General features: G+C 36.9%; 1 protein-coding gene and 1 long non-coding RNA gene across 3 annotated transcripts; both read left to right on the forward strand.

Annotated features, from left to right (window-relative positions):
* The first annotated feature begins 40,069 nt into the window (after positions 1-40,069).
* On the forward strand, positions 40,070-42,022 carry LOC107641954 (aldehyde dehydrogenase family 3 member F1). The gene is made up of 5 exons (XM_088488969.1): positions 40,070-40,228; positions 40,690-40,786; positions 40,878-41,013; positions 41,771-41,910; positions 41,996-42,022. The coding sequence occupies exons 1-4, from the start codon at positions 40,070-40,072 to the stop codon at positions 41,790-41,792; spliced, it is 414 nt and encodes a 137-aa protein (XP_088345095.1). The 3' UTR covers positions 41,793-41,910; positions 41,996-42,022.
* A 110-nt stretch (positions 42,023-42,132) lies between these two features.
* On the forward strand, positions 42,133-42,731 carry LOC148565190 (uncharacterized). 2 transcript variants are annotated; one of them, XR_015883743.1, is made up of 3 exons: positions 42,133-42,371; positions 42,491-42,555; positions 42,635-42,731. It is a non-coding gene; the product is annotated as an uncharacterized LOC148565190 (long non-coding RNA). The 2 variants fall into 2 exon arrangements; XR_015883742.1 differs by having other exon boundaries at positions 42,491-42,548.
* The last annotated feature ends 29,358 nt before the right edge of the window (positions 42,732-72,089 follow it).

Here is a 72,089-nt window from a genome sequence, read left to right on the forward strand (position 1 = left end):
TGCCGGGGATTGATTAAGATTAACAATGATTAAGTAAGGTGATAATCTATATTAAGCATTTTCCTTTGTTTTTGTTAAGCACTCTAACTGTTTGAGTTTTTGTTTCTGCTAACATTAACTTCACTCTAGCAATAGAGTGTTCTGTTTGAAATTTTGGTGTATTTGTGTTTGCATGCCAGGAGGGAGAAGAGGTGAATCCAAGTCTTTTGATTCTGAGCTAGAGAGAACATTCTTGAGATTGAGAAGAGAAGCAAGAGGGAAGGGAGTTATAGGAGAAGAAGAATCAGAGGAAGGCGATCAAGAGATGGAGGGTAACATCCCTAATCCACCTGAGGATGTGGCCAACAACAATGGCCAACCTCAGAGAAGAGTCTTACCCTCTTACACTATCCCAAACCCAAGGAATTGTGGGAGCAGCATCCTAACCCCTAATGTCCATGCTAACAACTTTGAACTCAAGGCTCAATTGATTACCCTGGTCCAGAACAATTGTCAATATGGAGGAAGTGCTACTAAAGATCCAAACCAACACCTCTCAGTGTTCTTCAGAATCTGTGATACTATCAAAACAAATGGAGTCCACCCTGACATCTACAAGCTTTTATTATTCCCATTCTCACTGAGAGACAAAGCCACACATTGGCTAGAGACCTTCTCTAAAGAAAGCATCACCAATTGGAATGATTTGGTTAGCAAATTTCTAGCCAAATTCTATCCACCTCAAGGAGTCATTAAGATAAAAACTGATGTGCAAACCTTCAGGCAGCTAGAAGGAGGATCATTGTATGAAGCCTGGGAGAGGTATAAAGCTTTGATTAGAAGGTGTCCAGAGGAAATGTTCAGTGAGTGGGTAGAGCTACAAAATTTCTATGAAGGCTTGTCTTTGAGTTCAAGGAAAGCTTTGGATTATTCTTTAGGAGGATCCTTGCAAATGATGAAGACTGCTCAAGAGGCACATGATCTTATAGATATGGTGGCCAACAATGAGTACTTCTACTCCTCTAAAAGACAAGCAGCTCCAAGGAAAGGTGTATTTGAGCTTGAAGGAGTTGATACAATATTGGCTCAGAACAAGATTATCCATCAGCAACTTCAACAACAAATTGAAATGATGTCAAAGAGGATGGATGGACTACAACTTGTAGCAGTGAGAACTACACCCCAACCACTAGTGGTGTGGGGACAGCAGGAGGAAAGCCATGAAGAGCAGCAGCCTGAACAGGTGCAATACATGCAAAATTAAGGTTCTGGACCAAATGATTTCTATGTGGACACTTACAATTCCTCTTGGAGAAACCACCCCAATTTGAAGTCGGGAGAGAATCAGAACCACCAGCCTTGGCAGAGAAACTCTAACCAAAGCAACTCTAAAAATACAACCTATCAAAACCATCAAAATACTAACCAAAATCCATATAGAATACCACAAAATAACCACCCTGCATCCACCTACTACCAACCAAATAACCCATCAACTAACCACAATCATTTTCACCAACCATCTGCATCACACACTCACCCACAACCTCCACAAGAATCTCAAAGAATCTCCAACTTGGAGATGATGATGGAAAGATGATAAAACATCAAGAATTGGCTAACAAGAACCATGAAGCCTCATTGAGAAACCTGGAGAGACAAATAGGACAATTGTCCAAATAGCCTACTGAAAGGCCAACCAACTCTTTCCCAAGTGATACCATCCCTAATCCTAAAGACGAATGCAAGGCCATTCAATTAAGAAGTGGAAAGACTTTGGGGAATGACAAAGAAGCTAACAAGAAGCCAGCAGAGGATGATAAGGCTAACAGCAAGGAAGAAGTGGCAGCAGAGGAAAAAGGTCAAGAAAGTTCTAAGAAGAAAGAAGATGAGCCACAAGCTTCAAAGAAGGGAAAAAAAGTCATGATAGAGCCCCCACAAGAACAGAGGCAGGAAGTTAAACATTACATTCCTCCAAGGCATATTGTGAATGAAGAATTGGAAGAAGTGTCTCAAGCAACAAGCCCTCCTATTTATGATGATTCCGAATCAACATATGATCCTTTTGAGCTTGATGAGTCCTTCCCTACTGTGCTTGGAATTGATGACGAGGTAGACTTCACTAAACCTCCTGTATATGACGAGAGTGACGGAGAAGAGATCGAAGAAGTTGGTGAGAAGAGTGTGAACTTGAGGAAGCTTGGCGAGGGGTAAAGCTCAAAGAACCTTGCCAAGTGGTGGAAACCTCTAGAAGAGAATGGACGGGAGTGGAGCATTCTTTGTCAAGATCATTGGGAACTCTCCCACCTAGGTTGTCATCTAATCCATCATTTGAGTAGGTAAAACTTCTAACTCTCAGCTTTATTATCCCACTTGTGTATGGTTTGCTTGAGATGGATGGCCAACTTAGGGCGCTTTGTGGGATTAAGCGAAAGAGGAGGATGTTTAATGGTTGGCGTTGTAAATCTAGGCTCATTATGGTTGGAAGCTCAAAATTGAAGAGCAATAATTGGTGTAATGCTCAATTAAATGGGTCTAGGAGGATAGTTTGGTGTTTTCATGAGAATTCAGCTTTCTTGTCACCCAGATGGAATCAAGGCGATCAACTAGAAGATGGGTGCGAAGATAAGATATGGGATCCTGGATCACGCCATGAAAACCAATTTTGGGAGCTCATATCTTGGAGAGAACCTCACCAAAGCTTGGTGACAATGGTTGGAACTTCTGACAACCAATTGAAGGACAAGCACTCTTGGAGGTTCAAGGATGGATACAAGCATAAGCCACCTTGACAAGGAGCCTCCCAATTGTCCAACTTAAGGACTTAAACTAAAAGTGCTTGGTGGGAGACACCCCACCATGGTAAACTCTTTCCATTTTCTTGTAGATATAATGAATGAATGAATTGGGTTCCATTGTATATAGTTTCTTTACTTCTCAATATATTTTGCTTTGCTTGCTAAGGTGTTTATACATTCTATGCCTTAATTAGGGATGATTCTTTGAATTCGAGTTTTTGCTTGGATTGCAAGTTTCCTCAATTTGTTTGAAAAATCCCCAAAAAAATTCAAAAATATGTTTGATTTTGCACTTTAGCTGGTTTTAGAGTCTTAGAGAAGAGTGGAAGATTTTGTGCTCTCCTTAGTACTTTAAAAAAAAGGGCTACGTGCAAGCGCACAATGCGCGCGCGCAGGCTATAGGTTCCGCACTTTCTGGGCCAAGGACTAGAGAGTTGTGCCATTTTTGGGCAAACTCTGGGCCTAAAGCCACGTGGACACGTACATGGTGCGTCCGCGCCCCTTGCGTTTCCGTACCTACGCGTAGGCGCACCTGGCGCCTCTGCGCCCCAATCATCAATCAACTCATCCACGTGCAAGCGCACAGTACGCGGGCGCGCCGATGCATTTTTGCATCACCCAGGCTAAAAGACCCGAGAGTTATGCCAACTCTGGGCCAGTTTTGTGCCTCTGGCCCAGTTCACCCGCGCGGACGCGCATCGTACGTGTCTGCGCTCATTCTCAATTCACTCATTTACGCGAGAGCGCGCATGACGCCTCCGCCGCTCTGCGCCACTTCATTATCGTCCCACCCACGCGGACACGCACGGTGCGCGCTCGCATGGATTTAAATTTTCACTTACCCCAGGGACGCGAAGCCCTAGCGCATTCGCGCAACCCTTTCACCCTCTTCTCTAACGTCTCTCCCTCTTCTTTTCTCCCTAACCAGCGCTGCAACCACCTCCGGCAACACCATCGCTGCCACCAGCGCCCTCACCTCTCTTCTTCTCTCGCTCCTTCTTCCTCGCCCCCTCTTTCTCACCCCATCCTCTGCTCTATCTCCTCTCACAGCACCTCAGCACTGCCACAAGCACCGCCGCGACCTCCATTATCGCCGGCGAACATTCCGCTGTATCACCAGACCGCCACCCTGCTCTAGCCGGTTCACTCCTCTCCCTCCACCTTCCCTTCCTCTATTCTAACCCCCTGCTTCCCAGGTTCCCCTTCTTCTCATTTTCATTTTATTTCTGTTTGATTAATCTGGTTTAGCTTATCTTGTTTAGCTTATTTAGTTAGATTAGTTTAGTTAGTTTAGTTTGATTAGGTTGTTAGAGAATCTGGGCTGAATAGTGGATTTAGGCTTGTTTGAATTTTTGCTGCTGTTTGGAATTATTTTGTTTCATTGATTTGCTCTGTGCTCATTTGATCTGTTGATGTGGCCTACTTGTGATTGATTATTGAATTCAATGAAAGGAATGCTGACTGAAGCAATTACTGTTGTTCCTTGTGTTGTTTTAGTGCTATGTTTTCAGGCCATTATTTTCTGTTATTTGTCGAATAAAAGAAAAGAATGTTGTTGCCTGGTTATTTGCTTTTGCTGAGTGCTGTTGGCTAAATTCCTGATTAAATTTGCACTTCATTGTTGGATTCAAATATGCTTAATTGTTTGAATTCATGCTGCTTGCAAGTGGAATGATTATTGTTTTGGAATGGTATTTGCAAGTTGAATTCAATAAATAGCATGCTGCCTGAATCCATTATCTTTATTCATTTGGCTGATTTGGTGCTGTATTTTAAGCTAGTAATTTTGTTCATTGTTCAAAGAAAGAATGTTATTTGTTGCTGGCTAGTTTGGTTTAAATTGCCTTCTGATGTTTTGCTGCTGAAAGATTGGCTTATTTGTTCCATTCATATGAACTCGCATATGGCTTTTGTGTTTTAATTGTTAATGAATTCATATGGCATCTGGGCTGATTGTTTGAATTTGGAAAATAGCCAATTTACTGCTGAAATGCTGCCGGATTTTTCCTAATCATGTTTCATGAAATAACATTGTTTAATTGATGCAACAAGCTTCTATTTGACAAAACTCTGTGTCAATAGAATTTTGTTTGCTAAATGGTTTTGGAAACTACTCAAGAATGTGTTTACAGGTTTTGGTCACGCTTATAGTACTCTTTGCTTGCTTACAATGCTAATTTGCTTATATGCATTGCATAGTTGAGTAAGCTTTCAGATTGACCATAACTTGAAACTCTTTTGAGATTTTGTGCCTCTTTCGCATAAACTCACAAGTTTGAAGGTTTTTAATCTGTGTGGCTAATTGATCCATTATATTCATGCCTAATTTGTATTAAGTTACATAGATCATGAGATTTTCCATTCTTGTTTCTACTTGTGAATTTTATGCCTTATTGAATTTGGTGTTTGCATGTTTCTTGATTAACTTGTTCCTCAATGTTTTGATCTTACCAACACCAATTAACACAATTCTGGTGATCTTTACATTGATTGATGACTTGTTTTCATAATTGGTTGCTTTAGGCAATATCATATTTCATCATCAATGGCTATATACATTTCATGGTTGTGAGTATGCTTGTACCCCTGTTTTGTACACTTCTTTTAATTGAGCCGATAACTGTCATATCACTGATTTTTGAACTAATTTCTAACTCTAACTTGATTAACTAACTGATTTCTTCCTTTTGTTTTGAACATAACTCTTTAATCATTCTTTTGAATATGGCATTTCTTAGGCTCAATGAATAAGCATTGTGCAATTGTGGTTCAAATTCTTGGTTTGTGACTTGATTTGAATTCTGAATTTTGTTACATGCATTCCAAGAATCCTCTTTTCTTCACTCACCTGATGAATATGTTCTACCGTAAGTGCTTTATATCTACTTGGCTAATTACTTATATCATATCATAACTGTTTTTCAGGATGTCAGATAAAGAAAAAGCTATAGCCACTACTTCTAAGAAGAGAAAGCGCTTTAAAGCCTCTACCCCTTCTTCTTATGCTAATTATGCTAAGAATTCACTTAATAATGTGGACAAAGAGAATCAGCTACTCCCATCCACTGACCTAATCAAATTCTCCAACCTCTACTGTGAGCTTCGCTTCCCTAAATTCCGGAAGACGAACCTAAACATTGAGAAGAAGCTGGTCCTTCCCAATGATGTGAGACGCGCGATAAACACCCGTATTCTGGAGTTGGGCTTGGACTTTGTTGATAGAGATCTGGGGAGGATAAACACTTCGTGGGTGAGAGAATTCTACTGTAACTTCTTCCGTGCCACTCTAGATTTAGTCCATCTGCGGGGTAGAGAGATTATGATCACTGAGGCTGCTATTAGGGAGGCATTACTTTGCCAACCTCCTACTGGTGACCCATGCGCCTATCAGCAGGTAGAGGTAGCTATCCACTGCATAACTTTCGATTATGAGGCGCTGAAGCGCGTGATTGCCACACCTGACGCCCCTTGGTTGATGAATTCTGGGAACAAGAAGCCCAAGGGGATGCTTTTCACTTATCTGTCGAGAGAGGCTAAGACTTGGCAGCATATATTCACCCATTATGTCCTGCCCACCACTCATTTTTCAGAGATTCTGATAGATATGCTAGTTCTGATTGGGTGTGTGATGGAGGGGAAGGAGGTAGACTTCCCCCGGTTGATTAAGCAGAGTATGTGGCGCGCTCACATTCGTGGTCTACTGCCACTTCCTACACTGGTTACCAGCATGATTGAGCTGGCTGATGTCCCATGCGAGGACGATGATGTGACACCACCACCCCCAGATGACGATGACAAGGAGGTTACTATTCCATGGGGTGGGTAGGTGCACGAGAAGCCTCCACCCAGACGCCGTTCTTGAGCCAGAGGAGTGGTGGAGGCAGCTCAGCCCTCATCATCAGCAGCAGTAGCAGGACCCTCCTCTACTTCAGCCGCAGCATCCTTGCCACCACCGCCAGCACCTGAGCCGACATACCTGTTGGTGCAGCACCTGTTTCGCTTCATGGAGCGCAGCAAGCGTCGTATCTTGTGACGTCTCGATCGTATAGACCAGGTGTTCATATCACAGGGTATTGAGCTACCTCCGCTCCTAGACTCTCCTGCCTCCGACGAGCAGGATCAGGAGGAGGAGCATGTTGAGGAGCCAACTCAGCAGGAGGCACCACCAGAGGCACAGGCCGCCACAGAGGTTCAGCAGCCTCCTGAGGATCCACAGCCTGAGCCACATCCACAGCCTGAGCCATAGCCCAGCGTGATTGTTAACCCCCATCCCGAGCTTCAGCAGTAGCATCGAGGACGATGCTTCATCCTAAAGTGTGGGGAGGTCACCGTTCGTGACCGGTGAATAGCATTTATGTGGTGAATTTTTAGATATTTATCTTCTAGTTTCTGCTACTTTATTTTATTTCGTATTTTATCCTTGCACTTTATCTTTGAGATCATTTTGGGATTATTGTACATATTTGCTATTGTGGATACCCTTATTTTGGTTGTTGCACACTTTTATTATATATATATGTTACATCTTGGCTTGTGATTGTGATTAAAAAAATATTTTGGATTGGTAAAACCTAATTGACCCTTTTTGTATAAGAATTGTGCTTTGATTGAAAAAGGGGGTAAACTAGGGAAAATTTCTAATTCACAACATTGCATTAGAAAAAGCTTAGTCAATATAATGAAAATTTCTAGGAAATCCATTTCTAGGGAACTACCCCAATTGGTTGAAAAAAAAAATTTTAGAACTTGCTTGATTAATACACTTTGTGGATCATGTTTTGATCTAAGAACACAAGCATGAGAGCTTTGAGCCTAATTGTGTGGTTACATCATATAACCACTTATTTTCATTCTTGTGTGCATTATTCTCTCCCTATGAGTGTAATCTTTGATTTGTTTGATTCTTTATGTCCATTATTTTGTGTACACATGCATTTGTATGATTGAGGCCATTGTTCAAATAGCTCACTTACCCAAATAGCCAACCTTTTATCTTCTATTGTTAGTATTTTGAGCCTATACTTAACCCATTTGTTCTTAGTTGTAGCATATTACAAGCCTAAGTGAAAAATAATAAATGTCCCTTGTTTGGATCTTTGATTAGCTTAGGCTAGTGAGAGTGTTCATAATTTGATTTTGGGAAAGTTGGGTACATTGGGTAGAGATAAAAGTGTGTTTTTGTATTTATGTTAAAAATCTTGGAAATTGGGCACATACTCATGTATTAATCATATCTAAACCATATGCATTGATGTTCTTGTATATATTTTAGTTTGAATATATATATATATATATATATATATAAAGAAAAGCAATAAAAAGGGGACAAAATATCCCAAAGTTCAAGGTTCAATAAAAATCAATGCATATGTGTGGTGATCAAAAGAGAATGTATGAGTGTGTGAAAAAGTGAAAAATGGGTAGTTAGGTTTGTTTAGAATTGTATAGGTTGTCAGAGGTTAGGTGGGAAGTTTAAGTTAATCAAAGATTCAAATTTCAAGCTCACTTGACCACATGCATCCTACCTTGACCCTAGCCCCATTACAACCTATGGGAAGTCCTCATGATAAATGTGTGCATGCATAAAATAATTGTTGATTGTTAGATGAAAAACAAATCTTGGAAAGCATGATTAGGGGAGAATTGAGTGAATCAACCCCATACACTTGAGTGCCTAGAGCGGATACACATCCGGCGAGGGTTTGATCGCTTAATTACATGTTTCCACCTATGATAATCTTTTCTTGCAAGTTTGTAAAATCTTTCAATGATTCAATCCAATTGTGGTTTGCTTTGATTGTTGTTCCTTAGCCCTTGTGCTTGCATGCATGTTCTGGGAGATTGATTTATTTTGACTAAGCCATTGCATTGATGTAAATAGGTTGCATATAGATAGATTGCATTTAGTTAGTTTGCATTGAATAAATGTTGATACCCTTTGCTTCTTTCTTGATTTTAGCATGAGGACATGCTTAGTTTAAGTGTGGGGAGATTTGATAAACCCCGATTTCGTGGTTTATCTTGTGCTTATTTTAGGGGGATTTTATCACCTTTTCCCACATTTATTCAATGAAATAGCATGGTTTTGTAATTCTCCCTTGAATTGTGCTTAAGTGTAAAAACATACTTTTTAGGCCCTAAAATTAGTGATTTTAATTCACTTTAATTCCATTCGATGTCTTGATGTGTTTGTTGAGTGATTTCAGGATCATAAGGCAAGTATTGGATAGAAGAAATGAGGAGAAAATCATACAAAGTGGAGAATGCATGAAGAAACAAAGATTGGGAATGCATCAATGGGCGCGCACGCGTACAAGGCGCGAACGCGCCGAAGTGATTTTGCATAGAGACGCGCACGCGTACTTGCCGCATCCGTGCAGATGAAGAAGCAGCCAATCGACGCACACGCGCACATTGCGCATACGCGCCGATACTAGCACGTGACCCACTTAAAGGCAAAACGCTGGGGGCGATTTCTATGCTGCCCAGGCCCAATTCCAACTTGTTTCTGAGTGTATTTCATGCAGAATTGAAGTCCAAGCAAAGGGGGAGCAATTAGTTAGTCAACATGAGCCTTTAGTTAGTTTTCTAGAGAGAGAAGCTCCCTCTTCTCTCTAGAATTAGGTTAGGATTAAGTTAGATTGTCTTAGATCTTGAATTAATTACTTGATTTCATCTTGTTCCTTTTATAATTCCTCAATTCTGCACCTTGATTTCTTTAGTTGCAAAGTCAATTTTTCATTTTGCTCTCTTGTATGTTGATGAATATTGTTATATCTAAATTCCTTTTAATGCAATTTCATGTTTCTATATTTCTTTTATGTTTATCTTGCTTGCTATTATTGATTTCTCACCTATGAAAGTTATGGGTCTCTTTAATTTTAGCATTTTGTGATGTATACTTCATTGCACATTAGGTGTTTGATATAATGTTTCTTATAGTTTTTGAGTAGTTCCTTTGACCCTTTGATGAGCGGATAATTTATACGCTTTTTGACATTGTTTTTAGTATGCTTTTAGTAGGATCTAGTTACTTTTAGGGATGTTTTCATTAGTTTTTATGTTAAATTCATATTTCTGGACTTTACTATGAGTTTGTGTGTTTTTCTGTGATTTCAGGTATTTTCTGGCTGAAATTGAGGGACTTGAGCAGAAATCAGATTCAGAGGTTGAAGAAGGACTGCTGATGCTGTTGGATTCTGACCTCCCTGCACTCAAAGTGGATTTTCTGGAGCTACAGAACTCGAAATGGCGCGCTTCCAATTGCGTTGGAAAGTAGACATCCAGGACTTTCCAGAAATATATAATAGTCCATATTTTGGCCAAGAATAGACGACATAAACTGGCGTTCAACGCCAGCCTTCTGCCCAAATCTGGCGTCCAGCGCCAGAAAAGGATCCAAAACCAGAGTTGAACGCCCAAACTGGCACAGAAACTGGCGTTCAACTCCACAAATGGCCTCTACATGTGCTACACTTAAGCTCAGCCCAAACACACACCAAGTGGGCCCCGGAAGTGGATTTATGCATCAATTACTTACTCATGTAAACCCTAGTGGCTAGTTTATTATAAATAGGACCTCTTACTATTGTATGAGGATCTTTGGTCTCAGTTTTATTCCATTGTTCATCTTAGGAGACTATTGATCTCGTTTAGGGGGCTGGCCATCTCGGCCATGCCTGGACCTCTCACTTATGTATTTTCAACGGTAGAGTTTCTACACTCCATGGATTAAGGTGTGGAGCTCTGCTGTTCCTCAAAGATTAATGCAAAGTACTACTGTTTTCTATTCAATTCATCTTATTTCGCTTCTAAGATATCCATTCGCACCCAAGAACGTGATGAAGGTGATGATTATGTGTGACGCTCATCATCCTTCTCCCTTATGAACGCGTGCCTGACAAACACTTCTGTTCTACATGAATTAAGCTAGAATGAATATCTCTTAGATCTCCTAACCAGAATCTTCGTGGCGTAAGCTAGAATGATGGCGGCATTCAAGAGAATCCGGAAAGTCTAAACCTTGTCTGTGGTATTCCGAGTAGGATTCAATGATTGAATGACTGTGACGAGCTCCTAACTCGCGATTGCAGGGCGTTAGTGACAGACGCAAAAGGATAGTAAATCCTATTCCAGCATGATCGAGAACCGACAGATGAATAGCCGTGCCGTGACAGGGTGCGTGAGCATATTATTCACTGAGAGGATAAGATGAAGCCATTGGCAAGGGTGATGCCTCTAGACGATTAGCCGTGCCGTGACAGGGCATTGGATCATTTTCCCGTGAGATGACCGAAAGTAGCCATTGACAGTGGTGATGTATCACATAAAGCCAGCCATGGAAAGGAGTAAGACTGATTGGATGAAGACAGCAGGAAAGCAGAGGTTCAGAGGAACGAAAAGCATCTCCATTCGCTTATCTGAAATTCCTACCAATGATTTACATAAGTATTTCTATCCCTATCTTATTATATTAAATTCGAAAACACCATTATCCATTTATATCCGCCTGACTGAGATTTACAAGGTGACCATAGCTTGCTTCATACCAACAATTTCCGTGGGATTCGACCCTTACTCATGTAAGGTATTACTTGGACGACCCAGTGCACTTGCTGGTTAGTTGTATCGAAGTTGTGACAATTATGAATTAAGATCAGAGCACCAAGCTTTGGAGCCATTACCAGGGATTGTTTGAGCCTGGACATCACAATTTCGTGCACCAAGTTTTTGGCGCCGTTGCCGGGGACTTAATCGTTCCTGTTTGGCGCCAAGAATCGTCTGAGATCCCAATCCCGGCAACAACACCAAGTTTTTGGCGCCGTTGCCGGGGATTGTTTGAGTTTGGACAACTGACGGTTCATCTTGTTGCTCAGATTAGGTAATTTTCTTTTTATTTTATTTTCAAAAAAATCTTTCAAAAATATTTTTAAAAATTTTCTCATCTGTTTTCGAAAAAAATAAAAATGTTTTCAAAAATTTTATTCAAAATTTTTAAGAATGAATTCTAGTGTTTCATGAAGCATGTGAAGCCTGGCTGGCTGTAAAGCCATGTCTAAATTCCTTTGGACTGAGGCTTCCAAACCATCAGAGGTAAGTTACATACTTGATAAATGATGAGCAGCAATTTGTTATCAAGAGCAACATACTCTGGTGTTAAATGCTGAAGCTTGGCTGGCCATTGGCCATGTCTAGTGTTTTGGACTGGAGCTTTCTTTGAAAGCTTGGCTGGCTATTAAGCCATGTCTAATTCCTGGACTGAAGCTTTAGACTAAGAATGCAAGATTCCTGGAATTCATATTAAAAATTTTTGAATCCTTATTTTCCCTTTTCATATAATTTTCGAAAAAAATCCAAAAAAAAAATTAGAAAATCATAAAAATCATAAATATTTTCTGTTTCTTGTTTGAGTCTTGAGTCATATCATAAGTTTGGTGTCACTTGCATATGCATCTAGCATTTTTCGAAAATCTCATGCATTCATAGTGTTCTTCATGATCTTCAATTTGTTCTTGGTAAGTCTTCTTGTTTGATCTTGATGATTTTTTTGTTTTGTGTTGTATAGTGTTTTTCATATGCATTCTTGAATTCTTGGTGTCTAGGCATTGAAGAATTCTAAGTTTGGTGTCTTGCATGTTTTCTTTGCATTAAAAATTTTTCAAAAATATGTTCTTGATGTTCATCATGACATTCATAGTGTTCTTGGTGTTCATCTTGACATTCATAGCATTCTTGCATGCATTCATTGTTTTGATCTAAAAATTTCATGCATTGCATCTTTTTAGTGTTTTTCTCTTGCATCATAAAAATTCAAAAATAAAAAAAATATCTTTCCCTTTTTCTCTCATCAAATTCGAAAATTTGATTGACTTTTTCAAAAATTTTTAAAATCAAATTGTTTCTTATGAGTCAAATCAAATTTTCAATTTGAAAATCTTATCTTTTTCAAAATCTTTTTCAAAAATCAAATCTTTTTCAAAATTCTTAGTTATTTTCGAAAATTCCAAAAATATTTTTCAAAATTCTTTTTCTTATTTTTATATCAAATTTTCGAAAATAACATAATCAATTGATGTTTTGATTCAAAAATTTCAAGTTTGTTTTGCTTGTTAAGAAAGATTCAAACTTTAAGTTCTAGAATCATATCTTGTGATTTCTTATGAATCAAGTCATTAATTGAGATTTTAAAAATCAAATCTTTTTCAAAACTAATTTCAATCATATCTTTTCAAAAATATCTTCTTATCCTATCTTTTTCAAAAATATCTTTTCAAAATATCTTTTCTAACTTCCTAACTTCTTATCCTTTCAAAATTTGTTTCAACTAACTAACTAACTTTTTGTTTGTTTCTTATCTTTTTCAAAATCACCTAACTAACTCTCTCTCTCTCAATTTCGAAAATATCTTCCCCCTTTTTCAAAATTTCTTTTTAATTTATTAATTATTTTAATTTTTAAATTTGAATTTTCGAAAATCACTAACATTTTTCAAAAACTATTTTCAAAAATCACTAACTCCTTTTCAAAATTAATTTTCAAAAATTCCCTCCTTCTCTCTCATCTTATTTTATTTATTTATTCATCTACTAACATCTCTTCCTCACATCATCACCAAATTCGAACCCCCTCTTCTATCTGTGTTCGAATTTCTTCTTCTTTTCTTCTACTAACAATAAGGAACCTCTTTTTGTTCTCTTCTCTTTCTTATGAGCAGGGACAGAGAAAAAGGCATTCTTGTTGAAGCTGATCCAGAACCCGAAAGGACTCTGAAAAGGAAATTAAGAGAAGCTAAATTACAACAATCCAGAGACAACTTGATTGAAAATTTCGAACAAGTAAAGGAGATGGCAGCCGAACCCAACTACAATGCAAGGAGAATTCTTGGTGACTTTACTGCACCTAATTCCAATTTACATGGAAGAAGCATCTCCATTCCTGCCATTGGAGCAAACAACTTTGAGCTGAAACCTCAGTTAATTTCTCTGATGCAGCAGAACTGCAAGTTTCATGGACTTCCATCTGAAGATCCTTTTCAGTTCTTAACTGAATTCTTGCAGATATGTGATACTGTTAAGACTAATGGAGTAGATCCTGAAGTCTACAGGCTTATGCTTTTCCCTTTTGCTGTAAGAGACAGAGCTAGATTATGGTTGGATTCTCAACCCAAAGATAGCCTGAACTCTTGGGATAAGCTGGTCACGGCTTTCTTAGCCAAGTACTTTCCTCCTCAAAAGCTGAGCAAGCTTAGAGCGGATGTTCAAACCTTCAGACAGAAAGAAGGTGAATCCCTCTATGAAGCTTGGGAAAGATACAAACAGTTGACCAAAAGGTGTCCTTCTGACATGCTTTCAGAATGGACCATCCTGGATATATTCTATGATGGTTTATCTGAGTTATCAAAGATGTCATTGGATACCTCTGCAGGTGGATCCATTCACCTAAAGAAAACGCCTGCAGAAGCTCAAGAACTCATTGACATGGTTGCTAATAACCAGTTCATGTACACTTCTGAAAGGAATCCTGTGAGTAATGGGACGCCTATGAAGAAGGGAGTTCTTGAGGTTGATACTCTGAATGCCATATTGGCTCAGAATAAAATATTGACTCAGCAAGTCAATATGATCTCTCAGAGTCTGAATGGAATACAAGCTGCATCCAACAGTACTCAAGAGGCTTCTTCTGAAGAAGAAGCCTATGATCCTGAAAACCCTGCAATAGCAGAGGTAAATTACTTAGGTGAACCTTATGGAAACACCTATAACTCAACATGGAGAAATCATCCAAATTTCTCATGGAAGGATCAAAAGCCCCAACAAGGCTTTAATAATGGTGGAAGAAACAGGTTTAGCAATAGCAAGCCTTTTCCTTCATCAACTCAGCAACAGACAGAGAACTCTGAACAAAATGCTTCTAATTTAGCAAACCTAGTCTCTGATCTATCTAAGGCCACTGTAAGTTTCATGAATGAAACAAGGTCTTCCATTAGAAATCTGGAAGCACAAGTGGGCCAGCTGAGTAAAAGGATCACTGAAATCCCTCCTAGTACTCTCCCAAGCAATACAGAAGAGAACCCAAAAGGAGAGTGCAAGGCCATTGACATAAGCGCCATGGCCGAACCTGTAAGGAGAGGAGAGGACGTGAATCCCAAGGAGGAAGACCTCCTGGGACGTTCAGTGGTCAGTAAGGAGCTTCCCTCTGAGGAACCAAAGGACTTTAAGGCTCATCTAGAGACCATAGAGATTCCATTGAACCTCCTTATGCCCTTCATGAGCCCTGATGAGTATTCCTCTTCTGAAGAGAATAAGGATGTTACTAAAGAGCAAACTGCCAAGTTTCTTGGTGCAATCATGAAGCTGAATGCCAAACTATTTGGCATTGATACTTGGGAAGTTGAACCTCCCTTGTTCATCAATGAACTAAGTGATCTGGATCAACTGACATTGCCTCAGAAGAGACAGGATCCTGGAAAGTTCATAATACCTTGTACCATAGGCACCATGATCTTTAAGGCTCTGTGTGACCTTGGTTCAGGAATAAACCTCATGCCCCTCTCTGTAATAGAGAAACTGGGAATCTATAGGGTGCAAGCTGCTAAAATCTCACTAGAGATGGCAGACAGCTCAAGAAAACAGGCTTATGGACAAGTAGAAGATGTATTAGTAAAGGTTGAGGGCCTTTACATACCTACTGATTTCATAGTCCTGGATACTGGAAAGGAAGAGGATGAATCCATCATCCTGGGAAGACCTTTCCTGGCCACAGCAAGAGCTGTGATTGATGTTAACAGAGGTGAAATATTCCTTCAATGGAATGAGAACTCCCTTGTGTTTAAAACTCAAGGATCTCCCTCTGCAACCATGGAGAGGAAGCAGAAAAAGCTTCTCTCCAAGCAGAGTCAACCAGAGCCCCCACAGTCAAACTCTAAGTTTGGTGTTGGGAGGCCACAACCAAACTCTAAGTTTGGTGTTGAACTCCCATATCCAAACTCTAAGTTTGGTGTTGGAGAGTCTCAACAAAGCTCTGCACATCTGTGAGGCTCCATGAGAGCCCACTGTCAAGCTATTGACATTAAAGAAGTGCTTGTTGGGAGGCAACCCAATGTTTATCTAATTCTTATTTTTATTGTTTTTTTTTCATGTTTTTCTTAGGTTCATGATCATGTGGAGTCACAAAATAAATATAAAAATTGAAAACGGAATCAAAAACAGCAGAAGAAAAATCACACCCTGGAGGAGCATCTGTCTGGCGTTCAGCGCCAGAACAGAGCATGGTTCTGGCGCTGAACGCCCAAAATGGGCAGCTTCTGGGCGCTGAACGCCAGAACAGGCATGGTTCTGGCGTTCAACGCCAGAAATGGCACACAATTGGGCGTTGAACGCCCAAAATAGCCACCAACCTGGCGCTGAACGTCCAGAGTTGGGTACAAAGGCATTTTTACATGCCTAATGGGTGCAGGGATGTAAATGCCTTGACACCTCAGGATCTGTGGACCCCACAAGATCCACTCAGGATCTGTGGATCCCCACCTACCTCCACTCACCTCTTCTCACCACTCTCTTTCACACAACCCCATAAACACTCTTCCCCAAAAACCCTTCACCAATCACCTCAAACTCTCTTCCCCATCACCTCTTCACCACTCATATCCATCCACTCTTCCCCATAAACCTACCTCATAAACTCCACCTACCTTCAAAATTCAAAACCAATTTCCCACCCAAACCCACCCATATAGCCGAAACTTAACCCCCCTCCCTTCCCTATATAAATACCTCCATTCTTCATCAAATTCACACAACACACCCCTCTACACTATCCTTGGCCGAAACCACATCTCCCTCTCCCTCTCCATATTTCTTCTTCTTCTTCTTATATTCTTTTGTTTATTGCTCGAGGGCGAGCAATATTCTAAGTTTGGTGTGGTAAAAGCATAGCTTTTTTGTTTTTCCATTACCATTGATGGCATCTAAGACTGGAGAATCCTCTAGAAGAGGGAAAGGGAAGACAAAAGCTTCCACATCCGAGTCATGGGAGATGGAAAGGTTCATCTCCAAAGCCCATCAAGACCACTTCTATGATGTTGTGGCCAAGAAGAAGGTGATCCCTGAGGTCCCTTTTAAACTCAAAAGAAATGAGTATCCGGAGATCCGACATGAAATTCAAAGAAGAGGTTGGGAAGTTCTAACAAATCCCATCCAACAAGTCGGCATCCTAATGGTTCAAGAATTCTATGCCAATGCATGGATCACCAAGAACCATGATCAAAGTAAGAACCCGGATCCAAAGAACTATATTACAATGGTTCGGGGGAAATACTTAGATTTTAGTCCGGAGAATGTGAGGTTGGCGTTCAACTTACCATATATGGAAGAGAACGCACGCCCCTACACAAGGAGAGTCAACTTTGATCAAAGGTTGGACCAAGTCCTTATGGACATATGTGTAGAAGGAGCTCAATGGAAGATTGACTCCAAAGGCAAGCCGGTTCAACTAAGAAGATTGGACCTCAAGCCTGTGGCTAGAGGATGGTTGGAGTTTATTCAATGCTCAATCATTCCCACTAGCAACCGGTCTGAAGTTACTATAGACCGGGCCATCATGATCCATAGCATTATGATTGGAGAAGAGGTGGAAGTTCATGAGATTATACCTCAAGAACTCTACAAGGTGGCTGACAAGTCCTCCACCATGGCAAGGTTAGCCTTTCCTCACCTCATTTGCCACCTATGCAATTCGGCTGGGATTGACATAGAGGGAGATATCCTCATTAAAGAGGACAAGCCCATCACTAAGAAAAAGATGGAGCAAGCAAGAGAGCCCAATCATGGAGCTCAAGAGGCGCAAGAAGCTCATTTCCATGAGATCCCGGAGATGCCTCAAATGCACTTTCCTCCACAAAATTATTGGGAGCAAATCAACACCTCCCTAGAAGAACTGAGTTCCAATATGGGACAACTAAGGGTGGAACATCAAGAGCACTCCATCATGCTTCATGAAATAAGAGAAGATCAAAAAGCAATGAGGGAGGAGCAACAAAGACAAGGAAGAGACATAGAAGAGCTCAAGGACATCATTGGTTCCTCAAGAAGGAAACGCCACCATCACTAAGGTGGATTCATTCCTTGTTCTTGCTTTCTCTGTTTCTTCGTTTTCTATGTTATGTGCTTATCTATGTTTGTGCCTTCATTACATGATCATTAGTAGTTAGTAACTTTGTCTTAAAGTTATAAATGTCCTATGAATCCATCACCTCTCTTGAATGAAAAATGTTTTAATTCAAAAGAACAAGAAGTACATGAGTCTCGAATTTATCCTTGAACTTAGTTTAATTATATTGATGTGGTGACAATGCTTCTTGTTTTCTGAATGTATGCTTGAACAGTGCATATGTCTTTTGAAGTTGTTAAATATGTTGGCTCTTGAAAGAATGATGACAAGAAGACATGTTATTTGATAATCTGAAAAATCATAAAAATGATTCTTGAAGCAAGAAAAAGCAGCAAAGAACAAAGCTTGCAGAAAAAAAAAAGAAAAAAAAATAGGCGAAAAAAACAAATAATTATAGAAAGAAAAAGAAAAAGCAAGCAGAAAAAGCCAAAAGCTCTTAAAACCAAGAGGCAAGAGCAAAAAGCCAATAACCCTTAAAACCAAAAGGCAAGGGCAATTAAAAAGGATCCCAAGGCTTTGAGCATCAGTGGATAGGAGGGCCTAAAGGAATAAAATCCTGGTCTAAGCGGCTAAACCAAGCTGTCCCTAACCATGTGCTTGTGGCGTGTAGGTGTCAAGTGAAAACTTGAGACTGAGCGGTTAAAGTCAAGGTCCAAAGCAAAAGAAGAGTGTGCTTAAGAACCCTGGACACCTCTAATTGGGGACTTTAGCAAAGCTGAGTCACAATCTGAAAAGGTTCACCCAATTATGTGTCTGTGGCATTTATGTATCTAGTGGTAATACTGGAAAACAAAGTGCTTAGGGCCACGGCCAAGACTCATAAAGAAGCTGTGTTCAAGAATCATCATACTGAACTAGGAGAGTCAATAACACTATTCGAAATCTGAAGTTCCTATAGATGCCAATCATTCTGAACCTCAATGGATAAAGCGAGATGCCAAAACTATTCAAGAGGCAAAAGCTATAAGTCCCGCTCATATGATTGCAGCTATGTTTCATTGATAGTTTGGAATTTATAGTATATTCACTTCTTTTTATCCTATTTGATTTTCAGTTGCTTGGGGACAAGCAACAATTTAAGTTTGGTGTTGTGATGAGCGGATAATTTATACGCTTTTTGACATTGTTTTTAGTATGCTTTTAGTAGGATCTAGTTACTTTTAGGGATGTTTTCATTAGTTTTTATGTTAAATTCACATTTCTGGACTTTACTATGAGTTTGTGTGTTTTTCTGTGATTTCAGGTATTTTCTGGCTGAAATTGAGGGACTTGAGCAGAAATCAGATTCAGAGGTTGAAGAAGGACTGCTGATGCTGTTGGATTCTGACCTCCCTGCACTCAAAGTGTATTTTCTGGAGCTACAGAACTTGAAATGGCGCGCTTCCAATTGCGTTGGAAAGTAGACATCCAGGGCTTTCCAGCAATATATAATAGTCCATACTTTGGCCAAGAATAGAGGACGTAAACTGGCGTTCAACGCCAGCCTTCTGCCCAAATCTGGCGTCCAGCGCCAGAAAAGGATCCAAAACCAGAGTTGAACGCCCAAACTGGCACAGAAACTGGCGTTCAACTCCACAAATGGCCTCTGCACGTGCTACACTTAAGCTCAGCCCAAACACACACCAAGTGGGCCCCGGAAGTGGATTTATGCATCAATTACTTACTCATGTAAACCCTAGTGGCTAGTTTATTATAAATAGGACCTCTTACTATTGTATGAGGATCTTTGGTCTCAGTTTTATTCCATTGTTCATCTTAGGAGACTATTGATCTCGTTTAGGGGGCTGGCCATCTCGACCATGCCTGGACCTCTCACTTATGTATTTTCAACGGTAGAGTTTCTACACTCCATGGATTAAGGTGTCGAGCTCTGCTGTTCCTCAAAGATTAATGCAAAGTACTATTGTTTTCTATTCAATTCATCTTATTTCGCTTCTAAGATATCCATTCGCACCCAAGAACGTGATGAAGGTGATGATTATGTGTGACGCTCATCATCCTTCTCCCTTATGAACGCGTGCCTGACAAACACTTCTGTTCTACATGAATTAAGCTAGAATGAATATCTCTTAGATCTCCTAACCAGAATCTTCGTGGCGTAAGCTAGAATGATGGCGGCATTCAAGAGAATCCGGAAAGTCTAAACCTTGTCTGTGGTATTCCGAGTAGGATTCAATGATTGAATGACTGTGACGAGCTCCTAACTCGCGATTGCAGGGCGTTAGTGACAGACGCAAAAGGATAGTAAATCCTATTCCAGCATGATCGAGAATCGACAGATGAATAGCCGTGCCATGACAGGGTGCGTGAGCATATTATTCACTGAGAGGATAAGATGAAGCCATTGGCAAGGGTGATGCCTCCAGAAGATTAGCCGTGCCGTGACAGGGCATTGGATCATTTTCCCGTGAGATGACCGAAAGTAGCCATTGACAGTGGTGATGTATCACATAAAGCCAGCCATGGAAAGGAGTAAGACTGATTGGATGAAGACAGCAGGAAAGCAGAGGTTCAGAGGAACGAAAAGCATCTCCATTCGCTTATCTGAAATTCCTACCAATGATTTACATAAGTATTTCTATCCCTATCTTATTATATTAAATTCGAAAACACCATTATCCATTTATATCCGACTGACTGAGATTTACAAGGTGACCATAGCTTGCTTCATACCAACAATCTCCATGGGATTCGACCCTTACTCACGTAAGGTATTACTTGGACGACCCAGTGCACTTGCTGGTTAGTTGTATCGAAGTTGTGACAATTATGAATTAAGATCAGAGCACCAAGCTTTGGAGCCATTACCAGGGATTGTTTGAGCCTGGACATCACAATTTCGTGCACCACCCTTGGTCTAGGCCAAGGGGATTGAGTGATCTTGAGTCCTTGGGCTTCATTGAATTGGTAATTCCAGAACCCTTGGGGATCAATTTGATAACCATTGACTCTAGCCTACTACTATGTCAATTAGTAGCTAGGTTGGGACTTATGGATTGATGTTGATCAAGCCATTTGATGTACTCCAAGCCTAGGAGTAGATCTTACGTACTTAAGGCTTTAGTGAGTAGACCTAATGAGCTCGGTTCCTCATAATTATCAATATTTGAATTGTTGACAAGGATAGTGATCTCAATTACCTAAGTCTTAGCTAAGAGTCTGTTATCTTGCTTTCTTTAGTTATTTGCTTGATTTACTCTTCTTATCATTTAAATTATTGCCCTTTTATTTTATTGTCCTTTTATAAACCAAACCCCCCTTACATTCTCATTGCCGATAAGCATACACTTCATTGCAATCCTAGGGAGACGACCTGGAGTCTAAATACTTTGGTTAATTCTTATTTGGGGTTTGTACTTGTGACAAAACCATAATTTTAATTTGATGTGAGAGTTGTTTATTGGTTTGGAGCTATGCTTACAACGAAGTAATTCCTTTCTCTAAGAAGAAAATCTAGACCGAACGACAAATTCTCAACTATCAGAAGGCTCAACCCAACCATGAAGGAAGTGGTTCAAAAGGAGGTGATGAAGCTGTGGAATGCGGGAATAATATACCCAATCTCTGATAGCCCTTGGGTAAGTCCGGTCCATGTTATGCCAAAGAAGGGAGGAATGACAGTCATATTCAATGAGAAGAATGAGTTAATCCCTACAAGGACAGTGACTAGGTGGAGGATGTGCATTGATTATAGAAGATTGAATGAGGCTACAAGGAAATATCATTTTCCTCTCCCTTTCATTGATCAGTTGCTAGAAAGATTGGCCGGCCATGCTTCTTACTACTTCTTGGATGGGTATTCTGGATATAAACAAATAGTGCTGGACCCCAAGGATCAAGAGAAAACCTCATTCACCTGTTCATTTGGAGTCTTCGCTTATAGGAGGATGCCTTTTGGGCTCTGCAATGCTCCAGAAACTTTCCAAAGGTGTATGCTCTCTGATAAACCACTATTTTATAGTTTATCTTGTACTCAATTGAGTGGTTTTTATCTACTCTTTACCCACTTATTCATACTATTTGCATGGTTTTACAATTGCCTTCCTAATTATGTGCTTTAATTGAAAACATGTTTCTTTGGACTTATCTTTGCTAATATTAATCCTCTCTTATTACCATTAGATGCCTTGATAGTGCGTTAAGTGCTTTCAGAGATTACAGGACAGGAATAGCTCAGAGGATGGAAAGGAAGCATGCAAAACTGGAAGGAATACAAGAAGTTGAAGGAACTGCAAAGTTGTCAGCATAACCCTCTCGCACTCAAACGGCTGTAACTTTAGCTACAGAGGTCCAAATGACACGGTTCCAATTGCGTTGGAAAGCTAACGTCCGGGGCTTCGATTTGATATATAATATGCCATAGTTGCCTCGAAGCTAGATGACGCGAACGCGTGATCCACGCAGACACATCACAGTGACGAAAAACCAGCGTGGCAGATTTCACCTCCAGCGATTTCTGGGCTGTTTTCGACCCAGTTTGTGGCCCAGAAAACACAGATTAGAGGCTATAAAGTGGGAGAATGTATCCATTCATAATCATGCTCTCATAATTCATAATTTTAGTTTTAGATGTAGTTTTTAGAGAGAGAGGTTCTCTCCTCTCTCTTAGGATTTAGGATTAGGATTAGGATTTCTTCGTTTCTTCATTCCAGGTTTAATATTTACTTTTATTTATGTTTCTATTCTACTTTTACTTTAATGCTTTTATTCGTATCTACAAATGTTGCCAAATTGGCTTATGAACCTTTTTCATGTTAAATTTGAATATTTTATTTAATATAATTTAAGGTATTTCAGACTTATGATTGCTTTCTTTAATTTATTAATGTTCTCCATTTATCCAAATTATTTTCATTCAAATAGAATTTCTCCCCTTTTGGCTTTGGTTGATTAATTGGTGACTCTCGAGTTATCAAACTCATTGTTGATTGAAAATTGGAATTCTTCAAGAATTAATTCGAGTTCCAATAACTCTAACTTTTCCTAAGGAAAGACTGGGACTTGAGGAATCGAAATTAATTCATCCACTTAACTTACCTTCATAGTTAGAGGTTAACAAAGTGGGAGAAAAATCCAACTCTCATCACAATCGATAAGGATAACTAGGACAGGACTTCTAGTTCTCATACTTTGCCAAGAGTTTATTTTACAGTTATTATTATTTTATTTTACTTGTCATTCAACTAACTTTTTACCTTAATCCAAAACCCTAAAACATACCTTTGCATAACCAATAATAAGAATATACCTCGTTGCAATTCCTTGAGAAGACGACCCGAGGTTTAAATACATGGTTATCAATTTTAAAGAGGTTTTTTATTTGTGACAACCAAAACTTTTGTAAGAAAGGTTGATTGCTTGGTTTAGTAACTATACTTGCAACGAGAGTTTACTATAACTTCTAAACCATCAATCTTCAGTTCTTCACTCTCCATATTCTCTGACATGGTAGAAAAATTTCTAGAAGTCTTTATGGATGATTTCTCTGTCTTTGGTAACTCTTTTGATGCTTGTCTGCAACATCTAACCCTTGTTTTGAAAAGATTCCAAGAAACAAATTTAGTTTTGAATTGGGAAAAATGTCATTTCATGGTACCAGAGGGTATATTTCTTTGGCATAAGGTTTCATAGAAAAATGTCATTTCATAGAAAAACTTCTTGTCCCTGTCAATGTAAAAATAGTGAGAAGTTTCCTTGGGCAGGCTGGGTTTTATAGAAGATTCATCAAAGATTTTTCAAAAATAGCCAAACCACTGAGCAATTTGCTAGTGGTTGATAATCCTTTCATCTTTGATTACAATTGCAAGCATGCCTTTGCCTTGAAAGAGAAACTCACTACAGCACCAATCATCACACCCCCTGAATGGGGACTTCCTTTTGAACTTATATGTGATATAAGTGATGTTACAATTGGTGCTGTATTGGGGCAAAAGAAAGACAAGCTGCACCATGTCATATATTATGAAAACAAGGTGTTAAATGAAGCACAAAAGAATTATACCACCACAGAGAAGGAGCTTTTTGCTATTGTGTATGCATTTGACAAATTTTAGACAATACTTGATTGGTTCAAAAGTTATAGTATACACTGATCATGCTGCTCTCAAGTATCTAATGTCTAAACAGGATTCCAAGCCAAGGCTTATTAGGTGGGTATTGCTGCTACAAGAATTTGACATTGAGGTGAAGGAAAGGAAAAGAAGCGAGAATCAAGTGGCAAATCATTTGTCAAGATTACCACAAGAGGCCAACCAAGATACACCACAACCAGTGAATAAAAAGTTCCCAAATGAACATCTTCTCCAAATAAAGCAAGTACCTTGGTTTGCTGACATTGTAAACTACAAGGTGGGAAGAAAGATTCCTCAAGAGTTTACCAAATAACAAGTGAAGAAGCTGTGTAATGAAGCCAAAAAATTCTTGTGGGACGAGCTATTCTTGTTTAAGTGGTGTCCAGATGGGATGATTAGAAGGTGTATCCCTGAAAATGAGATGAGAGACATATTGTGGCACTGTCATAGTTCAGCTTATGGTGGACATTTTGGGCCAAAAAGAACAGCTGCTAAAGTGCTTCAAAGTGGATTTTATTGGATAACTATATTCAAAGATGCCAGAAAATTTATGCACCAATGCAATGAATGTCAAAAGGTTGGAGGGCTAACAAAGAGGAACAAAATGCCTCAAAACTTCAGTTTGGAAGTGGAACTATTTCATCTCTGGGGTATAGATTTTATGGGACCCTTTCCTCCATCCTATTCCTTCAAATACATTCTGGTGGCAGTGGAGTATGTCTTCAAATGGGTGGAGGCGATAGCCACAACCACCTATGATGCACCAATTGTCCTTTAATTTCTTAAGAGACACATTTTCACCAGATATGGGGTGCCTAAAGGCCTTATTAGTGATGGTGGTAGCCATTTTTGTAATAAACAGATGGAAAAGCTGCTTCACAAATATGGAGTAATTCACAAAGTGGCTACACCATACCACCCTCAAACTAATGGACAGGCTGAATTGGCAAATTGGGAGCTGAAGAGAATCTTGGAGAAGACAGTTGGGATCACAAGGAAAGACTAGGCTAGAAAGTTGGATGATGCTCTATGGGCATATAGAACAGCATTCAAAATTCCAATTGGAAAGTCACCCTTTCAGCTAATCTATGGCAAATCCTCTCACTTTCTTGTGGAACTTGAATACAAAGCATATTGGGCCACTAGGCTCCTCAATCTTGACTCTCAAGCAGTAGGAGAGAAAAGGCTACTGCAACTCAATGAGCTGGATGAGTTCAGATTGGAAGCTTATGAGAATGCAAAGATATACAAGGAGAGAGCTAAAAAGTGGCATGACAAGAAAATCTTGAAAAGGGAGTTCAAACCAGGACAACAAGTGCTTCTATATAACTCCGGGCTCAAGGTTTTTCCTGGCAAACTCAAGTCCAAATGGACTGGATACCTTATCTGGTGACCAAGATTTCTCCATATAGAAGCCTTGAACTTCTGAATGAAGCTACAAAGGACACATTCACAGCAAATGGTCACAGAGTCAAGCATTACCTGGGAGGATCTTGGAACAAAGAAGAGAGCATTCAGGAGCTGGGATAAACAAGGATGAAGGACGTCAAGCTAATAACGATAAACAAGCGCTTGTTGGGAGGCAACCCAACCGGAGGTAGTTTTCTTTTCATAGCTATTTCAATAAAAATTCAAGAGTTCCCTTGTATTGCAAGGAATTAAGTTTGGTGCTGTACACCAAAAGGAGTATAAAAAGGGTGAATGTTTAATTTTAAGTTTGGTGTCCCACCAAGATTTAATGGAAAGACACTATAACCCTTTGAAGAACATCAGGAGTCATAAATTCCAAAGCAATCAGGGAAATTCCTTGACAGCTGCTTGATATTTTTTACTGGTTTACCTAATAAAACCACAGGGTTTCATGCATATGAGTAATCTTACTATGGACAGTAGCAAGGGACTAAGTTTAGTGTTCCCACACCAAAGTAAGTTTAAAAACCTACAGCAGTTCATGCATGCTAACCATTTTCTTAAGTGCTTGGGGAACAAGCAACTTCCAATGATTATGCAGGAAAGCATTCGACCTTTTGAAAGAATCATACATCATCACCAAAAGAAATGCAAAAGTTATAGATGATGATGACAAAAGAAAAGCTGGAAGACATTCCCATGAGGTTGTATTGTCACTTAATTCCTTTTGCTTTGAAATGTTCTAAATTGGAAGTTTCTATATACCCTGCTGATTAATCTAATTAGTGCAATTTCTGATGTCTGCTAAGTATTCTGGTATAAGTACTTGCTTTATTTTCATCTGCTTGAATGCTTCTCATGTACCCCCTTTTGTATAATAAAAGAAAAGGTTAAAACAAAAGCTATAAAAGTCCAATATGGTAGACATTAGAATAAGGATCAGTGGTGGTAATTGCTTGATTAGTTTGTAAGCTCAATAATAAAAGCTGCAAGGTAGAATGTTTCTTTCAAGTGTAAACGTAGTTGCTGCTATGAATATTTGATGAATAAATGTCCTTGGAAGAAAAGAAAAAGTAAGAAAGAAAGAAAGAAAAGCTAAGAATTGGCAACAAACAAATGAAAGAAACAAAGAATAAAAGCTAGACACCAATAGCTTGGACCTTAAGACATATGTCTGTGGTGTCTCTGTACTAGGATCTGCTTGGATGATTAGGTTCTAAGGAGTGTTTCAACACTTGGTAACTTGGGTTAACTAACCTGGGATTATCAACCAAAAGTCCATTATCAAGAGCAACCTAGTTACAAGGTATTTAGTAACCTAAAGAGGTGCTTGGCACCAATGTCTTAAGAAGAATTGTGAGCCAAGTGTCTATAGTGAAGAGGTGTTGATTGAAAATTGAGCTAAGAAGTTAAAGCAACACTTGACACTAAGCTACAATTGATAAATAAGTTTCTAAAGCAAAGGAAAGAAATAAAATCTCACAAGGACCAATATAGAATAAGGTCTTATAGCAGCAACTCTAGTTAACACTCACAGGGATATTTAACATTTGAAAGTTGACAATAATTGAGCTGCATTCTATCTGCATAAAACCCCATGAGCCAAATTCAATTACTCACTAATAAGGACATATATGCTTATCTGTTTTCATGCCTGTTTCTTATTTTAGTGCTTGTTTGGGGACAAGCAAGATTTAAGTTTGGTGTTGTGATAACAAGTCATCTTATGCTAGTTTCACAAGCACTTTTCTCTTGTTTCATTAAGTTTTTATGCACTTTCTTGCACAATAAGTAAGTATTTGGATTGAAACTTCATGCATTTCCTAAATCAATTAAACATGGTTGTTTATGTGCTTTATCATAAGGTTTTATGCCACTTTTACTAAATGTTATGAATGATGCAAATACCTCATGATTATAGCAAACTTTGAGGCAATTATTTGATTAATTGTAGGAAGAAATGAGGCAAGAAAGAAGCAAGAAAGAAGAGGAAGAAACAAAGTAAAAGAGTATTGAAGAAGAGAGGGAGATGCAATGTTGGTGGCAACGTTGATCCACCAACGTAGAAGGCAACGCGTTTGGAAAGAAGAAATGGGTGCCAACGTTGAGGGCAACGTTGGTGATCCAACGTTGCTTAAAATGTGGGAAGCTACAGAATACTGGTGCTGGCGTTGGAGAGAACGTTGGAAGTCCAATGTTACCTCTAACGTCTTCGATGGTTTTCAATTCTGGAGCCAGAAAAATTTTAGGTGACGCGTACGCGTGAAAGTGGAAAATCTCTTAATCCACGCGTAAGCATGAGTCACGCGCACGCGTGAAATAGCAAAATTGACCATTCACGTGTATGCGTAGATCACGCGTGCGCGTGACATAACAAACGTTGGAGGGCCAACGTTGCCTCAAATGTTGCCTCCAATGTCTGCGATGAGCAACCCAAAATTGGATTTGAAAAATTGCAATCGAGACGTGTGAGCGATGCACACGCGCAAAACGCCGTTTTGACGCGTACGAGTAGGCGACGCGCACGCGTGGGATGAAAAATGTTGGTGCAACAACGTTGAGTCCAACGTTGGCACCAACGCCCAGCCCTTTGGAAATCCTTTCTCAAGCCAACGTTTGATTCAACGTTTTCTTGCAAACGTTGAGGCTAACATTGACACCAGCGCAAGTTTAATTGAGCACCCATGCAGATCAAAAATGTAAATTGCCAATTGCCCTCTTCGACATCATGAGACCCATTCTTGCTTGCTTCAAAAAAGTCCCAATCCAAGGACTTGAAGACCAATTTGGAAAGTGTATAAATAGAAGGAAATTTGATTTAGAAAGAGAGTTGGTCAGTAGGGAATTGGGGCTATGTAGTTAGTTACAGATCTGAGACATTTGTGTTTCCTTTTTGTATTTTCTTCTGTATTTTTCTCTCTGCAACTTTCTGTTTCTGGTTTTACTTGAGCAATGATGAACTAAATCCCAAATTCATTAGGGGGAGGAGCTCTATTGTAATTCCAATGAATCAATGAAATTCTTCTTCTTCTCAATTCATTTTTGTAGCAATTGGATATCTTCTGTTTTGATTTAGAATTTTTCACTCCGGAAGGGGGTTGAATTCAATTGAATACTTGTGTGAGCCTCGAAAGGGGAATCACTTCCATTAGAATTGGAGCTCTATCCTTCACTACTCTCTTGATCAACACCATTCAGGAGGAATTGAGATCTTGAGAGTTGGTGTGGCTTATGGATGAAAGATTTGCACTTAACCTCTTCTCATGACAATTAGATCAAGGAATTAGCAAGATTGATTGTGATTAGAGAGATTGGATTACCAAGGAATTGGGATCCAATCAATTTCAATTCGTCATAGATCTACTCAAATGATTGAGGAGGGAGTTGAGACCCAATTGATTCATGAAGGATTAGAATATCTCCGATCTCTGATGAACCACTTTCTCTAATTTTCTTCATTTTTAAACTTCTCTAATTTCAATTTTCATTTGATTTGTCTTGCTGTTTGAATCCCTGCACCCAATTTCCTTTATAATTCATGAAATTTAAGTTTCCTCGTAATTTAGATTCTGCAATTTTAATTTCTTGCACTCTAAGATTCAGTAATTTACATTTCTTGCAATTTAAGTTTCAGCCCTTTTAAATTTCTTGCACTTTAAGATTTAGCCATTTAAGTTTCTTGCCGTTTAAGCTTCAGTAAATTTACATTCTGCAACTTAAATTCATTGCTATTTACATTCTGTCAATCAATTTCCACTCGATTCATCAATATTAGCTTAACTAAATTCATCACCTATACTAAAGTTGCTTAATCCATTAATCCCTGTGGGATCGACCTCACTCCTGTGTGTTATTACTACTTGATGCGACCCGATTCACTTGCCGGTTAGTTTGTGTGGGATCGATTTTCCCCTCATCAGCTCTCAACAGCAAGCCTTGCCCTGTGTGTGCGTGCGCACATAAGTGTGCGTGCGCATGATGCTCAGTTTCTTGTATAGTTTAGAATTTCACAAATAAAATCTCGTTTCAAGTATAGTTCTAAACCTACAAAGAATCCTCACATACAAAAATATTGGTTGTCACAAGTACAAACCCCAATAAGAATTAACCAAAGTATTTAAACCTCGGGTCGTCTCACAAGGAATTGAAATGAAGTGGTCAATTATTGGCTATGAAGGTGTAAAGGGGGTTTGATTGATAAAAGGGGGGCAAGAAATTAAATGACAAGAAAAGTAAATCAAGCAAGTAAAGAAAGCAAGTAATAAAGAGACATTCATGGCAAGGGTTAAGAATATAGGCTTTCTATCCTAGTCACTAATATCAATAATTAACAAAAATTTATCTTATTACGTCATCCCTGACGATGGAAGAAGGTAACATATTATCTTCACACTTGGAGAAATTCTAACAATACTAGCTAATCTCAATCCAAATGTCCTGACCAACTCACGAATTGAATTAGCAAGAGATTAGAATCAATGGAAACAATACTAGCTAACAACTCTAGATCACCAACATGGGTTGGGTATCCATGACTCAGGATCACCTAATTTCTCTTTCCAAGCCAAGAATGCTCAAAACCTATTCTAACATCCAACCAAGCATTTTGTCAAACACTTGGATGGCATAAAAGGAAAGCATAATAAATTGCAAGAAATAGTAAAATCTACCAACTACCAATTGCAAGGAAAGTGAGATCACAACTCAAATCAACAATCAAAAGAATATCAAATATTAAATTGCATTAAAGGAGATCCAAATCCAACATGAGTGTATGAACATAAAAGAGACATGAAAGTAAAATTAACAAAAGAACTAAGAAGAATTGAAGTATTAGAACAAGTAATTGTAGAGGAAACAAGATGAAATCAAGTAATCAAATCTAGATCTAAGAGAAATTAACCTAATCCTAACCTAATTCTAGAGAGAAGAGGGAGCTTTTTGGTGTGGAATTTATAACCCACAAACTAACCGGCAAGTGCACCGGGTCGTACCAAGTAATACCTTACGTGAGTAAGGGTCGATCCCACGAGGATTGATGGATTAAGCAACAATAGTATTTGATAGGCTTAGTTAGACAAACAGAAAATAGTGTTGGAAGTTCAACAGCATTAAAAAGTAAATTCAAAGTTGAAGACAGGCAGGTGAATAGGTGTGGAATAAAATATGGGAAAATAGTTAAGGCTTCAGAGTTATCTATTTTTTCGGATTAACTTTTCTTACTAATTATTTTAATATGTAGGATTTAATTTACTGCAAACTATATGTGACTAGACCCTAATTCCTTAGACCTTTCTAGTCTCCTCTAAAATTCACTAACTGCCAATTCCTTGGTCAATTAATTCCAATTAGAAGCTACATGATCAAATTCCAGTTTATATGCCACAAAAATTTTAATTACCAAAAAATAAAAGGATTATATGTCACGTATCCTGTTAAATCCAGATAATTAAAATTTAGGATAATATGTTCAAGCTGTTGTTCAAGTAAAGAGATTTTCCAAGTTTTACAGGAACTCAAATAGAAGGAGGGTCATACTTCCGTTCCACCCAAATTCATAAAATAAAGAGCGAAAACAATTCTTAAATTATAAATCCATACATAAATTAAAATAGATAAAGCAATAAAATCAATCCATAGAAATAGACAGAGCTCCTAACCTTAACAATGGAGGATTAGTTGCTCATGGTTCAGAGTAGAAAATAAGGATTGTAAATTATAAATTGGAATAATGTTGTGGTCTAAATGTTGTGTTGGAACCACCCTGTTGGGATCCCTTTTATAACTAATCCTAATAATTTAAAAATCAAATTTCTAAAATTAAAATTAAAATAATATCTTTTCCTAAAATAAGATTTGAATTTAAATTCGAATTAATTAACAAGTCTTCAGCTGATGGGTCGGGACCACTTGATTTGTCCATTCTGTAGCTTCTAATCTGTGTTTTCTGGGCTGGAAACTGGATCAAAACAGCCCAAAAATCGACCCTAGCGTCTTTCTGCATTTTCTGCACGTTGCGCATGTCACGCGTACGCGTGGGTTACGCGCACGGGTCAATGGTCTTTTCCGCGAGCCACGCGTACGCGTCAGTCACGCGCACGCGTCGCTGAGCAAATCTTCAAATTACGCGTATGCGTCAGTCACGCGCACGCGTCGCCATGGATACTTCCAAATCACGCGTATGCGTCAGTCACGCGTACGCGTCGCTCCTCGCTGCCATCTCCTTTGATTCTTGTGCTGCAGAAACTCCATCAAATTCCGCCGAATGCTACCTAAAATAAACAAGTTGCAAAAGACTCAAAGTAGCATCTATATTGGCTAAAAGATAATTAATTCTTTATTAAACTCAACAAATTAGATGCAAATTCACTAGGAAAAGATAGGAAAGATGCTCACGCATCACTTTTCTCTCTAGAAAACTAAGTAAAGGCTCATCATGACTAACTAAGTGCTCCGCCTTTGCTCAATCTTCAATTTTGCATGAAATACCCTCAGAAACGAGTCGAATTTGAGCCTGGGCAGCTCAGAAATCGCCCCCAGCAATTTCACTTTAAGTGAGTCACGTGCCGAGCATCACGTGTACTCGTGGGTGACGTGTGCGCGTCGTTGGCCAAAACTCCTACTCACGCGTACGCGTGGGTGACGCGTGCGCGTGGCTTGCAAATCTCCAACACACGCGTACGCATGGATGACGCGTGCGCGTGGCCCTCAATTCTCCAAATGCTCCTTTCTTCATGAATTCTCCATTTGCATGCTTTACTCTTCATTTCTTCCATCCAATACTTGCCTTATGAACCTGAAATCACTCAACAAACACATCAAGGCATCGAATGGGATTAAGGTGAATTAAAATCACCAATTTAAGGGCTTAAGAAGCATTTTTTTTACACTTAAGCACAATTTAAGGGAGAATTACAAAACCATGCTATTTCATTGAATAAATGTGAGAAAAGTTGATAAAATTCCCTAAATTTAGCATAAGATAAACCACAAAATTGGTGTTTATCAAACCTTCCCACACTTAAACCAAGCATGTCCTCATGCTAAACTCAAGAAAGAAACAAAGGGTATCAACATTTATTCAATGCAAGCTACCTACATGCAATCTACCTATATGCAACTATCTAAATGAATGCAACTACTTGGTCAAAATAATTCAATTCCCAAGAATACATATAAAAGTACAAGGGCTAAATAGCAATCAAAGCAAACCCACAATTGAATTGATTTATTAAAAATAGTTCACAACTTTCAAGAAAAGATGATCATAGGTGGAAGCATGTAATTGAGCGATCGAACCCTCACCTGATGTATATCCGCTCTAGTCACTCAAGTGTATGCGGTTGATTCACTCAATTCTCCCCTAATCATGCTTTCTAAGATTTGTTTTTCATCTAACAAATCAACAATTATTTCATGCATGCATACAAATATCATGAGGACTTTCCCATAGGTTGTAATGGGGCTAGGGTCAAGGTAAGGGTGTATATTTGGTCAAGTGGCCTAGAATTTGAATCTTTGATAAGCTTAAACTTCCTACCTAACCTATATAGTAACCTATACAATCTCAAAGTTAACCTAACTTCCCATTCTTTACTTTTTCACATACTCATGCATTCTCTTTTGATCACCACACATATGCATTGATTTTTATTGAACTTTACTTTGGGGTATTTTGTTCCCTTTTTATTACTTTTCTTTTTCTTATTTTTCTATCTATTTTTTTATATTATTTTTTTCTATTTTTCTCATTCTTTTTTTTTTCTTTTCAAACTAAAATATACACAAAAATATCAATGCATATGGTTTAAACATAATTGATACATGAGTATGTACCAAATTCCCATGATTTTTAACAAAACTGTAAAATACACTTTTATCTTTACCCAATGTTCCCAACTCTCCCAAAATCAAATGATACACTCTCACTAGCCTAAGCTAATCAAAGATCCAAACAAGGAACATTTATTGTTTTTCACTTAGGCTTGTAATGTGCTAAAATTAAGAACAAATGGGTTAAGTATAGGCTCAAAATTTGCTAACAATGGAAAATAAAAGGTAGGCTATTTCGGCAAGTGAACTATTTGAAACAATGGCCTCAATCATATAAGTACATGTATACACAAAATAATGGACATAAAGAATCAAACAAATCAAAGATTACAATCATAGAAAGAAAATAGTCACACAAGAATGAAAATAAGTAGTTATATGATGTAACCACACAATTAAGGCTCAAAACACACATGCTTGTGTTCTTAGCTCAAAAATCATTTTCCATAATGTATAGTTCTAGCAAGTTCTAAAAAAAATGTTTTTCTCAATCAATTGGGGTACCCTATAGATAAAATCCTTCAAAAATCTCATTATTTTGCTAAGCTTATTATATGCAAAATAAGAAAATACAACAAAAATTCATAAAAGACGATTAGAAACTTGTCACCCAAAAACGCCGACTGGTCGGACGACCTCCCTACACTTAAAAGTTTGTACCGTCCTCTGTGCACTCAATGATGGGCAAGGGGTGTGGTGACTTTCCGGGTTGCCACCTTCAGCTGGCGGATCAACCGGTTGCTGCATATTTTTTCTTTCGCTTATGTTTTTGCTTATGGTGCATCAGTCATGAAAAATAGAAAATAACATCGTAAGATGAGAAAATATAGAACCAAGGAAGCATGAATTGTTGGAATGAGGTAAATTACTAGAATGAAGTGAGTGACTTAGTGTGACATTGATGCAGAATAGGTGTGTGATTCTAAATTAGGCGCCCTTTAGAACACACACACTATCATAGAGAGATATGTCACAATTACACAAAGAAAGTATGCACGTCACGAATTCTAGTGTGCTTGAGATACTTCGAAGAGAACTTGTAGGTTAAAACAACCAAAAAAGCAATAAGGAAGCATAAAAGCATTCAAGCAAAGTCAAGAAATTACGAATTGGATAATGGATGGACATTGATTGATGTGCAAGGTAACTTTAATGAACAAGATGGAATGTGAAACTTACACATCAAACAATGACACATATTGAAGTTTATTTGCAACACCTAAGTGACATAGAGGTGGAGCACATGGATGCTATGGAACTTAAGAAAGATAATATGGATGTGAAAATCAATCACATAGCAAGCATGGTCCACAAAGCTTAGAGAGCTCAAAAATATGTCACTTAGGTAAGCTTTTGATCCAATTTCGCAATTCCAAAATCTCAACGCATGAAATAGGTGATGTGAATACGGATCAAGCATAGCAAGCATCACCTAAAAAAATGCATTGATAATGTACAATTGCCTAACGATGGAAGATGAATGCATGGCGGCCAAAACATGCAATTCAAAAGAGTTAAGATACTCGGAGGCAATGTACAAGTACTTGGTATTCAAAACATTGAGCATTAAGAACTCGAAACCAAGTAACAAAATTGTACCCTCAACAAAGAATCCAACAATGAATATCAAAAATAGTTATGCTAAAATAGCATTCAATTAATAATAAGCAGCAATAAACAGTAAACAAGGTTAATAATCCAACACTTATAATGGAATAGAAAAAATAAACATGAAACAAACTAACTAAACAACTAACTAAAAGAAATGGTGTTATATGGTGTTTGGTAGTATTGGGTGATGGTTGAAGGGTGGAAAGAAGAGAAGAGAAAAGAGAAGAAGGAAAGAAATGGAAAGAAGAGAAGAAAAGAAGATGGGTGATATAGGGCATCCCATGCGTACGCGTCAGTGATGCGTGCGCGTGGAGTGGTGAAACGGGAGCGACGCGTACGCGTGTGGAACGCGTACGCGTGGTGGGTTATTCTGAGAGGGTCGACGCATACGCGTGAGATATGCGTACGCGTGGGTGAAGGCACAAAGTTGACACACTTCACGCACAACTCTCGGGTTTTTGGCTTTGGGGTGAAAATTTTTAATCCACGTATACGCGTGGGTGAGGCGTGCGCGTGGATGGTTCAAAAAAATTGTCTCATGTATTTCTCACTGAGCTTGAAGTCAAAAGAAAAAGAAGTGACATATTGCATGAGAAATTGAGTTTATATTTAAGAGTAATCTTATTTACTTAACTGTGGTGGTATTATTTGTGATTCTGAATGCATGACATGAACAGTGCATATTTGAATTTGAATCAAAGGATGTTGATGTATAAGGAACAGGAATTTAGATAACTATTATGAATTCTCTAAAGTAAACAAAAGCTTAATCCTTGAAGTAAAAGAAATAGCAAAAAAAAAATAAGAGCAAGGTCCAAGGCTCTGAGCATCAATGACTAGGGAGGTCTGACATGATTAAAAGCTCAAAGAGTTGTTCTCCTAGTCATATGCTTGTAGTGTAATTGTGTCAAGTAATCCTTGAGACAGAGCACTAAGAGGCAAGATCAAGTGCATTTAGCAGAGTATGCCCAAGGCTTTGAGCACCACTGTCTGGGAGGAACTGAAAGAAAAATCAGAACTTAAAGAAAGTTCCCCAGTTATGTGCTTGTGGTGTTTTTGTGTCAAGTAAAGCTTGAGACAAAACATTTAAAGTCACGGCTAGGCTCAGGGTGCAAAGAACCTAAGAAAAGAGAATTAAAGGAAATTTTCTGTGTTCAAGGATTAAACTGAAGCATAAAATATTAGAGAATTCATAATATTATCCAGATTCTAATTCCGAATGACACTAACATTCTTCGGATTCAAAGGATAGTGAGATGCCAAACCTATTCAGGATTGCAGTTGTAAACCCCCCTTTAAGAAGAGACATGAGCTTAATTGAACTCTCACTCTCATGTAAATTCACATCCTAGGTCTATATTAGTTTTGGTTGCTTGAGGACAAGTAATAATTCAAGTTTGGTGTTGAGATGCGAGAGCATCTTCTCTATCTATTCCAAGTGAATTTGCATTCAAATTGTTGAGTTTAATCAAGATTTAATTACCTTTAGCCACTATGAATGCTACTTTGAGCTGTTTGCAATTTCTGTTTATTTCAGGTAGCATTTGAATGGATTTGACGGAGTTTTGTAGCAGAAAAGGAAGAAAGCGAATGATGCTGTCAATCCCGACCTCCTTGCACTCAAATAGGAATAACTTGAGCTATAGAGATCCAATTGATGTGATTCTAGCAGCATTAGAAAGATAACTTCTAGGGCTTTTGAACGATATATAATAGTATACCCTTCTCTTCTATTTCATACGTACAATCCTACGTTGAACTTGAAGAACTCTAAGTTCAGCGTGGGATCAAAAGCACAAAGGAGGAATCACGCTTCACTCCACGCTGAACTTGGGATAATCCAAGTTTAGCGTGGACTCAAAGGGAAATAAGCAAAACGCTGCTGCCTCCTCCACGCTGAACTTGGGAATTTCCAAGTTCAGCGTGGATCCGAATACCCCAAGTGGTACCCAAGCACACAGAAAGCTGCGCATGAAGCTAAATTAATTTTGATTGAATTTGTATTTTATTTTAAAATAGGAAAAGATATTATTTTAGTTTAGGAAATATATTTTACATTAATTAGGATTAGATATAAAAGGAAAAAGAATCAGCCCTTCGGGCACGTCTCTTCTCTTCTGCCTCATTCCGCACTTTACAGTTTACCTGAATCCTAGTTTTTCTCTCTGAATAATGAGCAACTAAACCTCCACTATTAAGGTTAGGAGTTCTGTCTATTGTATGGATTGATACTATTATTTTTCTATTTTAATTCATGTACTGATTTATAATTCAAGAATTATTTTCGTTCTTTATCTTATGAATTTGGGTGGAACGGAAGTATGACCCTTGTTCTAATTGAGTTCTTGTATAACTTGGAAAAGCTCTTTACTTGAACAATAGCTTGAAAACAATTTCTTTTAAATTTCTAATTATCTGGACTTAATGGGATATGTGATATATAATCCTCTTATATTTGGGTAATTAGGATTTCTGTGGCATATAAACTAGAATTGAACTTTATCCTCTAAATGGAATTAAGTGACCAAGGAAGGGGTCTCACATACTTATTATCAATAACAGGAACAGGAGAAAGAACAGATATATCTACCCAAGTTAAGTCGGACAGGATTTTAGAAGTCATGTTAAGAATTACTAAACGAGATATAAAAGCTATACCTACAATACAACAAAAGAAGAGTATCACAACAAAGTCGGAAAGTCGGGTACAACAACCAAAGCATTTAGGCAATTACGTAGGAGGTCGGACCATCCACAGCAAGGAAGAAGATGGCCATGGTTTTCAACCTCTCTTCTGAATCAAGCAGACAAACTACATTATAAAGATAAAAATGGCGTTATACTCATATGGACATCACCATTTGGAGGCAACAAGGGAAAACTCCACACTCAGATTCACAGCAACAATAACAACCAAAAATTCAAGTCAAGAAAGCATATCCTTGAGAATGATTTTCAACATACAAAGAGGAACTCCCAAACATACACAGAATCATTTCCAACCCTCTAATCATTCCCAACACAAGAGCATAGTAAAGAAAGTTCAAAAGTTAAAGGAACCAACCTTGAAGGATCGCAAGGCGGAAAGAGTATGCGAAAGTATCAAAAACACAAACGGTCCACGCGAAGCAAAAATTCAGAGTAGAGAATTCTTGAAATGTTGAGATGAAGAAAATGAAGAATCTGAAGAAAGGAGAGGGATGAAAAAGAACGTTTTAGAAGAAGCAAAAAAAGAAGAAAGACAAAGAGTTTGGGTATTTATAAAACACTATGGACAAAGGAGTAATTCCACACCCTCTCATTAATGGGGAAGGTTACCTTAGAGTAACGTGCAGAATTACGAAAAGATGTAATGCCTCACATTTTAAATCACGTCGAGCACCCGACCTAGCTCCAAGGAAGGTGGTTTGCCCGATCTGGTATCTTAAATCTACAAAAAATCAGTCTGACCTACAAATACTTGAATCCGAGCTAGTGAAAGCTCGGACTGAAGCAGGGGGCATTGTTCATACCCTGATCCATCTTTCAAAATGAATAAAGGTCCATTCAAGAGACTTGGCCTTAGCTACACCTACCCGACCTCCCAGAGGTCGGCAGCAGTTCAACCCTATTTATCTAAATAAGTAACTAACTCCTAAAATATTTCCCATTTATTCATAAGGGAGACCTCAACAAATTTTCTAGGAAAAGAGAACGGTTATCCACCATCAAAGGTGGAACTACACTAAAAGTCTACTATAAATACACTGACATCTTCAGGTATATTCAGAATCCAATCTATTAAAATCTGCTTTAAACACTTGCTAACTTAGGCATCGGCGTTCCTTGCAGGTACCACCCCCACCTTCTCATGAGGAACTCAAACAGGAGCACCTCGGCACCAACAGAAATTGGACGTTGTCTCAAAAGGAGTCTGGACCTCATGTTCAGGCAAAAAAATAATCCCGTTTCAGGTAACCCTTGAAATAGTTATAATGACAGTTATAACCGCTATAATTAACACTACCACAAAAGCGGAAGATAGCGGCACACAATTAGCAGCTGTTTTGATAATAGTCGCTATCTGATGAATTTCCAGCAGTTTTAATAGTAAACACGGAAAGAGCAGCTGTTTGATTTGATTTTGCCACAAATTTTAGAAAAAATGCTGCTAACCTAATTTTTTTTTGGTGATATTTTAATTCCCCTTTCCCAAAAACACAACACTCAGCACTCAGCAGCTTCAACAAATAAAAAAAGAAAGAAAGAAATGTTAAGAGAAGAGAGGGAGAAACGGAGAAGGAGAGGAAAGGGAGGAAGGAGCCGGGTCGGCGCTGCTGAGTTCGCCGCCGCCGTCGCGTTGCCGTGCCATCGGAAAGCTAGAACCGCAAGAGAAAGAACTGCGAAGAGAGAGGGAGACCGCATCAGCTCACCGCGAAGCCAGCGCCGTCGTCGTCCTCATCGCGGGTCTACACCGTCGCGTCTTGCCACCGCCGCCACCACTAAGCTTGCCGTCGTCGCCATTGAAGCCGAAGAGAGAGAGAGAGTGTGTTCGCGAAGAGAGGGAGAGCGCGCGCACACGAAGGATCGGAGAAGAACGACGAAAAGGGAAGGAGAAGCAGAAGACGATGAACCCAAGGGAGAAGGAGGAGGTCTGTTCTCGCACCGTCCTGCTCTGCACCCAGGTGAGCTCTTCATCCCCCTGTACCCTCTGCCCTCCTTTCCTCTCTCTTGCCCTTTCTTGCCGACATTGATCCATTGTTGTCTTGTGTACTGCAGATCTCACTTCGCGTAGTCATGGTCTTCCCCGCAGTCACAGTCGCAATCGCCCTCTACGCAGTTTGTAGCTGCCATCATCCTCCGCGCAGTTCCCACCTGCTCACGGTACCATATCCTTGACTCTGTTTTCTGTTCCCAGAATCTTAGATATAGCATAAACTTGTTATCTTGTGCATTTTGTTGTTTTTATGGAATATGTACACAAACTGTTTAATAGTTTTCCTCAGTGAAAAGCGGAGGAGCTCAACCTTTTATTTTCATGGATTTAATAAGCAGTTGCGTGATTTTTTCTCTTTCGAAGTTTTAGTTTGATTGTTCTATTTTATTTGAAATTAGTATATGTTGAAGGGTACCATTGATGGTGTGGTTATGAGTTTATCAAAAGATTGATTATGCTTGGTTTATTCATTATTATGCTTAATGCAATATTTTATGAATGATATGAAGGAGTATTATGGGAGTGGAGAGACAAAGAAAGTGTCATGGAGAGAATCACAACTCAAAGGGTTGCGTCGTTTTCTCATTGAAAAAGAAGAAGATATTTTGAAGGCATTAATGCTCGACTTAGGAAAGCATCAAGTTGAAGCTTTTAGAGATGAGGTTATGCCTTTATTTAATTTGTTTATAATTACACTTGAAAATGGTTTGTTTCTGTTCAAAAAAGTGTGTCATCATGTATACTATTTACCACTTCTAAGTTTAATGAAAATATTTGACATTATTATTATTGCCTTTCTATTAGTTTAATCTTTAATCAATATAGTTCCTTCCTAATTTAAGCTTTCTTTTAAATTCATGCATTATGCATGCATTGAGTAGTAATAATAGTAACATTAAAAAAAAAAGAAAACTATTTTTCAGTTCTAATTGCCAATTAACGAATTGGCCCTTTTAAGCAGATAGAAACTTTGATGAAGTCCTTGAATTTTGCATTGAGTAACTTAAAATATTGGATATCAGGCAAAAAGGTGAGATCAGTGCCAATTTTCCTAATTCCATTTTTTTTTAAATTTCAAAGATAAGCATTCAAGCCTAATGGATTTAAATTTGTTTTTTGATAGGCTAAATTGCCACAAATAGCACTGCTTAGTAGTGCAGAAATTGTTCCTGAACCTCTGGGCCTAGTCGTCATTATTTCATCTTGGAATTTCCCCTTTGGTGAGTCATGCTTTTTGAACCATTTTTCTTATGTTGATCAAGTATTTGTATAGCAAATTAATAGAGGGAGTTACAATTTAATTAATGATAGGTTTATCCTTGGAGCCACTAATAGGAGCAGTAGCAGCTGGAAACACAGTGGTCTTAAAGCCTTCAGAGTTGTCACCAGCATGTTCTTCCATACTTGTCCTTGGACTTCCCAATTTCTTGGACCTCCCAATCATAAGGTGTTTGAAGATTCATTAGTCCTAAAACTTTCTGTAGTTTATTTCATGCCATTGAATTTGCTTAGCTTATCATAGATGTGGCCTCTTCAATTTAATTTCTCCTGGTTATGTTTTTCTGTCTTTTAGGCTTGGATTATGCTGACCCAAAAGGGAAAGGAAATTTTTTTGGAAAAGTTTTTCTTGCTGCTGGATTAACAGCATTATGCATTATATATCTTCTTGGTTCAGATTATGCTTTCAGGTTATTTTGATTCAGATTTGGCTCAGGGTATTCAGGTGATAAGAGGCTGTTTTTTTATGAGTTCAAGCCTCTGGAAGCCTTGAATCCCATCTCTTTAAAAGAAACTTTATATATTATTGGTTGTTATTAATATTGTTTCAAATTAAAGAGTTGTTTCTGCTCACCTCTATCTATATATGGCAATTATATGACAATTTGTTTGACCTTGGAATTCTAGTAAACATGAGATATTTGAAGAGAAATTGTTATGGTTTTGGTTGACAATAATGATGTGAGCACTACATAAGCTTGCTAATTATTATGCTTGTAATATCGTACTGCTGTTTATTGGCTTGTTTATTGTGCACATACCTGCTGTTTATTGTGCACATACCTGCTGTTTTATATTCTCCTATATCAACTGGGTTGTTGAAATGGTATTGCACTTTTTTAGTTATGCTAATATTTCTGTTATCTGCCCATGGTAGCAAATCTTTCAAGTAAAATGGTAATGAATACTTTTCTCCTTCCTCTCAGGAAGCAATCTTCAGAGTTATAGCTGCTATTCTTCATCTTGGAAACATTAACTTTGCAAAATCAGAGGAAGAAACTGATTCATCAGTTCTAGAAAATGAAGAGTCCAAGTTGCATCTCCAAATAACCGCAGAACTTCTCATGTGTGACCAAATTTCTGTTGTTATCATTTGCAATAGCTTTCTTTTTGTTAATGTTACATATCTTTTAAATTATTTCTTATTTCAGGTGCGATCCTAGTGCTTTGGAAGATGCACTTTGTAAGCGTGTGATGATTACCCCAGAGGAAGTTATTAAAAGAAGTCTTGATCCTCTTGGTGCAACGGTTAGCAGGGATGGTTTAGCCAAAACACTATATTCTTGTTTATTTGACTGGTACTATGTTAATGTCAAGTGTAAAATTATGAATTTAAAATATGAAAAATGTGTCCTATCCTATGTTTATTGCACTTATGTTATTTGAATCTGAATAATTTTTTATCTGTTCTATTGTTATGTGCAGGTTAGTCCAAAAAATCAATGTCTCAATTGGGCAAGACCCAGAGTCAAAATGTCTCATTGGTGTTCTTGACATATATGGCTTTGAAAGCTTTAAGAATAACAGGTGAACATAATCATATTATTCACTCAAACACATGCGTGTGCGCGCGCGCACACACACATATCATTGTTCCTCTTGAGAGTAGCATAAATCTGAGTTGATATCTAATTCCCTCTTTACAGTTTTGAGCAGTTTTGTATTAATTTCACAAATGAAAAGCTGCAGCAACATTTCAACCAGGTATGAGGTTAGTTTTTAGATATTTGACAACTTCAACTATCACTTTTTCTCATAACATGCATTCCAACATGGATAATGTCCTGCAGCATGTGTTTAAGATGGAACAAGAGAGATATACAAAAGAAGGGATTGACTGGAGCTACTTAGAATTTGTGGATAATCAAGATGTACTTGATCTAATTGAAAAGGTTTATACATACTTTATGGCTATGCTTCATTTTGGAATATTTATAGCTAGATTTCAATCTGATAGAGCAACATCTAATGTTATATATATATATATATATATATATATATATATATATATATATATATATATATGTTTGCAAACTGCTTATGTAGTTTGTATTTGATTTACTTTGTAATATTCAGAAATGCAACTTAGATACTAATTTGTTTATAATATGTAAACATCTTTGCAATTATTACAAAGAATTTTCAAGATGTCTCCTCTGAATTTGCCTTCAAAATGTTATGCCCTCATTATCTAAAGTAATCCTTTTGATGTAGAAACCAGGTGGAATCATTGCTCTTCTTGATGAAGCTTGCTATGAAAAAGTTTCTTCACTCTTTCTCTCTCTCTCTCTCTCTCATGTGAATTCATGTAACTCTTGTGTACTACACATAAATGCACTGCATTCTTGTTTTCTGTTTACAAATGCAAATAAAGTGTATATAGATTCACTTACAGGTGGACCAATATGCTGTTACAAATGCAAATAGAGTACATAATTAATTCCTCCCGTTATTCAGTTTTTTTATAAGCTCAGGTATGAAATTGAGACAGTTAAAAACTGTCTCATTTTTTTAAAATAATTCTACATAGATTTGTGGCGGTTTAAAACCGCCGGAATTTTTTTTAAATCCGCTGACAGAATAGCGGCGGTTTTGCAACCACTGCAAAATCAATTATCTGATTTGCTGCGGTTGTGCCAGCGGTTTTTCAAAACCGCCGCAAAATCAAATCTCCACCCCCTAATAGACAACGTTTGTGGAACCGTTGGAATTTCGTTTCGCGGCGGTTAAAAACCGCCGCAAATCGCTAAAAGAACCGCCGCTATTCGGCGTGTCCCCTTATAGTGTAAAAATATGAACGGTCGTGTTTTACAAAAATTTTTTTATAGTACTGTGTAGATTTTTTTTTTGGTTTAATTACTCTTTTGGTCACTATAGTTTTGCAAACTTTTTAATTAGGTCCCTATACTTTTTTTCCTTTTAATTGAGTCCTTGCACTAAATTTTATTTCTAATTAGGTCCCTATACTTTTTTTTCCTTTTATTTGTGTCCCTGCACCAATTTTTTTTAAATTAAATTCTTATATAATTAAATTACTATTAAGAGGGACCTAATTGAAAAAAAATTTGGTATAGAAATCCAATTAAAAAGAAAAAAGTATAGGAACCTAATTAAAAATTTCGCAAAGCTATAGGGACCAACAAAATAATTAAACTTTTTTTTGTAATTTTCTTTCTTTATGTGCAAGTATTATTATTATTATTATTGTTATTATTATTATTGTTGTTGTTGTTATAAAAAAAATATCCTTTTCGATATTTTTCTGGAATGTTGAGTTATTATTATTATTATTATTATTATTATTATTATTATTATTATTATTATTATCTGTATAACAACTCAAGTGATCCAGACCAAAACAAAAATTAAAACGATCAAGGGGTAACGAGTTGTTGGACGAGAATAAAAATGGCCTTCCGACATGTTGAGAGGCTCATAATTCTCATAAATTTTATTGGTTCTTATAATTAGATTTTAGATTTTAAGACAATTCATTATCATCTTTCTCTCTAAGGAGAGAACAGGGTGGTCTCCTCTTTCCTTATCATTATTAATTATTACTAATAATGATACTGAAAAATCAGCTAAGATGACAGTTTTCACGTATCATGGTATAAAGGTGCATCACGCACTTGGTTTTGGCCACACCCATAAATGTGGCTAAAAGTAGTGTGGTGAAATGTATTAACCACATTTTTTTTGAAGAGGTGTATTTAGCCACATGTTATTTTGACAAGGTGTATAGTGCATCTTAAATTCTTAGTCGACATTGACACCACGATAGTGTGATTTAAAATAGCCGAAAATATCCTAACGTTAGAAAAATGACTATTTTCTGGCAAATTGATTCAGATTAAAATGCAGATTAAAATGGCGTGTTATACTATCTTGTGTGGGAATTAGCATATGACTTTCTACCATGCATCTGTATTCAAGTTATAGCCAATGATCCAACCACCCCCCTCCTTTTCTTAAATTTCCTGTGGGTCATATCGAATTTTGCATCTTGTGAGATAGGTAGCTAGATTAAGTGTACTTGCTAATATGCCATAAAGGGAAATAATGAAGTCATTAATTTGTAATGAAAAAATTCATTAGGGCTAAACCACAAAAGATGTTCTCTAGAACTAGCTTTTAATTTTATTAAAGACAAGTATTTACAAAACATTTTATAATACAATAAAAATAATTAAAAAATACATTTTTTTAAAATAGTAAATGACTTATGTATTTGATGTCATTTCTGTCTTTAATTTAAAATTTTTTAAAATATTTAAATAATTATTTTAAAAATGCATGTAAAAAAAACTAAAATTTGGTCCTTAATTTTTTTCATTCTTTAAATATTTTTGGCCATTTATAGGAAAATCTGTAAAAAAAAAATTTAATTATCATAAAATTTAATAATTTAGAATACTTTTGGTGGCTTATTATTTTTTAAGCTATTGTAATCTATCTATATCTACATGTCATGTAAGATTGCGGAAACAGATGTCAAGCGAATTTGAATAGCTGGCATTCTAATCCAAATTGATATTTTTCTATTAATATTTATTTTTGTTGGGGCTTTATTAACCAGTGAGGATCTAGTGTCCAATAAAGGCAGCTATATTAATATTCATGGTTTGCATTGCAAGGAACAATGATATATAAGGGATAGGGGGAAAAGGCAAAGAGGATGAGTGGGACTGGGCCTACTTGTCTGGTTGTCCCCTTAATTAGATCTCAAAGTAAAGTAATACCAAAGGTTTGTGGATGGTTTTTCTCAACTGAAAGAAATAATTGATAATTGGTAATTGGTAATCAACATTATATCATTATGAGGATATATACATAAAACGTTGCCCTGCATCAATGCCATTATTATTTTACCTACTTTTGTTTTTTCAATTTTAGGGTATGTATTGTTTCAAAGGTAAAAATTATTTAAAATTTTATCAGAGAGTTCTGCGATAAATTTATGCGTAAACCTCATAATTTTTTTTAATCAAATTTTCTTCTCAATCAAAGATATCTCTAAGGTTGTTTATTAAGTAGTGAAAAATAAAGCACAAATATTGAGAGATAAATAATAAAAATTATGCGTCCTTATAATATACAATCTTCTACATATATCTATATAACTCCAAACATAGTTTTAAATCTTTTTTATTTCTGTATCTATATCATATCGAATCTACATAGCACACCTTAATAGTTTTTGAGGAATTAATAGTTAGATGATTTGTCCACTCTTCACAGTTAAGTGTTGCAGTATGTGAAAAGTATTACTGAAATACGTATTAAAATGGTGCTTTCTTAGCATTCACGATCACTTCGATAAATTCAATGCTTGAATTTGTATTTAAAATGTAATCAATTAAAGCAAGGTGATATCCACACTTATAACGAAAAGTGAACTGTGTCCGATTATATGTTAGCAAGTGGAAGCTAGGATGATATAGGTGGTGAGATGCTTGCGAGTTAGAGTAAGGAAGTGAGTCATAATATGAAATTATTTTTAATGGAAGTCACCCAAAAAAAAAAAAATCCTAATTCGTACTCTATCTATTTTTTTTAAGGATAAGATGATTTCTATCTAAAAAAAAGACATTTTGATCTCTAATAATATTATTTTAGGATAATACGAATTTTTTGTTAAAAAAATATTAAATAATACAAATTAATTTTGTGAGATTTTATTTGTAATTTGTGATATTTTAAACCGAACAAAATTTTTTTCAACAATATGACCAATAATCAAAACTACTACCACTGCTACTTTCCTCGTCGCATCGTTTTAAGTTCTATCTCTACTATTCTAATTGTGTAATCATATCTTGTCATTGTCATTATATTATTTTCTCTACCATTGTCAACATTACACTAACATCTTCAACGTCACCAATTCCTTCTCTCATTTCTTATGTAATGCTTTTTTTTTCTTTTTGAAAGATTTCATACTATAATTTCTTTTTCTTTTGGTGATATCACTCCTGGAAATGATTTTTTTCTAATTAACCACCATTAGTAAAGAAATTTTAAAAAAATAAACTTATGAATAATTGTGATAATTTAAAACCTACAGATTATAAATAAAAACTCCCACAAAATTAATTTTTATTACTATTCGATGGATTTTCTAACAGATGATTTGTATTCTCACAAAATAATATTGTTAAAAGTCAAATGTTGAGTAGAAAAAATTCACAATTTATTGTGATCACAAATATTTGTTTGATTGAAAATTATGGCGTGATTGATTGTGCTATAAAGTTTTAGATTTGGTTTTAGTATTAATGCTGATTTGATTGGCAAAGAACTAACCATCAAGAGCAAAATATGAAGAGAATATGAAAGAGATTGTTACTGCTAAATATAAAAGAAAATACAATCATGACAATTATGAGAGAGATTGAACAATAACAATTAGTGTAAGTAATAAAGCAATGATTTCATTATGTTTGAAAATAATCAATTGCCAAGAATAAGATTTGAAGAAAGTATAGAAGGATTTGTTGTTGTCTATAAAAATGAAAGTATCACATTATTAAGAAGAAAGATTGGCTACAATGGTTAAGAAAGTTTAGTTTTTAATATAAGAAGAAGAATCAAGTTTCAAGAAATTCAAGGAGAAAATTCATAAAACAAAGACAACATGTGGAATTCCATTTTTTTTGCTTTGGTCTCAATTTGATACATTTAGTTTTAGTTTGAATATTCTTAGTATACAAAAGGCTTACGATTCAATGAAAGACTATTTAAAAAAGCTTAAGAACGAAAAGTCATAAACTAGGAAGATTAGCCAATACAATTTTAGATTAAGTTTGAGTATTTGTCATTGGTTTTTATTTGGTCTTGGTTTGGTTTTGGCATTTGTCTGTAAAACTCGGAATTGTAGCTTCTTTTGTCTTAGCGTAGAACGAGTTTGGATAATTTGTTTTTGTGTTGGTCTTGGTCTTCATCTTGATATTGGTGATTGTAATCTTGAAATTGATATAGTGAAGTTTTACTATTATTGTAGTAAAGACTGGACATAGACTTTACTGCACCTCGAAGTTGAACCAGGATACATGCTGGTGTCGTTCTCTTTACTTTTTCCTCTTTTATCTTATGTGGTTACATGAGACTAAAACAAAAACAAAATGTCCTGCTTACTAAGATTCGTGTTTAAATTTCAAAGAGTTCCTTGATTCAAACCCCCCACATTCTCAAGACATATAAAACCTTCAATTGGCATTAAAGATTAGGGTCTTGAAGTCAAGCTTAACAGCTTAGAGAAAAGATCCATGACGACCAATCAAGTCCCTTTCAACCTAACCAAAGGTCAGTCTTACCATCCTCCGTCTTAATTCAGTGAAACCAACTATTCCTACTGAAAGGAAAGAATGAGGATTTTTATTCAAGCCACAGACTATAATCTTGGAAGATCATCATGAATGAACCTAATGTTCTAACAAAGATGACACCCAAAGGACAAATTGTTCCAAGGAAGAAGGAGAATGGACAGACAATGAGAAGAAAAAGATGAAATCAAATACCAAGGCAGTGAAAAATAACAAAGAAAATCTGGGAGAAGCTTTAAGTAAGCCATGAAGCTAAGTAACAAACCAAAACCGATATGCTTATAATTATAAAAGATTATGAATCATTTTTTATTAAAGAAGAAGAGTCTATAGATGAGTATTTGAGAGATTCTCAATCATAATCAATGGCCTCAATGTATTGAAAAACAATTCACTAAAAAGGAGTTGGTCAGGAAAATTTTGAGAAGTCTCACTAAGAAGCGGGAGACAAAAGTGACTACTGTGCAAGAAGGAAATGATCTTAACAAAATCAATTTCTTTAGTTAAAAACTCAATTAACTGACTATAAATTAAATATCTCTAATATGCCTTTAATGTGTGACAACATAAGTGCCATTAACATTTTAAAAAATCTAGTTTTGCATTCTAAGATTAAACATATTAAAGTTAAGAATTTAATATCTCCATAATGAGAATGTTGACATTCAATTTGTTAAATTTGAGGATTACTTAGTTTTCTTATTGAAATTAATTTTCTGATCTAACACTATTTATCAAGTTTATCTTATAGATGGGAGATTTTTTTTAAATGATGTTATTGGCTAATTATCCTCTAAGAAAAGATTGGACTTATGGTCTAGATAATCTGTACTATAACCTTTTGATCAATTGATATGCAAAAATTATTTTTAGGCTTTATTTCTATTTTTTATATCTTTTGATTTAATTTTTCCTCTCAAAATCTTTTCTATTCTATCTCATATCATCGCATCTCATTAAAATCTTTTATCTCTTGCATATCATATATTTCATTTTTCCATATCATATCCCATTACTTCTTCCATATCATATCTATATTTTTTCTTTTCGATATGAAATTGACTTCCTACCCACTACCTTTATATTTAATCAACTTCACACACATTTATGGTGCACTATCTCCTCTTCTCACCAATTAGTTTTCTTTTTTTATCTCTTAATAAACGTTCAATTTTTTAATATAATGACAACTAAGAGAAAATTCTTTCTTCCAAACCCTCCGTGTCCAACACATACACACTAACACCTCACCTCCTCTTTTTCCACACAGAGAAATTCTCGTTCCTCTTCTTTTATCCATGGCACGCACCAAGTCCACGAACCTTCGTCTTGTTTCTTCTCCGCCTCTTTCCTCCTCTCAAGGAAAGAGGCCCATGCATGAGATAGATAGACATGAACAACCCCCTTCTTACTTTTCTCTGCATTCTGTTCGAACACCATTGTCTGTGAATCCTCTTGCCTACAAATCCTTCTACTCTATGCTTCCTAGAGAACCATTTGATGGAACTCGTTTTCAATACTTCAAGAACTGGTTGTTATACAAAGAGGATATTTTCAAACGGTCTTTATGCCCTACCAAATTAGTTGATTTAGACAAACTTTGCTTAAAAAATTTTGAACTTTGTTGACATTTTTGAGTGTCAAGACTGGCTTCTTCAACTCGTAAAAGTATTTTATGCCAATATAGATTTTCATAAAGAAAGAATCATCTCTATTATTAAAGAAAAAACATCATTCTTGATCGCCCTTGTCTAAATCAGGCACTTGGTTTTTCGATTATGACATTCAAGTTTATACCTCTGGTAAATGGGATGAGAAACTTAATGTGTCTTTGTTTGATGCTGTGGGCAGTATATGTGTTAATATTCCTTCACGTGATGGCATTATGCCTTCTCACCGTGCTTTAGGTCATATCCGTGCCCAACTCCACAGAACTGTTAACCATATTATCCTTCCCCAAAGTGGCACCTTTCAAAAAGTCTCCTTCTATGACACTTGTTTTATTTGTTCTTCAACAAAATTCAGATATCTTCTATTATCTTTTAGTTTTCCACATGTATAAATGTGTAACTAGGTTCCACAATACCACTTTTCCCTATGGCATGTTTCTTACAAAGATACTTGAGTTGCATAATGTTAATTTCAATGATAAAATTTATGAAGAATGTAATTCCTATTAGAAAGGAGGCAAGGCTGCTAAGAACATTGTTGCACATTTCAGAGGAAAAGAAAAGCTATCTATCCAAGGTGTTAGAAGCTCAAGGGCTTGTCGGTGCTCAACTAACTCCAAGTTCTCTGAGCTCACCAAATTATGTGAGACTTGGCTCAGGAATTTAGTAATCGTGTGGAGTTACAGTAGGAGACATACTTGAACAACGACAAAGAGATGGGATTGTTGAGTCTAATCTAAGGAAAACTAAAGGTCGAATTGATATCTTGAACAGTACATTGATGATCTCACCTCTAAGCACTATTTTTCTAATGTGGATGCTGAAAAAGAGAAAAATTTTGCCAGTTCTAATGCTGAATGATACCAATCACTACATTGCTGCTCTTTTTTGTTTTAAAGACATATTTTGGGTGACTATAAACATTAAACACTAATTTGCTTTTGTTATGTTTTGTGGTCTCTAACTTATTTTTGCAGGTTCTTGATTCTCTCCATTGATGACAAAAGAGGAAGTAATTGGAATAGAGAGAAAATAGGAATAGAAAGACTTATGGTTTATGTTATAAGCTTCTTGCTGAAACTATTTTGAGACTTAAGTAATGTTGTTGTGTCATGTTTGGTTTATTAGCGGCATCTTTTCACTCTTGCTGATAAGGTTATATAGCTGTTATTATTTGCTATTTGCATATGTTTTTGCTACACTCTAATTTTTAGCTAAAAGACTTTATAGCATATATTTAGGGGAATCTCTTATTTAATCTCTGGACTCAGGGAGAGATCTTTCTATGATTGAAAGGGAAGTTATCACATTCTTATTCCTTGTTGCTTTAAATGCTATCCCTTTTAAAATGTTTGTCATTAAGAAGGAGATTGTTGAGTAAAAAAAAATTCATAATTTATTGTGATGACAAATGTAACACCCTATCACACAGAGCTTTATGCTTAAGTCGTGAAATAGAGGTGGTGAGGTATTACGACCTCTAAAATAAACACACACACACACGAAAAATTAATAACTAGGACACACACACACACATGAAAAATTCATAACTAGGAGCCTTCAAAAAGAAGCTAAACAAAGCGGTAAAAGAAAAATGCATCACACACATAGAAAGAATGTAAAATGGTCAAACAAACTCAAAAAGAAGGATAAACTATATATATATATACAAAGATCAGATTTCCAAAATACAGATATCAAGCTCCAAACTTGACCTGCGAAGCTAAGGCTGGTCAGAATATAAATAAAACATATGTTTCCCCAAAAGTAACCTCTAAGAGGGCAAAATACAAAATATACATGCAAAAAATCTATATACCTATATACATAGCCTAAAATAAAATATAACAGCCCAAAAGATAGATCATGGCTTGTAAGGAGGGTCTCTAGATGCTTAACGAGGTGCCTCTCAAACTGCATTTGAAAAACATCAGAATATGTATGGAATAAGAACCGGGGGTTTTAAGCATGGTAAAGGTGCCCGCCTAGATAATATATAAGGTCTCAGGAAAGCCAGAGGCAATCCTAGAACTCCTACACTCAAAAATTAAGCTAAGAGAATTATACTAAGCCATAAATTTGGTAATCAAACTATGGGTGTCTAAATTTAATCTAACACTTCAACTTGCTGTCTCCATTAAACCTCCTAATCACCGGTGTAACACTCCCCCACACTTCTGCTAAGAAGGGTCTTTCAAAAAACATATACATATAATTCAAACATGAAAAACATAGATAGAATACAAATACGGCAAATAGACAATTAGCAGATAAGCATAGTTAAACAATTAGACAAACCAAGATAATGAACACTCAAGCAAATCATACAATGCACATGATGTATGCTTGTCCTGTGGCTGATGAGTCTCATCTATCGGTTATATAGCAAACCTGACATATCCTGGTAGCTAACCGTAGACAGACCCTCTGTGCACCACATCCCTAAGCTCAAAATTATCCATGGAAAAAACCCCAAGCTCAAACACATACACACACACGTGTGTGTGTGTGTGTGTGTGCCCGTGGGAGAACCTGAGGAGTTAAAGTACCCAGTCAAATTTTGCAACAGAGAGTTAACAGAGTATCGAGTCTCAACCTAGAGCAGGTGGCCAAGAAAACTCATATCTCAAATAATTTAATCACAATTCATCATTGTCAATGTCATTCTCAATCATGTCTCATTCGCTCTAAATTCATCATTATTGTCTCCATCATTATCAATTACTTCTCTTTCAGCATTATCAACACCCCATTACGTAGTTAATCATTTCACAGATCCCCTTCAATATCTACTTAACATATTCAACATGCTCACCCTAATTCTAAAGCTTAACAACTCACTATGAGACCCTAAACAGGTGTTAAAGAGGTTTGAAAAACTAGAGAATATATTTTAAACTCAAAAATTCAACTTTTACCCAAAAACACAAACCACAATTTTTTCCAAAATTTTCAATTCAAAGTCCATTATGACACAACCCAAAATAGCCTCTCATGTCTCAAACCATATTTAGATGCTTTCCAAATCACTTCACAATATACCAACATTCAAAACCACACAATCTATTCAACAAATTCATTCATACAATCTCACTAAATCCAACACTAACCATTAACACTTCATATCAAATACATATATCAAATGCATATATCATACCTACTTCCAATCTCCAACCACAATGCACATTAGACTTCCACAATCATTTTCTATATCCGCAGAACATGAACAATTCACATAATTTAGTTTATCCTATGGTCAACTAGCCTAAGTTTTCACGTGACATTAAATATTAACTACGAGAAACCAAAACCATACCTTGGTCGATTTCTTCCAAGCTTAAAACACCACAAAACCCCTCTTTGCAAGCTTTCTGACCTCCAAACCAAATTCAACGAGTCTCAGCCACCAAAGCTTGATTCCAGGCCCTCTAATTCACTGATTCAATCTCCAATTCAACTTAAATTCAATCTAATCTATACAAATCACCACAATTAACACTAGGATTCACAAAATTGGACAAACCACAAGGGTTTAGAGATTTCTTATCTTACCCATTAATGATTGGGGTAAAATTCAATAACCTGCCACTAGATCGAACCTAAATCATCAAAAACCTCAAAACCTTCAATACCCATAACTAAGATTCACAAATTCAATAGAAGAGAGAACTGGGCAAGAATAACAAAATTTCTTACCATTTTTTTCGGATAGAATTGAAGAGGATTCTAAGACAAATGCGTGGTTGCAAACGGCTCGTCAATCGGAGCTTCGGATCGGAAGTTACAAGGATTTAAAATTAGGAATAATTTTTAGAGGGGGATTAGGGTTGCTCTTCAATTTCTTCCTCAGTGTGTTTTTGTTGAATGAAGGGAATGAGTGGCTGGGTTTGCTATTTATATGTCGGGCCTTGGGACCTGGTTTGGACTCGGTCCAACCCAATTCAGCCCGTTGGCCCAATTTTGGGCCAAAATTTTTAAAATTTGTATTAAAAATTTGTATTTTAATTATTTTAACATCTTTAAACTATAAAATTTAATTTTCCTAATTTCTTTAAATAATAATTAATTTATTGACTAATTATTTATTTATTTTCTGGGGTTTACATCCTACCAACTTAATTAAGAATTTTGTCCCCAAAATTCAAATTCAGTTACCTAAAAATAGGTGAGGGTAGTCACTCCTCATTTCTGACTCGAGTTCCCAGGTGTGTTCCTCAATTCTAGCTCAACTCCAGGCAACTTTTACTAATGATACTTTCTTTCCGCACAATTGCTTAATACTAGTATCGTCAATTTGGACCGGTGTCACTTGAAGCGTCAGATCATCTTTCAATTGAATTGATTTAGGTCTAGAATGTGATTAGCATCATAAGTGTTCTTCTGAAGTTGCGAAATGTGAAATACGTCGTGTAGGTTCAAAAGATGCGATGGTAAAGCTATTAGATATGCCACTTGCCCAATTCTCTTTAAGATTTGAAATGGACCGATATAACGAGGATTCAATTTCCTTGTTTTAATTGCCCTACCCACTCCTGTTGTTGGAGTAACTCTTAGGAATACATGATGTCCTTCATCAAATTCTAACGGTTTTCATCTCTGATTGGCGTAGCTCTTCTAGCGACTCTAAACGGTAAGTATTCTGTTGTAGATTTTCTTAATCTGTTTTATGGTTTCAACTACTAAATCAGGCCCCAATAACCTTGACTCTCCAACTTCATACCAACATAGTGGGAATTGGCACTATCTTCATTATAGAACCTCATACGAAGCAATTCTGATGCTCGCATGGTAACTGTTGTTGTATGCAAACTCCACTAGCAACATATAACAATCCCAGCTCGGCAGTTGATCCAACACACAAGTCCTTAACATATCTTCCAGGGTTTGCATCGTCCTCTCCGATTGACCATCGGTTTGAGGATGGTATACGGTACTTAAACTCAATTGAGTTCCAAACGCTTTCTGAAACACCCCCAAGAATCTTGATGTAAAATGAGGATCTCTATTAGAAACCATGGCTATAGGCACACGATGTAGCCATACAATCTCCTTAATATACAAACAGGCTAACTGATTGCAAGGATTCATACCGGTTCGGAATTCCACAAAATATTTCCGTTGTTAGTATAGTCCAAACTAATAGTCAATCCTCGAATCAAATTAAATTTGGTTTTGTCACAGGTACAAACCCCAAATAAGAATTAACCGAAGTATTTGAACTCCGAGTCGTCTCACAAGGAATTGCAATAAAATATTTAATTATTAGCTATGAAGATGCATGGGGGTTTGATTTGGAAATTGACAAGAAAATATAAATGATAAGAAAGTAAAATAATGAGAACTAATAAAAGAAATGGGAAGAACTCTTGGCTAGACATAGGTAAATTGAGATTACCATCCTTGTCAACAAACCATATATTGATAATTATGAGAGGCCAACCTATTAAGTCTACCTCCAAAAACTTTAAGTACGTAATATTTACTCCTAAGCTTGAAGTACGTCAAATAGGCTTGATCACATCAACCCATAAGTCCCAACCTATCTACTAATTAGATTAGTAGGGGTTGGTGTCAATGAGCATCAAATTGATCACATAGGATTCTCAAATCACCAAATCATTGAGACTCAATGACTCAAGATCACTCAATTCCCTTAGACTAGGCCAAGAGTAAAGAAAACTACTCAAAAACTAGTGAAAGCATTTTAACAAACACCTAGAGTGCAAGAAATGTAAACATCACTAAATGCAAGAATTAAAAGAAGCCATAACCAACATAAGCAAGAAGTCAACAATAACAATCAAGATCATCATAAAAGAAACATGGAAACATAAAATTGCATTAAGAAAAATTAAGATCCAACAATGGTTCATCAACACAAAAGAGAGCAAAATAAGAGATTAACAAGAGAAACTAAGAAGATTAAGACCATAGAACACTAAAAATATAAAGAAAATTGAAATCAAAACAAGAATTGAAAGAGAAATTTGAGAGTGATTAACCTAACTTTACCCTAATTTCTATCCTAAATCTAGAGAGAGGAGAGAGCCTCTTTCTCTAGAATTCTACCCTAAAAAATCATGAAAACTAAACTATGACTACCTGGTTCATTCCGCCCTCAATCCTTGGGTTCAATAGCATCAGAAATGAGTTGGATTGGGCCCAAAATGAGCTAGAAATCGCCTCTAACGAGTTGCCCAAAGTGGACCCATGCTGCTCCATCAGTGTGCACGTGTACAGTACACATGCGCATCCCTAGACGTCAGGAAACTATAACAAATTTTATATCATTTTGAAGTCCCAAATGTTAGCTTTCCAACGCAACTAGAACCGCCTCATTTGGATCTCTGTAGCTTAAGTTATGGTCGATTGAGTGCGAAGAGGTCAGGCTTGACAGCTTTGCGGTTCCTTCATTTCTTCATGAGTTCTTCCACTTTGCATGCTTTTCTCCTCACTTCTTCCATCCAATACTTGCCTTATGAACCTAAAATCACTCAACAAACACATCAAGGCATCAAATGGAATTAAAGTGAATTGAATTTAGCTATTTAAAGGCCTAAAAAGCATGTTTTCACATTTAAGCACAAATCAAGGGAGAATTGCAAAACCATGCTATTTCATTGAATAAATGTGGGAAAAGTTGATAAAAACACCCAAATTAAGCACAAGATAAACCACAAAATTGGGGTTTATCAAATCTCCCCACACTTAAACCAAGCATGTCCTCATGCTAAGAATAAAGAAGGACAAGAAAAGGGGTATGAATATTTATTCAATGCAAATAAACTATATGCTCCTATCTACGTGCATGCAACTAAATGCAAAATGATTCTACCTACTTGGTTAAAAGTAAATCAATCCCCAAGAACATATATAAGCAAGTAGGGCAAAGGTTATACGACGACTCACAAACTCTACCAATTCAAATATCAAAATGAAATTTAAATAGACTTGCAAGAAGAGCTCATGAAAGCCGGGAACAAGGAATTGAGCACCGAACCCTCACCGGATGTGTATCTGATCTAGTCACTCAAGTGTATACGGTCGATTCACTCAATTCTCTTCTACTCATGCTTTCCAAGATTTGTTTTTCATCTAACAATCAACAATTATTCAATTCATGTATACATTCATCATGAGGACTTGTTCATAGGTTGTAATGGGGTTAGGGTAAAGGTAGGAATGCATATATGGCTAAGTAAGCTTAAAATTTGCATCTTTGATTAGCGTAAGCTCTCACCTAACACATATAACAACCTATACAATTCTAATACATAACCTAGCTACCCATGATTCCCACTTTTTCACATACTCATGCATTCTCTTTAATTCACATTCCATATGCATTGATTTTTATTGAATTTTACTTTGGGGCATTTTTGTCCCCTTTTTATTTCTTTTTCTCTCTTTTTTTTTTCTTTTTCTATATATATAAATATATATATATATATATATATATTTTTTTTTTCTTTTTCTTTATCATTTTTTTCTAAAGTATATATAAACGTATCAATGCATATGGTTTTACATATTTAATGCATAAACATGTACCCAATTCCCAAATATCTTCAACAAAAATACAAAATACACTTCTACCTCAACCAATGTCCCAAGTTTTCCATACCCAAATGATACACACCCTCACTAGCCTAAGCTAATCAAAGATCCAAATTAAGGACATTTATTGTTTTTCACTTAGGGGTAGTGATGTGCTAAGATTAAGAACAAAAGGGATTAAATAAGCTCAAATTTGGCTAACAATGGTTGATGAAAGGTAGGCTATTTGGGTAAGTGAGCTAAATAAAATGATAGTCTCAATCATATAAATGCATGTATAGATGGAATAATGGACATATAGAATCAAACAAATCAAAGATTACAATTATAGACAGAGAACAATGCACACAAGAATGGAAAATAAGTGGTTATAAGATGTAACCACACAATAAGGCTCAAAACTCACATGCTTGTGTTCTTAGCTCAAAAACCATGTTCCAAAATAAATTCTTCAAGCAAGTTCAACAAGAAATTTTTTTTTTCGAATTGGTAGCATGCCCTAAAAATCGTTTCTTAGAAAAGAGATCATCACCCTAACCAAGTAGTCCTAACATAAAACGAAATGGTGAAATATGTACAAATTCTAACTAACATGCAACCTATCATGCATTGCAACAACTAACTAACAAAGGAAATCAAGAATTGGTGTTGAAAAAGGAAGTTGTTACCCATGAAGATCGGTTGGACGACCTCCCCACACTTAGAAATTTGCACCGTCCTCGGTGCATGCAAAGAAGAACAAGGTGGACGGGTTGCTACAATTGATGAGATCCTTCAAAAGATTATGCGGATGAACTTATTTGTTGCCTCATTTAGAAGCTTTTCCTTTTCCTTTCCTTCTTTTGGTGGCCAACCTAAAAGGAAAGAGAAAAAATTCAGCCTACAAGAAAGATATTAAAGCAAATAGAACATAGGCGAGGGCTAATGCCAAATAAGAGTAAGGTTCTCACTACATGTTAGCTACGCATATAAGTGAGAAAACAATATAGGCTAGGGCATATTAACTAACACTTGATGCAAGAGTAAAGTCAAGGCATGAAGAGCATTCAAAAGCATCAAGTTCGACTAGAAAGAGTGGGTCATGAAAGACATGCAAGTTCATATCAATGCACAAAGAATATAAGAGTCATACAAGATTAAGCATTGATTTAAAAGTTTCATCACTGCACCCATCAATATCAAACAAGTCTAGAAGCACCAAGATTAACCAAGAAATTCTCAATAATTAACTAAAAGAATGAAACACTATTATTCAAATAAGAAGCTAAAAAAAAAGAAGAAGGTAAAAACAAGCTATAAAAACAAAATGAAAATGCAAAGAATAAGAGTATGCGAATGCAATGGACAAAAGAAAATAGAAAATGAAAAAAAAAACTCTTTTTTTTGCGATGCGGACGCGTCAAGCACGCCCACGCGCCGATGTGCATTTTGGTCGATGTGCTTCTCTAAGGTATAACTTGTTCGAACAGGCAAAAGACTTTGTCAATCGATCCACAATCACCCATACTGCGTCAAATCCTACCCGAGTCCATTGGCAATCCAGACACAAATTCCATTGTGATACTTTTCCATTTTCATTGTGAAATTTCTAAAGGTTGTAACGTTTCGAATGGTCTTTGGTGTTCAATCTTTACTTTCTGGCAAGTCAAACATTTTGAAACATATAAAGCTACATCATTCTTCATTCCCGGCCACCAAAACATTACTTTTAGATCATGATACATCTTAGTACTTCCTGGATCAATTGAAAACTTACTTTGGTGAGCTTCTGTTAACATTACTTGCCTCAAGTCTCCTACATTCGGTATAAAGATCCTTCCCTTATACCTCCAAACTCCTTCTCTGTCTTTACTAACTTCTCCTTGTTTCCTCTGTTCAATGACTTGCAACATTTTTTGCAGTTCCTGATTATTTTGCTGAGCCTTCTGAAACTCAGCCTTAAAATCATTGGAGATATATAACTGATTTAAGCCCATATTCCCAGCTACCTCTCTAACGCCCAAGTTTAGATTCTCAAATTCTTTCAATAACGTTTCTTCTTTTAGCATCATCCAAGTAACATATAATGATTTCCAGCTCAAAGCATTCGCCATGACATTAGCTTTTCCTAGAAGGTAACTCAATTCGAAATCATAGTCCTTCAGCAACTTTATCCACCTTCTTTGGTGCATATTAAGCTCCTTCTGATCAAAGAGATATTTCAAACTCTTATGATCAGAAAAATTTTGAAACTTAACCACACACAAGTATGCCTCCATACTTTCAAGGAAAACACAACCGCAGCGAGTTCCAGGTCGTGAACTGGATATTTTACTTCGTGCGATCTCAACTGTCGGGAAGCATATGCCACAACATTGTAGTGTTGCATCAGCACACACCCAGACCCTTCAACGAAGCATTATAATGCACCTCAAAAGGCTCATTAGGCTCGGTAACATAAGTACAGGTGTTGTAGTCAGTTTTTGCTTCAAAGCTTGAAAGCTTTCCTTACATTCTGATTTCTAGACAAACGATGCATCCTTTCGAGTTAACTTTGTCAAAGGTAATGCGATTTGAGAAAAACCCTTGAAAAACCACTGATAATATCCTGCCAAACCTAAGAAGCTTTTGATCTCCATCCCTGATGTAGGTTGTCCCCAATCTATCACTGCCTCAACCTTAGAAGGATCCACAGCTATTCCCTACTTACTCACTACGTGACCCAGAAATTTCACCTTATTCTTCCAGAAGGATCCACAGCTACTCCCTGCTTCCTCTCTTTTAGAATCTGCCAGAAGGATCCACGAGTGTTCCACATGTTTCTCCTCGGTCTTAGAGTATATTAGAATGTCATCAATGAAGACGACGACAAATTTATCCCGGAAAGGACAGAATATTCGATTCATGTAGTCCATAAACATCACCGGGGAACTTGTTAACCCAAAGGACATTACAGTATATTCATAGTGACCGTAACGGGTTCTGAAACCGGTTTTCAGGATGTCTTCATCTCTTACCCTTATCTAGTGGTAGCCAGACCTCAAATCAATCTTATAAAAGACTCAAACTCCTTGCAACTGATCTATCAGGTTGTCAATTCTCGGCAATAGATATTTGTTCTTCATGGTTATTTTGTTCAGTTGTTTGTAACCTACGCATAGCCACATATTTCCATCCTTCTTTTTAACCAATAGCACCGGTGCTCCCCATGGAGAAACGCTCAAACGAAGGAAGTTTTTACTCATTAACTCCTCCAGCTGAGCCTTAAGTTCAGCTAGCTCCAAGAGCGACATTCGGTAGGGTGCAATTGAAATTCGTCCTACTCCAGGCACCTCAATCACAAATTCTATTTCTCGAGAAGGAGGAAATTTAGGTATGTCTTCAGGGAATACCTCTTGAAATTCATTCACAATTGAAATCTAATTCAAACTTTGTTCATCATCCGACACATTTACAGCTAAAAGCATGAATCCCATGCACTCACTTCCACTACAATTCATCATGATAGAATTCAAGTAATATCCATTCGCCACCACCGATCCTTCAGACACTTCAAACATAAATTGCACTGACCGTTCAAAATAGTCTAGCAGTACATGATGCTTTGACAACCAATCTAAACCCATAATTAGATCAATTCCGGTCATCGGCAAGCAAATGAAATCATGGACAAAAGTCCGGTGCTTAATTCTAAATGAAACTTGTTGACAGCCTAATCTAGTTATGACAGCCTCAGAGTAGGAGTATGTACTTGCAAATCATAGGCTAGCATGGTTATCTTCAATCCTAACTCACTGGCTTTCTCAAACAATATAAATTAATGTGACACCCCAGTATCAAATATAGCAATTAAGATTTTACCACCAATTTCACAATTACCCCTAATCAGATATCTGACCTCTCGGCACCATTTGCCGGGTAAAACTCGGTCAAACCGTAATTAATTAAATAATAAATTAAATGTGAGTGAACATGGTTAGAAAATTTAACAATTGGAATTCGATAATTTATATATGATATTTGGACTCAGTGGATTTTTCTGAGTTGAAAAATATAGTTTTCTACGTAAAAACGTGCACTGAAAATTTGACCGGCAGTACCGGATGAGATCTCTCCGGTACTACAGCTGAGAAAAATAATTTGAAGTGAATAATGTTGAGAAACAAGAATTTATAAATTGGAGAGATAGAAATATTTAAAATACAATTTAAAACTCTAATCTTAAAGGTTTTGGCTAAAAATTGAGCCAATGGGCTAAACCAAGTGAACTGGGCCCAGGTAGGCCCAAGACCCAATATATATATAGCCTTATTAAGGCCATTCAGCAGCCACAACTCCCCCATTTGTGAGAGAGATCCGAAAATAGAGAGGAGAGGGAAGAAGAGAAAACCCTAACCCCTCTTAATGTTCAAACCACCATAACTTGAGCTATGGAGCTCCAATCGATGAGCCATTTGCGGCCACGCGTCACTCTCTTTTCCCTCTTCGATTCTATCTAGGTATTGTGGTGATTATTGATCTGAGATTTTGGAAAATGAATTCCAAGTACACAAAACTCACCGACAAATGTACCGGGTCGCATCAAGTAATAATAACTCACATGAGTGAGGTCGATCCCACAGGGATTGAAGGATTGAGCAATTTTAGTTTAGTGGTTGATTTAGTCAAGCGAATCAAGTATTGGTTTGAGTGGTTTGTTTGACAGAAGCTAAACTATATGAAATGTAATTGGAGAGGGAGGAATTGCAGTAAATTAAAGATAACAGAAAGTAAAAGTGCTGAATCTTAAAGAACAAGTAAATTAAATTGCAGAAGCTTAGATTGCAAGAAATATAAATGACTAAATCTTAAAGTGCAAGGAATATAAATTGCTTGAATTGTAAAAGGGTTCAGGGAGCTGGGATTGCAGAAATTAAACAAGCAGAAGTAAAATGACAATTAACAGAGAAGGAGAAAATGAATCTAAATGCAGTAGATCTAAACAAGAGAAGAACAATTGCTTGAAAATATAAACAGAAAGTAAAATGTAATTCAAGCGCAATAACTAAAAGAAAGTTGAAGATCTCAGGGGTGGAGGAGACTAGAAAACAAGTCTAGATCTCAAATCCTTCCTTAATCCAACAAGAACAATAGCAAAAGAAATGGAATATTAAATTGCAGAAGATGTAGAAGAGAAAGCAGTAAAGAGAATTTGGAATTAAAATCACAATTGCTGAAATGATGCAGAAAATTGACCAAGAGATCTCAAGGTGAGATTGAAACAGAATTTCTTCAATTCTTCACCCAAGATCCAAGACAAGAAGCAAAGAGTGCTAAAGTAAGAACAAGGAAGAAGAGAGATCAATTCTCCTTCCCAATTCTCCAAGATCCAAATTCAAAGTAAAAACCCTAAAAATTATGAAATGAAATTTTTCAAATAAGCAAAAAGGTCCTCTCTAAATTAAACTAGCTTCTATTTATACACTTTCTATTTTTGGATTTTAGAATTTGGAGTGGGCTTTTTAATTTGGTGAAGAATTGAATTGAATTGGATTTTTAATTGAATTTTCAGCCCATATGTTGCTTGCTCCTAGTGGTGTGCTCTGCTCTTGTGGGGAGCGAAGCATCAATGCTTGTCTTTGGCCCCTTTGTTGCGTGCCAAGGTTGGGTAGCAATCAGGATAGCGCTCTGCTCTTGTGGGGAGCGGAGCATTGGCTTGCCTTGGTGTGTCTTGTGCGCTCCAATTCCTCCTGGGCGTGTCAAGTTGTGCGTGTCAAGCCTCCTTGGCCGTGTCAAGCTCGTGCAAGGACTAAGGAGAGTAGCGCTCTGCTCTCAGCAAGAGCGTAGCACTCCTTTTGTTTGGGTGAGGTCCCAAGTTTGAAACCTTGGGGAGGCATGTGCTGGACAATTTCTTTTGTGCACAAAGTGGCACCTTGCTCCTTGTTTCCTTAAGGTGCTGTGTTCGATCCTTGGGGGTAGCATTTTAGCCATTTTTTGCTTATTTCCTTTGTGAGTAGCGCTCCCCCACTCCCCCTTGCTCATGAGTTCGAACCTTGTAGCTTTCACTAGCAAACTTTGTCTTTGAATTTATTTTTGAGTGAAGCCCGATAATGCTCTTGACAAGAGCGGAGCATCATTCTTCTCCCCTTTCTCTCTTGGTTCAAAATTGTGCTCCGCTCTCAAGGGGAGCATAGCATCCAAGCCTTGCTTTCTTGGTTCATTGTTGTGCTCCCTTAGAGAGTGCTCCGCTCTTGAAGAGAGCGTTGTGCTTCCTCGTTCCATGTGCCATGCTTCCTTGTTTCTTTTGCTACACTTTTCTCTTCCTTGGGCCACGCTTCTTAGGCTACGCTTTCTTGTTTTCTTCTTTTCTTCACCTGTAAATAATCAAAACAACCAATCAAAGTATCACCAAATTCACAAGGTTTATAAATTATTTAAATATCAATTAAATTTAGCTTAAACCTCGTGATTTATTATCAATTAAATGGTGGTTGATTGATTCAAAGAAACCATACAATTCCATTCCAAATTACTTACTTACAATGCAAGAAAGTGCATAAAACCTAACAAAAACAAAGAAAAAGACTAGTAAAACTTGGCTAAGATGACTTGTCATTAATTATTTCTTTTTCTCTGCCCAGTTTCATTTTTTTCCTCTAAAAATGTGATTGGTTATAGCTGTTGAATGATTTTATGATTTTTTATTGTTTAAGAGTACTCTAGTATGAGCCATGGGTGATATTCATCACAAACTTCAGTGGGTTGAAGTAAGGAATTACTAACCCTTGTGATTTACTAGATTTTGTAAACCCTAGGTTGATGTACGTATGATATTGGTTGTTTTAGAGTTGTTGGGTGAGATTTTGGTTCTCTTGAGAACTTGAATTTGGCTTGCGGAACTCTTGGTGGAGTTTTAAGCTAGTGATTGGTGGAAATTTACAAGGAAGGACCAAATTATTGTGACTACAAGAGGTACGATTTAAATTTCATTTAAGTACTGTGTGGTGTGATGTGAATTTCTAGGCTAGATTTCTCTAGGATTAGGTTTGAATGGGTGTGTTTGGTATGTTGTGGAATTGAGAAATTGGATAATGTCTAATGGTTTGCGAAATGTATGTTGAATTGTGAATTTGGGGTGGAGGCCATAGAGTTTGGGCCGGAGGCCGGAAAAAGGTAAGGATGGTAAGAGATGATTGAATTGTGTGATAATGTATGAGATTGAATGAAGAGTTGGTATGCAATGTATGAAAATGTGACTAATTAATGAAATAGTGAAAAATGAGGTTTTTAGAATGTGGAATAGATGCAATTGAGGTGGAATGTATAAAAGGAGTAGAGTTAGAATTGGTTGTGTGTGAATAGGTAATTTGAGTTAGTCTAGGTTCATTTTGTTGGTCGAAAAATGATTGGGGCTAGTGAATTATTGGATAATTGGTAAATAATTATTTTTGGTAAAAATGGATTTAAGGCCAACTTTGACGGATCATATCTTGAGCTGAAGTTTTTGAAATTAGATGAATTTTATATCAAGTTAAAGATTATTCAAAGAGCTTTAAAACAGTGCAGATTTTGTAGGAATCTGAATTTTTTTGAGAAAGATATGATCGTTGAAAGCTGGTATCGGATATCTAAATTCTGTGAATGCTGCAGAATTTGTGATTTTTGGTATGTGTGCGCATGCACACCATGTGTATTTTGAAAAACGTGCGCACGCACACATGGGGATATGGCTACTATTGGGAGCGCTAGTATGCTCTGTGCGCACACACGACCAACAAAGTTTTGCAAGCTGTGCGCATGCACATGTTGGAAGGTGCACTCTGTTGAGGGCGTTCGCAAGCATTGTGCGAACGAGCAGAATGGAAATTTTTACTTCTTGTACATACACACACCTCTATGCGTACGCACACTTCTTGAAAATCGGTATGGGCGTGCGTACGCATAAGTGTATGCGTACGCACACTGCCTTGTTTTTCAAAGAAAACTTTGTTTTCAATTGTTTTAACTTCCCGACAAGCTTGTGACCTTCTGTAATACTTACTTAAAACCTTTTTACCATCTTTAGGGTATTGAATAAAGGGTGAGAATAGTAAAAGAATAAAAGGGGTAATTGTGGTTATGAGTTTAGAGGACAATGACTTAAGCTTGGTAAGTTATGTGGATGAAATAAGAAGAGAATTAATGATGAATCGCGAAAATGATGATGATTATGAGATTGTTAGCGAGAGTGATAATGATGATGAGATTATTGATGAGAATGATGATAATTATGAGACTGATAAAGAGAATGATGATAATTATGAGATTGTTAATGAGAATAATAACAATTAAGAGATTGATATTAAATATGATATTGATTGTGATACACCTGCCTCGGTAGATAAAGTGGCATTGATTCCACTTGCTCTAGGACGTGGTAAGATATACTTGCCAGGGTAGATATAGTGGAGTGATTCCACTTGCTCCGGGTTTGGTTTGAGACTCTGATGAGTGGATATTTTATACGCTTTTTGGCATCATTTTCATATAGTTTTTAGCATGTTTTCTTTAAGTTTTATTAAGTTTTCATAGGTTTTGGTGTAAAATTATTTTTTTTGGATTCTACTTTGAGTTTTTGTGTTTTTATGCAATTTCAGGAATTTTCTGGTAGAAATTGAGGAGCTGGAGCAAAAGTCTGATCCAGAGACAGAGAAAGCACTGTAGATGCTGTTCGGATCTGACCTCCTTGCACTCGAAAGAGCTTTTCTGGAGCTACAGATATTCAAATGGAGCGTTCTCAATGTCTTTGGAAAGCTAACATCCAGAGATTTTCATTAATATATAATAGTTCATACTTTGCTTCAGAATTTAAGGCCCAAAACTAGCGTTCAACACCAGCCTCTTACCCTATTCTGGTGTCCAGCGCCCAAAAGAGAAGAGACCAGCGTCCAACACCCATAAAGGACCCCCTAGCCAGCGTTCAATGCCCTGGAGGCCTCCTAGAACATGAATCTCAATCAAGCTCAACCCAAACACTTACCAAGTGGGCCCTAGAAGTGGATTTTAGCACTAAAAGACTGTTTTACACTTCTTAATGTAATCCTTAGTCATTAGTTTAGTATTTAAAGATTTTTACACCTCTCATCAAAGGGAGGACACACACTTTACACATTTTATTATTGTATTTTCTATCAGTATGAGTTTCTAAACCTCCTAGGTTGAGGGGAGGAGCCCTGCTGAGTTTTATGGATTAATAAAAGTGTTACTGTTCTATTTCAATTTGTGTTTGATTCTCTATTCTAAGATGTATCTTCGTTCTTCATCAATATGAATGCATTGAACTGGCAAAAGGTTATCACATTCTACATGAGTTCAAAGTGAGTCTTTCATCAGACAATGATGAACCACTAGCTTGATTATACATCTCTTAGGGCTAATCCACGACTTCGTTGGGGACTTCTCGAAACATCAGTTCAGCCGAGGCATGGGGAGATTAGAGTCTTTGTGGTAGAGGCTAGAACCCAAAGGTGCAGCATTCTCTGATCTAGAAGATTCAACCTTGTCTGTGGCATTTTGAGTAGGATCATTAAGGAGAATGGACTGCAGGAGCTTCACCCTCAATCAGAATGGATCCACACTAACCCTGGGGTTCAGATCTGGAGGAGCATTGGCGACCTCTCAACCAGCGTCAATCACATACAGCCTGCCATAGAAGAAATCATTCACAGTTGAAGAAGACAGTAAGACCAGAATTAATCCAGAAGAACAAAGCATCTCCAAGCCTTAACCATCTTCTTATCACATTTTACACAACTTCTGAGTAACGTTTTATTTATTTCCTTTTATGCGCTTTAAACAACATACCTACCTCTTCTATCTACCTGACTAAGATCTGTAAGATAACCATAGCTTGCTTCAAATCACAATCTTCGTGGGATCGACCCTGACTCACTCAGGTATTACTTGGACGACCCAGTCACTTGCTGGTTCAGTGTACGAAGTGTGGAGATTCGTGCGCACCAAGTTTTTGGTGCCGTTCCTGGGGATTGTTCGAGTTTGGACAACTAACAGATTATCTTGTTGCTTAGATTAGGTATTGTCTTTAATTTTGTTAGAGTCTTTTATTTTATTTTCTCTATTTTTTTCAAAAAATAAAAAAAATTTCAAAAGAAAATATTTCAAAACCTTTTCTATTTTTGGTTATGTATTTCCTTTTGAGTTTCTTACTTTGAGTCTTACCTGTTTCTTGTTTTCTTTGTCAAAATTTTTTTCGAAAACCTTTTCTTTTCTTTATTAATCGTTTTTTTTTGGTTTGAGTCTTTTATTTTTGTTCTTGTTAAAATTTTGAATTTCTTTGAGTCTTTTTCTAAAAGTTTTCAAAAATAGTGTCTTTTGTTTGAATCTTGTGTCAATTTTTAAGTCTGGTATCTTCTTGTGTGTTTTCTTTTAATTTTTCGAAAATTGTGTCTTTGGTTTTCAAAAATTTTAAGTTTGGTGACTTTTACATGTTCTTGTATTCTTTGAATTCTTTGATTTTTGTTCTTGGTGTTCTTCTTGATCTTCAAAGTGTTCTCGTTTTTCTTCTTGTTTTGATCTTAAAATTTTTAACTTTGGTGTCCCTTTGTGTTTTTCCTTCTAATTTTCACATACTAGGTGTCTTAGATCTAAAAATTTTAAGTTTGGTGTCTTTTTGTTGTTTTTCTCTTTCTTCATTAAATTCAAAAATAAAAAGCTAAAATATCTTTTCTTATCTTTAATTACAATTTTCGAAAATTACAACCAAAAATTCAAATTTTAATTTTAAAATAATTATCTTATCTTATCTTAGTTTTAAATTTCAAAATTTAAATCTTTTCAAAAATCATATCTTTTTCAAATCTTTATCTTATCTTGTTTCAAATTCAAAATTCAAAAAATTAAAATTCAATTTTTCAAAAATCTTATCTTATCTTATTTCAAATTCAAATTTTAAAATTCCATTTCAAAATTTAAAATTCAAATTTCAAAACTTAAAATTTAAAATTTAAAATTTCAAAATTCAAAATCAAATTATTTTCAAAAATTAAATTTCAAATCTTTTTTAGAAACTAACTTTTTATTTTTATTTTAAATCTTTTAATTTAAAACTTTTTTTTGAACGAAGAGCTCAACACAACAAGTGGAGCATAGGGAGTAGCAACATAGTATCCAAGTAAAAATAAAATAAATAGAACAAACAAATCGTAGATATCCAGTTGTCATCTCCGGCATTGCCATCAACAACAGAAGGGGTCAGCACCTAACCACTCCTTGTAGCTCAGAAAAGACATGTTGATAATCTCCTCAACGCCTTTTCCTTTGTTCTGAAAAATCCTCTGGTTCCGTTCCAACCATATGTTCCAGATGATCGCACAGAAACACACCATCCATCTCTTGTACTGAGTTCTCAGTTCAACTTTGGAAGTGCTCCTTTACTGCGCCTGGACAAGCCCATTGCATTCCAACATATGATAACCAAGCACACCATACCTGCCAAGCAAAGCTACAACCAAGAAATATGTGGTGGCCATATTCAACACTATTGTTACATAAAACACATAAAGTATCTTCTTGGTGAATGACCCCAAGCCGACTCAGTCTCTCCTTCGTATTAACCCTGCGAACCAGGACAAACCAGACAAACAACTCTACTCTGGGTGGGACAAGGCCTTTCCAAATGGTCTTAGTAAAACTGTAGCTTGATATATCCTCCGGAGCCATTTCCACCTGCAACACCTGCACAAATGAGTTAGTAGAGAAAATTCCTTGTTTATCATACTTCCATAAAACTCTATCTTCTCTCCCAAGATCAAGTTTGACCAGCCTTAGAGTGTGGTGAAGCTGGTTCACTAGATCCAACTCCCATTGGAACAATTCTCTCCTTCACTGAAAATTTCATATCCAATCTAGGCCATCCCAAAACCCACAATCCCCTATCATTGATCCTGTTTGGTTTGAAACCGAGAATAGCCTTGGAAAGCGGTCTTTCAAAGAACCTCCATGAATCCAGACATCCTCGCAAAACCGAGTTCGTCTTCCGTCACCCACCTCCATGGACAACCCGGTAATCATCTTCTGCTTGACTTCTTGATTCTTGAACTGTAGCTGACAGATATCCTTCCACGGACCTCCTCTGATAGGTAGTTCTTGAGAGGACAGGAGCTTATTTGGATTCAGGTTGTTACAGGAGCAGACTACCTTCTTCCATAGTGGACACTCCTCTTTAGAGAACCTCCACCACCATTTAAACAGAAGAGCTGAATTTCTTATCATAGCATCCCCAACCCCCAACCCACCTAACTTTTTAGGAGCCTGAACCACTTCCCACTTAACCAAAGCCATACCACTCTTTCCATCCTCTTTACTCCATAGAAATCTTTTCTGCAAGGAGATCAGTTTCTCTGCAACAACCTTTGGCATCTTATACAGGCTCAGATAATAAACCAGTAGGCTATTTAACACGGATTTGATAAGTACCAACTTACCGGCCTTATTGAGGATCTTGGCCTTCCAGAGACTAAGCTTCTCCTCCACTTTGTCTATTACTGGCTTCCACGTCTTAACCAACCTTGGGTTTGCTCCCAGCGAGATGCCCAGATATTTAACTGGTAGATTGGCTTGCTTACAGCCCAACATACTGCACATACGTTGTACCCATTGCTCATCACAGTTAACAGAAATCAAGCTAGATTTATCAAAGTTAATGCTTAAACCTGACATCAACTGAAACCATCGAAGCAACCTCCTGTAGTTCTTGATTGTGTCTTCCTTAGGTGGGCAGAATAAAATAGTATCATTTGCAAACTGTAGATGCGACAACTCAATATGATCTCTCCCAACCAACAACGGTGATATGCGACCGTTCCTCACAGCCTCTCCAATCATCCTATGTAGGACATCAACAATAAGTACAAAGAGAAATGGGGACAGAGGATCCCCTTGCCTCAGACCCCTTTCCATCTTGAACGGCTTGGACGGTGATCCATTTATCAACACTGACATAGAGCACGTGCTGACACACTCCATCACCCAACCCCTCCATCTTCGAGCAAAACCCATCTTCTGTAATACAAGGTCTACAAAACTTCACTTTACTCTGTCATATGCTTTCTGGAAATCTAGCTTTTATTATTACTGCTTCCTTCTTCCTCTATTTGATCCACTGAACCGTTTCACATGCAATTAGAGCCCCGTCATGAATCTTCTGACCTTTAACAAAAGCACTCTGTGTCTCGCCTACTAACCCTGGCATAACCCCTCTCGTTCTCCTAACCAGCAACTTCGAAATTACCTTATATACACACCCACCATGCTAATCAGCCGCAGATCTTTGATTTCCTTAGCACCAGTAAACTTGGGGGCCAACACCACCCATGTGACATTAGCATCAGGCGGCAACCTTGAAGATTGGAAAAAGCCCAATACCGCTGCCGTGAAATCCGAGCCTATATCATTCCAACACTTCTTTATGAAGTTCATATTGTAACCGTCACATCTTGAGGCCTTGGATGATTCACAATCCCACACTACCTCTTTAATCTCCTCAGGTGACGGTAGCATCTCTAAAGCAAGAGAATCCTCCTCACTGATCCTTTCCACCAGACCATCTCTGAAACCCAACTCAGGAGACCTCTCTTGATGATATAAGTCTTTGTAAAACTCCCTGATGGCAATTTTAATCCTAGCTTGATTCCTTATCAACCTTCCATTAATAACTAGTGAATCAATCCTATTATTTCTCCGTCTTGCAGAAGCTAAGTTGTGGAAGTATCTTGTATTCTTATCTTTCTTACCTAACTTATCTTCTTTTTAATTCAAAACCTTTTCTATCGTATCTTCTTTTAAATTTTAAAATCTTTTCAAATCTTTTCAATTCTTATCTTATCTTGTTGACTTTTTTCAAATATTTTCAAAATTAAATCTTTTCTAATCTTCTATCTTATCTTGTTTTCAAATCTTTCTTAATTAGTTAGTTGTTTTTTCTTTCTTCTCTTTTAAAACTTCCTAACTAACTCCTCTCTCTTCTATTTTCGAAAATATCTTCTTTATTTCTCCCTCTTCTTTTTCAAAAATCATCATTAAATTTTCAAATCTTTTTAGTTTATTAACCTTTATTTGATTAATAAATAAAATAAAAACAAAAATATTTCAATTCTAGTTTCTAATTTTGCTTCTAATTTTTGAATTCTTCTTCTCTTCTAGCCAAATTATTCTTCTCCTTCCTCTATCTTCATTCTTTTTTCTTCTTTTGGATGTCTTACCGGGAGCTCTCTATACTGTGACATAGAGACTCCCATTTTTCTTTGTCCCTTATTTATGTATGCAGAGACACTAGAGTCACTATTGATCCAAAGAGGAATACACGAATTAGGAGACCTCTGTGCTCCTATACATTTGACACTCCTATTGACTCAAATAATATTAAGGTCAACTAGACCAGATCCTGCTGTTGCGACAAAAATGCCAGTTTTATGGACACCAACAAGAAGACACCAGTAAGTTCATCTATGACTTCATGTAGTTCTGTGACACTGTAGAGGCTAATGGGGTGAACGCTGAAGTCCCCAGGCTAAAACTCTTCCCATTCGCTCTGAGTGATCAAGCAAATAAATGGTGGCATATGGAACTTAGAGGAATTGTGAACACTTGGAATAAGGTTGTTAACAAATTCCTAAACAGGTTCTCTCCCTCCCAAAGATTAACTAAGCTAGTGATCGATGTTCAGACCTTCAGGCAGA

This window comes from Arachis ipaensis, chromosome B5, assembly GCF_059453495.1.
Source record: "Arachis ipaensis isolate K30076 ecotype BB chromosome B5, ASM5945349v1, whole genome shotgun sequence".
NCBI lineage: Eukaryota > Viridiplantae > Streptophyta > Magnoliopsida > Fabales > Fabaceae > Arachis > Arachis ipaensis.

Excerpts from the sequence above, each read along its gene's own strand:
- LOC107641954 (XM_088488969.1), top strand. The coding sequence starts at position 40,070 with ATGAAGGAGTATTATGGGAGTGGAGAGACAAAGAAAGTGTCATGGAGA. Across the intron at positions 40,787-40,877 it reads ATCTTGGAATTTCCCCTTTG|GTTTATCCTTGGAGCCACTA; the intron begins GTGAGTCATGCT and ends AATTAATGATAG. Across the intron at positions 41,014-41,770 it reads TTGGACCTCCCAATCATAAG|GAAGCAATCTTCAGAGTTAT; the intron begins GTGTTTGAAGAT and ends CCTTCCTCTCAG.